A 72,089-nucleotide genomic window follows, 5' to 3' on the forward strand; every position below is an offset into this window, starting at 1 on the left:
CTTCAGATTGCCAACTCTTGAGGTGTGGACTAGGCATCATATAACAAGTTCTAAGTATGTATCTCTCAGAGTATAATAAAACATTATTTAAAACCATTGTTTGAAAGTGAAAAATAGTTACAAAAGTACTGAACTTTTCCTCGGTAGCCAGTAATAATAGTTAAGGGTTTGCTAAGGCAATGTAACAAATTCTAGAAGAAATTGTTCCTAAAAATCTTCTCACTAGAGCTGAAATTAAGATATGCTGGCTGTTTAAAAAATGACTCTGGAGGCGTTCGTGTGGAGCAAAAGAAAGCAGAAACCCAGAGGCTGCATGCTAGGGTTACATGGCTAGTTAGCATCTTTCTCTGCCTCCTAGATTGCCTTTGCGGCGCTCTGACCTGTAAGCACCCCATGTTTAAAATTTCAGCTTTCTTAGTCCCTACATTTACCGAATTTGGATCTTTGAAGCAGAACCCAACGACTTCCTTCCACAGGATGCAGCTTGGAAGGTGTTCTCGGAAGGGATGAAGGCTTCCCAGATCTTTGCTCCAGCACTGCCAGCGCTTCTCACTCAACTGGGCGGAAAGCTCTGACTTACAGATTCTTATTCTCATAAGCCTGGCCTCGCGGGGATGGTCCAACCTTTTTTTGTCTTCTCTGCTGCAAGATGGAAGAATAAGAGTTGTCTTGGACCATACATTAAATACACAAACACTAACAAAAGCTGATGAGCAAATAACCCCAAAGGTCCGTGCATAATTTTCGCCATATCGGACATAAGCAAAACAGGGCGGCAGGTTGGACATTCATTGAAGCCAGCCAGGGCCCCCTGCCATGCCCCTCTTCTCAGACAAGCACAGTAGCGCCTGTCCCCTCCTGCTTTTGGGCCACCATGGTTAGTATTTTGGGGAAACTAGGACGTCCAACAACAGCAGTGCAGCCCAAGAGACTATCTTCATTCAGGGACTGAAAGAGGCAGAGGAGCAGCGGGCAGAGGCTCAGGACAAGCGTCCCTCTGCAATACCTCGCCGCCCCGCCTCCCACAGGTAGTGGGCGGGGCCAAGGGCCCGTCAGCGCCCCGCCCCGCCGGCCGCGCTCCGGAGGGCGGAAGTGACGCAACCCGGAGCCATTTCCGGCGGGTCGAAACTAGGAAGAAACTTGGAGCTGCGGAGACGCTCCAGGCACGGTTTCCGTTTGCTACTCCTGTGCCTGGCGCTGAGCTCTCGGGAGCCCTGGCCATGGGGCAGCCCGGGCCTTCCGCAGTGTGAGGCGCGGGGCCTCCTGCGGACTCCTGTGACAGGCCGAGGTTGGGCGGGCGGGAGGTGTCGCTTCAGCCACGGTCGCGGCCGCCGCCGCCTGTCCTGGCCGTGGCATCATGAACATAGATGTGGAGTTCCACATTCGGCACAATTACCCTTGGAGCAAGTTGCCGGCCAACGTGAGACAGGTACGGCCAGAACGTGGCACGGGGCCCCGGACAGGTTCGGCCCCGCCTCCATTGTCACCTCCTGGCCTCGCCGGCGGGTCCGGGGCCGGCTGCTCTCGGCTGACTCCCGCCTGGGTTTCGGGAAAACTGACCTGTAGTCCAGAGGTGAAGGGGGCGGCTCTGGGGCCACAGGGTCCAGGATGGAGCCGTAGCTAAATGGGACTGAATGGTGTCCACAGGACTCGACTGGCGCCTTTGCCTGAAATCTGTTCAGCCGGGCGCCTGCTGTAGAGATTTAAAACACAGTTCTTGACCCCAGAACTTCAGGAGGGTGTGTAAGGAACAAGCAACAAATGAATACGATACAGGGTGATAGCAGCTCATACAAGCCTTCATTAGTGTATGTGGGAACAGGAAGAAATTGTCAAGGGAGGGTTGGGCGGATGTGTAGTGAAGGTATTTAAATTGGATCTTGGAGGACGACTAAGAGTTAGATAAGAGGGAATAAAGATTTTTCCAGGGAAAGGAAAGTCATTTTAAAAAGATTGGAGTGGTAGCAGATCAGGCTGGGAGAGTAGTCAGGGCCCGATTTTGAAGGGGTCTGCTTGCTTTGTTTTGTTGGATTTTATCTGTAGACAAGATGGGTTTATATTAAAGAGGCTTCAACAAGAGAGAGACACGAGGTTTTTGAGAGTAACTGCGCAAGTTTTAGAGTGTCAGTTTTACTTGTTTAACAGATACTTGGTGAGCACCTGATAGGTCCTATGCCTTGTAGACGTAGGTAATTTGCGGTGGTCAACAAGACCCAGCCTTCGTGGAGCTTAAATAAACTATGGAGCATAAGTGCACAGTGGAAAGATAGACAGTAAATAAGTGAAAAAATACACAAATTAGCAGGTGGTATTAACTCTTATGAAGGTAAGATACTGTTTTTCTGGTTATACATTCAGCTGTGATTCCTTCCATTATGCTTGGTTGAGAGCTGAATTCTGTTTTCTGTTGGTGCTGGGCAGTGGTATTTTTGGAAAGTTTGGGATAGTGGTGGTGATGGTATAAGGATTGTTGTAGTTTACTTAACTCCAGAATTTAAGGTTCTGGTCATGCATATGTGACAACAAAAATGCTTTCATTTTAAGATACCAAAACCCAAAGAAATGAAAAGACAAATTTTATTATTTATTTATTTATTTATTTATTTTAGAGACAGAGTCTCACTTTATTGACTTTATTGCCCTTGGTTGAGTGCTGTGGCGTCACAGCTCACAGCAACCTCCAACTCCTGGGCTTAGGTGATTCTCTTGCCTCAGCCTTCCAAGTAGCTGGGACTACAGGTGCCTGCCACAACGCCTGGCTATTTTTTTTTTGCAGTGTGGCGGGGGCTGGGCTCGAACCCACCACCCTCAGTATATGGGGCTGTCACCCTACCCACTGAACCACAGGCGCTGCCCCTTAAAAGACAAATTAAGGAACGTAGAATATCCTGGGTGTCAGTGGCTGCCCATGTGGCATTGAAGTAGGAGAATAAAGCTTTAAACCTGAAGGATTAAGTTTCTCTTATTAAGCTTTTTGAATACGGGCTTTGATGGACACTTTTGTAGTTTAGGGTTTTCTGGTAAGTCTGAAGACAACCGGAAGAAGCAACAATCCTCCTTTTCTGTGTTTCTATTTTTACTCTTCCTTTCATCAAACTAAAGATAGCATAATGGAAGGAAAATGAGTAATTAGATTAAATCCAACATGAATAATTGACTTTAATTAGTATTGGCAAAAAGGTTTCTAAAACGTAGTCAGGATTATTTAAAAATAATCATAGGACATTGTTAAAATTAGGTCCAAATGTGAAATTTAGCTGAAATTTTTTGTTGTCTTTTTTAAAGATCATTCAAAGCAATGGCTATTTTAGCTCAGGATAAGCTAGGCCATTAATAAATCTTGCCAAATTTATTTGTGCAGATTTACTTTGATAGACTTTCTCCAGCCTTAACCATTGTTTCCTTCAGTCAAGCTTTACATCAGCTTTCTATTTGGTCTCATGCTTTTAGAGGGTGAGGTTTCTAAAATGCAAACCCAATCCTATCTCTACTGGTCTCTTATGTTGCGTGTAGCTTCTTTCTTTTTTCAATCAGTCTCATAGGCACTCCTCCCTGGAGGTTTCCTTGACCACCTAAACCTCAGTGGTTGGAGGTTTGCTTGGATGTGTTGCTGTAGCACTGGATTTTTCACCCATTATGGTACTTATCCAACTGTGGTGCATTTTCTGCTTCTATTACTTGTTTCATTTTTATACCCTGAGTACCTTTCACATAGTTGGCTTTTAGTAAATATTTGTGGAGAGAATGAATGATGGCTTCAGTCTGAGATTTTTTCCTAGGCAGCTAAAGCTCATTCAAAAGTGGGAAATTTCCTTCATATGGAGAGAATTTGTCTTTTGATTTATAAAGTTTAAATACTTTGATATAGTTTCCAGTAAGTTTTGATGGGTTTAATTTGGAAACATCTTAACATTTCCTAGATTTGTAAGCTGGGGCAGGTGATTCAGATTTTTTTTTTTTTTAGAAAGTATTTTAAGCCAATTTCATTTTGTATGGACAGATGAAACAGTTTTTTTGTAGCTACGGGTGATGCTAGACTTTTAAAAATACATTAAAAAGTTGTAGATAGGGCCATTATTTCATTATTTTCTATAGCTTACCACTATCTTGTATTCATTTTCATAGTCCTTTTATTTTAAGGACAATCTTGTGATGAGGTTTTGTATAATCCAAGGAGGGTCAATTAAAAAAATTTTGTTTGATTGGGGGAGGAGGTTACACTTTGAGGTGTACATGTTGGGCGTGGGGTTTGTAGGAACAAAGGGTTTAGGAAATCTTTGTGCTTTTAGCATAGCCTTCTGCACAGTGGGTGCTTTGTAGCTGGTACCTTTTTCCTTGCCACCACTTCATGTGTTATAGTTCATTTCATATGCAGCCCAACTTCATTTGTCAGACCCTGGTTAATATTTTTTCAGTCTCAGAATAAGATAACCTCTTAAAAATTATCTCCTGTAGTGGCAACAGTGTTATAAAATGTGAATGGTGGGAAATTTGAGTTAGGAGTGGGAAGGGAGCCCAAGAATCTCTAAACAAAGGGTTTTATTTTACATATTTGGCTAGAGAAGAATAAAGCCAACTTTTAATGTGGGTTTAGATATTCATGTGTGTACACGTGTATTGATTGATCAAGACCAGTCATCACTTGATGCCTGCCTGGTGTATAGCTTACCTGCCTGTTAGACAGCATATTCTCTAATAAAGCCTACAAATAATGGATCCTTGTAGTTTATGTCACCCTTACTTTTATTCTGGAGTTAACCAGGAATGGAGTTTGAAAGGGAGGAAATGATTGTAAGTTAGGGTAAATTAAGAGACTTATTTTGAAACAGAAGAATGAAACCTCAGTTTGGAAATTGCTAAGATTTCAGCAAAATTTTTTGTGTGTGTGCATGTGTGTATTGTGTTCCCTGCGAAAGGCCTTATTTGGCAGTGGAGGTAGAGAAAATCTCTGAAAGTTTTATAGAAAGCATTATTTTGACTCCCCTAAACATCTTCAATACTGACCCTGGCTTTGATGTTACAATGTGTAGTTTCTGTACAGTGAACTCTGTTCCAGATCACTTGTAGCGTTCAAACAGATGGAAATAATATAAGCACAAACGTTTTGGCAGTAATCTGAGTTTGTGGTAGACTAGTCCAGATGAAGGAAGAAGAATACAGTTGACCCTTGCACAGCATGGAAATTAGGGACACCTGTGCCCACACATTGGAAAATCTGTGTGTAACTTTTGACTTCCCCAAAAGTTATCTAATAGCCTTCTATTGACTGGAAGCCAACACAGATGGTTGATTCAACACATACTTTGTATGTTATGTATGTTATATACGATATTCTTACAATAAAGTAAGCTAGAGAAGGGAAAATGTTATCAAGAAAATCAAGGAAGAAGGAATATTTTACTATTCATGAATCAAAAGTGGATCATCGTAAAGCTCTTATTCTTGCTGTCTGCACATTGAGCAGGCTGAGGAGCAGGGAAAGAAGAGGAGCCGTTGGTCTTGTAGTCTCAGGGATGGCGGAGGTGGAAGAAAATCTGCCTACAAGTGGATCTGCACAGTTCATATCTGTGTTTTTCAAGGGTCAGCTGTACTTAGTTTTCTTGCATCATGTCCCATTTTTCTTAAATTATTACCCATGAGTGGATCCAGTTCTGAGCCAGTTTATTGAGATGTAAGTTCATCCTCTTGTGAAGATTGCCTTAAGTGAAATATATGTGTATGGACATTTACTTTGGCTTCCAAAAACTAATGAGTAAGAAATGGTGAACTGAATCCACTGATCTTTCTGTAATTTTTTTCTTAAGATGTCCAATTTCACTTCATAATGTATTAGAAAGACCATACCTAGTGGTCTAATCAAGAAGGGGGATAGCCAGTGTACTCAATACTAATATGAAGCCAGTAGATAAACTAATATCCCCCACACAAGGGAAAAACTCAGTGTAATTGAAGTTGGGGGAAAGGGGAGGGAGGGGGAGAGGAGAAGAAGAAGGGGGATTGGTATGCTCCCTCGGAATGGGCACAATGTAAGGGTGTATGGCGTGCCTCCTGAGTGGGGCGCTACAGCAGGAATCTTAACTAATGCAAACAGTGTAAACTAATTGTTTGTACTCATATTAATCTGGAAAAAGGGGGTGGATAGCAGGCATATATTATATTATATTTAAGGTTTATTTAAGGTTTCACATTGAATATAATAATGTTGACTATCATCAGGCAGATTTACTCTTTGCTTTCATGAGCACTCTAACTTTGAACTTAAAACACTAAGTTCAGATAGAAAGTTTTTTTGCTTATTTAAAAATGTATCAGAATTCTAAAATTGTCCAAATGTTTTCCAATGAAGCTATTAAGGAGATGACTTTTAAATACACACTCTTAATGTACATTTAAAATGTACATACTCCAGAAATCTAAATCTTTAATAGAGAGACACAGTCTCAGCTACAAATGATTATCAGAGATCTGTTTGTCCTTAGCTGTCATTTTTAAATTTAAATAAATGTAGGTGCAGGAATCATCTCTCTATTTAACACACAAATTGGGGACAGGAAGGCAATCTTTCTAAGTAGAACTTAGTCTTTTTTAAGTGAAGTTATACTCTCATACTGCTTTTTTATTTGATACTAAATACTTTGGATAATTTTACCCCGTTTCCCCGAAAATAAGACATCCTCCGAAAATAAGACCTACTTACAGGAAAGATAAGACGTCCCCTGAAAATAAGACCTAGCGCATTTTTGGGAGCACACCTTAAAATGAGACACTGTCTTATTTTGGGGGAAACAGGATAGTAAACCCTTTTAGAAAGGCAGACTAAAAAGAAACTCATTGAGTTTTTACTCTAATACCATAGCAGGAAAGTTAGTATGATTAAAATTTAAGAAAGTATTCTTTATTTAGTTTTAGAGGCCAAGATAAAATTAGAGGTCATGGTTATAAAATCTTATGGAAAAAGTACTATTGTTCAGTTTGGAAGCTATTTAAAATCTGTTTGAAATTTCTTTTAGAGTCTTGGAAATTCACAGAGAGAATATGAAAAGCAGGTTGTCTTGTACAGTATCCGCAATCAGTTACGGTATAGAAATAACTTAGGTAAGTAGAGACATTTTTACATTGGGATGGAAATGACTATTATTGACACTTCATCATTTTTGTAAATCTGTCCTATCTTTTCTACATATTTCATAGCGCTGAAATTATTCCACATACAAACTTTAAGAAACTCTATACTAACCCATTCCACCTAACAACAATTTTTATTGGCAAGTAGTTTTTCTTTCTAATTCTGATAAAAATTCTTTTTTAGAATTTTCTTTATAGATTTATTTTACCTGTAAAATACTAATCTTAATTCAAATGTTTTCTTTTTGTCTGAGGTGAGAAAAATATATCATATATGACCTTGGGTTTTTTCTTTGTCCCCATAAATTTTGCAAATAAAACTTTAATGAAAAACCCATTCTGTGATAATTGGAACAAATGTTAAACCTAGTTGGTTTCATGATTTTTTTCTTTTGTTTTCCTTTTAATATTTGCTTTTTATTCATCAGATCATTTTGGTTAGTCTGTTCTATTTCCCTTTCTGTCCTGTATATTACTCTTTAAGTATTATAGGTCAGAGATAACCTTTTCTGTATAAACATTTTCTGTGAAAGTCAAAGGGCTTTTTACATTTAAAAAGCACAATAAAACAAAAAACTTGGTAAATATTTAAAAATAGACTTGACTTCACTGAAAACTAGCATTCAGTTTGGCTGTTTGTAAAGTAATATTGTAAGGAATTTCATGTATTCTAGCCTACATTTTATACCTTTTTTTTGGGGGGGGGGGTCATGCTTGTTTTATCATTTGATAAGAATTATTTTCCTGGCTCAGTGCCTGTAGCCAGCCACATACACCGAAGCTGGAGGGTTCGAATCCAGCCTGGGCCTGCCAAACAACAATGACAACTACAACTAAAAAATAGCCAGGCATTGTTGCAGGTGCCTGTACTCCCAACTACTTGGGAGGCTGAGGCAAAAGGATCACGTAAGCCCAAGAGTTTGAGGTTGCTGTGAGCTATGATGCCACGGCACTCTACCAAGGGTGACAAAGTGAGACTCTTGTCTCACCAAAAAAAAAAAAAAAAAAAAAAGAATTATTTTCCACTTACCTATCCTGTTAATACATTTTACTTTTACTTGTGTACTCTGAAGTCTATTTCTTGTTGTATAATTATTTCTTTGTTCCAACTTAGAATATTTTATTTGTTATTTTCTAACTTACATACTTTTCTTTTGAATTACTATTGGTTTGTAAAGTATTTCTTAATCATACTTGTAGTTATTATGTAGCTATAAGAAACTTGAAAAAAAAACTGGTCAATTTCCCTCTTTCTCACAGTTAAGCATGTCAAGAAAGATGAACGGAAATACTATGAGGAACTACTAAAGTACAGTCGAGATCACCTCATGCTGTACCCTTACCATTTATCAGATATTATGGTGAAGGGCCTAAGGATAACACCATTTTCATATTACACGGGGATTATGGAGGTGAGCTGACAGTGTGGGTGAGCCGTGGGGAAGGGAATGAGACCACACACAGGGGCTCTTGGATGATGACCAGCTCTTTGGTGCTCAGCTACAGTGCACATTGTTTCTGAGCTTAGAGAGTAAAAAGTACTGTAGGTCACCTATTATCTATTTGAGCCACATGTGTGCAAGTAGTTGTCATTGTTGATGTTTTCACATTGGAAAGGTATCTGTTTCTGTGTTCTTGAAGGTGATAGTGATCCTTTATGCTATTGTAGTATTGATCAGTCATTTATGTTAGCAGACTGTATAAAAATTTATTGCTTTTAATACATGATTAAAGTTAAAAACGTAGGTGACGTAATTGAACATTAAGCTCTGAGAAACTTTACTATTCCCTAACTGTATAAGGAATAAAATATGGCATAGACCCAAGATTATATAATACAGTTGTCAGAAAAGGGAAATTTATTGGTAGTCCTGGATATTAATCTTTTTATGTAATTAACTTTTATTAATAGTTGTTAGCCTTTTTTCAAAGGCAGGTTTTAGGCTTGTGTTGAATAACTTTAATTCTAGTTACATGCTGTTTTTAAGTGAGCTTTATAAGAAGATTGGTTATATTTATCTTGTATTCATTTGCTTCTTAATTATGTTTGAATGTTCTTATTTTGGGCTCTCTAGCCATGTGAAGAGCATAGAGAAGCCTAAAACTAAAGGAGTTGAGAACCTATGATAACAGTTCCCTTTATGGTGCAGTGTCCTTTACTAGGAGCTCCATTTGCATATCTCCTTAAGCCCCTTCTCCCTGGGCACTTTCTTGTACAGCCCGTGTTTCCCATGTCCCTCTTTTGGAGGAAATGCTAGCGAAAGCGTGAGGCCTAATAGCCTATATCATAGAAAAGAATCAGGACAGCATAGTGAAGGTGGCAGCTAATTAGTAAATAAAATAGTTACTGCTATTTCTTTATTTTTCTCGTGTGATGCACAAGGTTTGCACCTTTAGAGGATAAAATAGATGGGATTTTTGTCCCATTTATCAGTTTTCTTTTCAGTTACACATATGTGCTTGCTGCCCTTTGCTTTCTGTTCTTATATCATGGGATATAGCTCCTGTATTGAAAATGGGTCTTATCCCTGCAGTAAATAGTTGATTTATTATTGGAGAAACAGATAGGGGTGGAAGAAGCTAACAACTGAGTTTAACTCTGTTACTAATGGGGATCCATAGGTGCATAGTCTTCTAAGGTATTAAAATCTTTATTGGTAAAGCATGTTTTGGATGCATGTCGGTGGAACTGTGACACATTTTTCAGCCTTCTCTCAAGATAGAAGTCTGTGATCCAGTGTGATAGGAAGTGTGGAGAGACTAGAACCCTGGCTCTAATAGAGACATTTCTTACAAAGCTTCCCCAGGGCAGAGGTTGCAGGGCAACTCTCTGGGTTTCACCTAGACCTGAACGTCTGCCCTTTAATTACTAGGTTGGGGCCACGTGATAAGTGCCGCAATGTGGCGTGCATGCTTTTGGTTGTCAGACTATGATCTCACTATTTCCTGCAATAATTATTGTTCTCTTTGGCTATAATAATATATATTTATACACATGTTTTTATCTAAGGATGTTCTGTATTTTAAATTTCAAATTTTTTCTTTTTAAAAGGACATAATGAACAGTGAGAAAAGTTATGATTCATTGCCCAATTTTACTGCTGCTGACTGTAAGTATTTAAGTATGCGAAAGGAGGTAATGTTTAGATTGTATCTTTGTGCATTAATACCATTGTCTGTCAGTATTGTATGTTTTAATATGTGTTTTTAACCTGAAATGCCTGAAAAACGGGACTAGCAAGCAACATAGGAATTTTTATCAGATGATACAAGTCAAGTGCAAGGTTTAGCCTGAATATCTAAAAGAGGAATATTTTAGAGTGGTAGAATCAGCATCAGGTAAATAGGACTAATCTATGTATTTCTAGAGAATGAAGTTCTTTCTGACACCTGGGCTACATGTATTACAAAATGAGGGAAGAAACTTGCATACAGTATTTTTGAAGTGTGATAGGTATTTTTACTAACCTAATTTGCTGACGTTTTATTATTCTTATTTTAAGTAAGTATATATTTTGAAATCTGACAGTTTGGTTGTGTAAGAAGCTTTTGCTGAGGAGTACATTTTGATTTCCTGAAATTGAGAGGACTTCTACTTTTTAAAAATATTCTGATTTATTATAAGTGTCAGCTTGAATTCATCTCTCCCAAAGTTTAATTTCTGTTATATTTGTTTGAAGAATTAACTTTTATTTGGTATCAATGACCCAATCATCAAAAGTTGAACACAAGCTGACGGTTTTTCCTAAAATCACTTGTGAGTGTACTGACATTTCAAGATGTGTGAAAAGTTAAGTTTTTAAAGGAAAGACTCTTTCTTTCAGGTCTAAGGCTTCTTGGCATAGGAAGAAATCAGTATATTGATCTTATGAATCAGTGTAGATCATCAAAAGTAAGTTAGTCATTTCTCTTTTTTTTTCATCATTTGGCTTCATCACACAATTTGATTTGTTTTTTTACGTGATAGAAATAATAAATTGTATTTTTTTTATCTAATGTACTTAACACAGAAACAATACCAAAAAACAACTCTATGCTCTACAGTATACCTTAAGTGATTATTGAATTAGAAAATATTTAAGGCATAAAACATTTACTTATAAAAACCTTTTGTTCTTTTGGTCTTTTTACTTACCTGTTTTACTCTGGGGGTTCACTTAATGGATGACTATAGATCATTTTCAAGTGCGTTTACCTCTTGGATTTCCTTTGAATTTCTGGATTGAGATCTTGATTTAATGATCAGTGTTGAAACAATTTAATCATGACTTTCTCCATTCAGTATAGCTGGCATAGTTAAGATTTTAAAACGTGAGTGTTTAAAAAGGTATTTATTTAGCCTGTTAGAAATAATCTTACTCTATGATTGAAAGTCATAATTTTTGGTTGACCGCGAATTCTCAAATGTTTGTACTATTGCAGAAATTTTTCAGAAGGAAAACGGCCCGTGATCTTCTACCAGTAAAGCCAGTGGAAATTGCTATTGAGGCGTGGTGGGTGGTGCAGTCTGGATACATCACAGAAGATGACATCAAGGTAGAGATCTTTAAAAGTTAAAGACAGAATTTTTTTTTTTAAACTTAAGTTTTAATTATAGTTCTATAATTTTTTTAAAGTAGCGCTATTTTGTTTTCCTATTAAAATTAAACTTGAATTCAAAATTTAAAATGATCTTAGTAGGCTAGAATATAGGTGAGTTTCCAAGATATTCTTTAATGGTGAGGGAGACTTGATTGGTTCAAGTACAATTGTTTGGGAGTGTTAATTAGATAGAAATTTCACGTTAAGTAAGATGATTCCATAGCAGCGGTTAACACTTTTGAACACCTGCCATGTGCTAGATGTGCCAGGCACGATTGCAAGTACTTTTTTTATTGTCTTATTTAATTTTCATAACAACCTCAGAGATTGGTGTTATTTGTACCCCTGTTTTTCAGATGAGGAAAGTGAGCACAGAACAATTAAGTAATAGCTCAAGGCATAGTTGTAGTAAAAGTCAGGATTTTTACCCAGGCAGTTTGCCGTGGAACCTGTACTCTTTTTTTTTTTTTTTTTTGCAGTTTTTGGCCGGGGCTGGGTTTGAACCCTCCACCTCCGGCATATGGGGCCGGCGCCCTACTCTGTTGAGCCACAGGCGTTGCCTGGAACCTATACTCTTAAATCACTGTGCTACACTGCTACACTGAAGTGATAAGGTGCTTTGACGGGGGTGATAGTGCCAAGACCAAGGGGAAAAATGATACTCCCAGTGATCAGATCATATTTTGGAAGGGAGATTGATTTAGGGGAAAGGGGTGGAGGGATGAAGGGACCTAGAGAACAGGTCATATTTATGTGTGGTTGAAGGATTGTGAGTATGTATATATTTTTTTAGTTTGCATTTAATTTTTCTCCAGAGGGTATATTAAATCCAGTGATTGGAAGGCTTAGAAATTTTGCTTCAGTGTAAGTACTTCCTAATAGAGGTCTCAAATTGTATCATAATAATCTACTGACCCTTCCTCTACTGATCATATTCATGTGGAGTTTGAGTAAATTTCTGATTTGAGAGATTCAGAATTAGCAAATGAATCTAATTCCAGTTCATAGACAAGGAGTAAATGTTGGTATTTATTAGTGAACACTTAACTGCTAATCAGCAAATATTGGTACTTATAGTAACTTTGTTCTCTAAGTTCTGCGGGTAACTTGTTTTGGCACCTTAATTGATAGATACATGCATAGTTTTTTATTTGGATTCTAGAGTGATAAATGAAAAAAAAATGTAGTTCATTCAGCTAATGCCATGTAATAATTGGTTTCAACATGAATAAATTTCAGGAGACTTATGAATTAGTTAATTTGGACAGAACTTAATTGAAAATATTTTGCTTTTCTTAGATATGCACTTTGCCTGAGAAATGCGCTATTGATAAGATCATCGATTCAGGCCCTCAGCTCTCTGGATCACTAGATTACAATGTAGTACATAGTAAGTGGTTAGTAGAAATGGTCTTTTGTCAACATAAGAACTTGTTTTAAACCATCAATTACTTACCAAGTAGGTACAAATAGTATTTTTCCCTAAGGCATGTTATTGTTTGAAATATGACTTCAGTATATTATTTTCCAATGTGGCTGTAATTAGTCACATACACTAGAAATTTATACAAATCAATGGCAAGAAAAATTTTGTAGTTCTGAGCATCTGTAGGAAATCAAGGTTTAAAAATTTTAATTCTTTTCCTCTTCTATTTTACTTTTTCCTTTTCACTTAGCATTTAGTTGTAAGAATCTTTACAGAAAGATAGGAATCAGTTTTTTTTTTAAATTGCTATTATGTAGTGTTCCATTGAAAACAAAATTCTTTTGCTTCTATAGGTTTATATAACAAAGGATTTATTTATCTGGATGTACCAATATCTGATGACAGTTGTATAGCAGGTAAGTTTGTGGCAGCATTTTTAATGTTTTCTGAATGGCTCTAGGTGCTGCCTGCTAGAGCAGCATCATCCATAATAGGATCTTAGATGGTGGGATTTTTCAAAGAAAAACATTTCTTCTTTGTTACCTAGGGAAACATTGTAATGGTTTTTCTTAAACGCCTTATATTTATTTTTGTTGTTTTGGTGTACACACTACCTAAAATTAATAGAAATGCCTCACCATCCCAAATCAGTATTTTTATAAATCATGTCACTTTTTAGTCCTTGTTCAGGAAATGACAGTTTTTACTTATTCATTTGAGTGTAGAGTGCTCAGAAGTGAAATGTGCCAATCTAGGGCATTCAGTGATCGCAACAACTGTTGTGATACATGTTGCGCTACTGGACATATGGTACAACTCAAAACATCAAAATCCATATATTTTTGGATTCAGAATGTCATCTCTCCATTGAAGTTACCAAGGATTGACTTCTTTTAAATTTGAAATAAGTTCCATACTTTTGTTTTCCAAATCGGATTCTGGGGTGCTTGACATTTGTTGTGAGAAGTAGTATTGAAGCTGCCTCTAGTTCACACGGTGGCCTAGTCTGTAGCTCTTCAAATTATCATGTGTCAAGCATGTGAGCAGCTTTTGCTGGAAACAAGGTTTTCTTTCTTGGGCTATGAGTGCCAGGGTGGTGGTGGCTTTAATTTCCTGGCGGTAACAATGGTGATCCAGTCCTCTGAACCAGATGACTCTTTCAGTTTATCGTACCCCATATTTACATATACTCCTATAAGAATTCACTATTTGTACAAATTATTTCAGGCACAACTATGAAAAATATTGGGAAGGAAGCATATGTTGCTTACCAGGTCAAGTCAGGTGACGTAACAGTAACGTGTCCTCAAGTTTTTGTTTGCAAAGTGAATAATGTGTTGTTTGCACCAAAGGAACATCTTGAACATCTTATTTGAGTGCCTGTAGGTCCTGTTTAAGCCAAAAGGTTAATATCATAGAATTTTGTGTTCTCCATTTTCACTTAACATACCTGTGAGGTTGGACATTTAAGGTCATGAGTTCATCTTAGAGAAAGCCCTACATTCCTCATTGCTGACCGTTGCTATAGCCACTTTTGAAGTACTCCCACTGGCCGTCTGGTGACTGTAGAGATGTTAAGCAATGAGATAGGTAACACTTTTTCTAGGATGAGTTCCAGAACTTAATCCTCCAGCCTCGTTGTCTTTATTTCATTTTCCCTTCCTCCTTTACCCACTTATCCAAGTTCAGCCAATATTAAGTGGTTTATGCATTTCCTTCTGTATCTTAGGGATGCATCGGTTTATTAAACCATTTCCTACTGCTGGCTATTTAGATTATTTTCGTATTTTTTGCACTATAGCAGTGATATGGTCAGTGTCCTTACCACAGAGGTGCTTTTCTTACCAGTTTGTGGAAGCACTCGTTATATTCAGATTATGTGTTACAAGTATGTTTTCTAGCATATCTTTTAGCTGTTGTTACGGTTTCTATATCTTTTTCCCATATTAGATAGTTAATATTTAATCAAATATAAAATGTCAAAAAATTCCAGAGAATGCCATTATTATTAACAAATGAATAGTAATGGGGCTTGTTGCAGAATCACTGCCTCACATTGGTGTTGACACTCTTGACAGTTTATCATACTCTACTGTGTCCCGACTTTATTTGGGTTAGCATTTGTTTGTGATTTTTTAATAATGCATTTTGAACTGTGTAAATACACGAATTGTATTTTAAGCTTTGAAGGGAAGTAAAATGAAAAGTAAATGGGATATTAATTCATTTCATATAGGTGTTGCTATTACAAAATACTAGTTGGAAATTAGAACGGTTTTGACAAGGAAATGATTCCTGGAAGACAGGTGGCAGTGGTTTCCTGTCATAGTTGGAAAACATGAAGTAATTATTCTAGTTCCTAGTTTCATCCAGCATCTATTGATGTTGACTCATTTGAGATCCACCTAAAAAAGAATCATATTCGACTAGTTCATTTCAGACTGATAGTTTGAACATTGACTCACATTAGCACTAAGGTCATTTGAAAGAAGCTGTCAGAAGGTGTGGATGGATGTCTGCTTCGTTACAGATGTGTGGCGGTTCAGTGCTTCGCTTAGTAACTGGCAGTTATCACCCACTGGATGATACTTGCTGAATTCTCCCTCCCCAAAGTGGAATAAACTCGTGAAAGAAAAGCAGTTTGACAACATGCAGGCTGTCAAATTCAGTACAAACAATATTAAAAAGTTGATTTCAAAGGAAGCATTTCAGATATGTTTCAATAACAACCAAAGAAACACAATGTGACATGATTAGGCTGGTGGAACAAACATATATAAGGAGACAAATACTTTGAAGGGGATAATTGTGAAAGGCTCTGTTAAATACGTTGATTGCATCATCCATCAAACTTTGTAATTGCGTATTTTATGTCTACCCAGTTTATAGCTTCTAGATTTTTGTTATGCTTGAGTAGAATACCTCAGAATTTACAGTGTCAAGATTCTTGAAAACTTTCGTTAAATACATTTAAATTTGTAGTTTGTTTGGAACTTACTTTTGTATTTGCTGTGAAATGAAGGTTCATTCAACCTGATTTTCTTCCATTTGGATAACCAGTAGCATTTGGATAAATGCTAACACTATTTTTTCAATAACTCATTACTCCTGAATGGCGGCATAACTTCTGTCATACACTAAACTAATCTTTATATTGAATACCCTGTTTTCTTTCACTGATACCACATTGTTTTGATTACAGTGACTTAGAATAACTTTTAATATTATTTATGGCCAGGCTTTCCTTGTGAGTCTTAAAAATTCTATTCTAAGACAGACCGTGGCTATTCTAAGACATTGATTTATATATGTGTACACACATATGCATTGATATTTTTAAAATTGGCATATCATAGCTATGTACATTCATGCAGTACAATGTGATTTTTTTTTTTTTTTTTTTTTTTTGAGACAGAAGTTCTGCTGTGTCACCCTTGGTAGAGTGCCATGGTGTCACAGCTCACAGCAACCTCAAACTCTGGGGCTTAAGTGATTCTGTTGCTTCAGCCTCCCAAATAGCTGGGACGCCTGGCTATTTTTTGGTTGTAGTTGTCATTGTTTGGCAGGCCTAGGCTGGGTTTGAACCACTGAGCTACAGGTGTCGATATGTGATATTTTGATATTGTGGATATAATATGACATGATTATATCACACTGATTAACATAGCATCACCTCATTTATCTATCATCTTTTATGGTGAAATGACTGAAATTTACTCTCAGTTATTTTGAAACACACACTGCATTATAGTCACTGTAGTCACCAGGTGTGCAGTAAATCTCAAAACCTGTTCCTCTTGTCTATCTGAAACTTTGTACCTTTTGATCAGTAAACCCATTCCCTTTCCCACCTGCAGCCTCTAGTGATCATTATTCTATTCTCTACTAATATGAGTTAAACTTTGTTAGATTTTATTTTTTTGTGTTTTTGAGACAGAGTCTCACTTTGTCGTCCTCCGTAGAGTACCCTGGAGTCACAGCTCACAGCAACCTGAAAGTCTTGGGCTCAAGTGATTCTCTTGCCTCAGCCTCCCAAGTAGCTGACAATACAGGTGTCCACCACAATGCCCAGCTATTTTTAGAGACAGAGTCTTGCTCTTGCTCAGGCTAGTCTCTTTGAACTCCTGGGCTCAGGTAATCCACCAGGCTTGGCCTCCCAGAGGACTAGGATTACAGGTGTTAGCCACTGTGCCTGGACTTAGATTTTTAAGTATAAGTGAGATCATACTTCTGTACCTGGCTTTTTCATTTAGTGTAACTTCCTACAAGATCATTGATGTTGTAAAAGACAGGATTTTCCCTTTTTTATTGCTGAATGGTGTTCTATTATGTATACACACCACATTTTCTTTGTCCATTCGTTTGTTTATGGACACTTAGGTTCTTTTCTTATGGCAGCTATTCCGAGTAATGTTACATTGAACAAGGGAGTGTGGCTATCTTCCCCACACTGATGCCATGTCCTTTGTATATATACTCAGAAGTGGGATTACTGGATCGTGTGGTAGTTGTAGTTGTTTTTTTTAGGAAATTTCATACCATTTTCCATAATCTAAATTTTTTATTAATATATTTTTGGATAGGCGATAATTATGATACCAAATTCTAAATTTGCAAAGGGCATAAAAATGTCTCCCACTTCTGCACCAAGCTGCCCGATTTCTCTCTCAGCACCCACTGTGAAGTTTAATTTTTACACAGATGATGTACTCTGGTTCATGCTTTTTCATAAAACTAAATATTCTTTAGATAACTATTTCATATCTTTTCATGTGGAATTGTCTCATAATTTTTGCTCAGATATAAATTGTGCCTTAGGAAAATTTTGAGCTTCTTAGTGTTGGTTTCTTTCTCTCTAAAATAGGGGTAATTATAGTACTGTGTAACTGGGTTACACAGGATTGAATTGGGGTTAAGAGGATTGAATGAAATTACATATATGGTATATCTGGCATTAAGTAAGTGTTTAGTAAATGTTTGCTGTGACTATTTTATATAACCAATAGCATAGGAAAATAATTATTTCAAATATGGGATTTCAAAAATTATTTCTAAAAAGAAACCTTGATCCTTAAAAATACATGAGTGACTGGAAATATAGGTAGAAAATGACATGAGCTCTGTACAGTGAATAAGCTATCCTAAAATATACATTCTGTTTTTTTCAATGTCTTGATTTTGACCATTTGAATTTTCTCTTAGTTTTCTCCTTTACAAATAATTTAGTTTTTGGGTGCAGTTAGATGGTTTAGGCCAGGGGACACAGAGATACTCAAAAGCTGCCGTGGCTTAGGCATTCCTGGGATATTTTCAAGGGAAGCGTACCCAAGGGAGAATGGTAAAGGAAGGCGTAGCACCTCCTCGTTGTCGGCTGGGCAGAGCACTCTGATGAGTCAAGATTAGAGCAGCGGTTCTCAACTGTGGGTCGTGACCCGTTTTTAACAATGAAAATACATTGCAGCCTTAGAAAGGTTGAGAACCACTGGATTAGAGCGTTTGGACCAAGGAGATAGAAATGAGTATGAATGAATATTCAGGTGGAGAGTGATGGTTGGGCTTCCTTCTGTGCTGAAGAAGGTTTTGACCCTCTTACCACTGGACCCACTTAGAGGAAACAGCCCCAAAGAGCAGATTATACTAGTGAACGTGGCACATCATACAGATGACTTTCCTGCCTTCTCTGATGGAGTGGTGGTGATGCACAGAGAGCCAGTACTTTCCACCCACCTGGTTTTCATCCTGCATAGCAACTCTTGGTGGTCCTTTGCTTTTCTGCTTTGGCCCAGTCACCTGTGCTACCAGTGAGGCATCAGAAACCCTCCGAAGCCTCCTGCTTGTTGAAGCAGCCTTTGTTTCATTATTCTTCTGCCAAATCCGTATCACCAGCATTTCTTCTGTCTCAGTAACTGAGAGTCTGCGGTGAATTCATTTACTCTTTGTGGCTTTCTTATTCTACTTTCAGTCTTTCTCCGTAGACATTGTCATATATGGCCTTAACTTTGGGAGTTTTAGATAACTTGCTATGGAGTGGGTAAAGTAAATCAAAAGCTGCATTCGGTTCCTCAGAGGTTTCTTTTTTTAATTAGACACTTAAATTATACTTTCTTGTTTTATGTGTACATGCAAAATCATATCACTGAGAAGAGTCTGTTTTGTTTTAGTTCCTCCTCTTGAAGGTTTTGTAATGAATCGAGTGCAAGGTGATTATTTTGAAACTCTACTGTATAAGATATTTGTTTCAATAGATGAACACACTAATGTTGCAGAGGTAAGTGTGGAAACATGAAAGATTTAAAATAAGTTTGTGAAAAGTAGATAGAATGTTTTAATGATGATGTTAAAATGTTTTCAGAATCTATATATAGTGATATCATAGATCATTAATATACTTAAATGTCACTTAAATTCTTGTATGTGTCTATTAAATTTTTTTTAGTTAATAATTTATAATTTGGTTAAATAACTTTTTGCATGACTATAGTAAAGTATTTTTAGACTATCTTGATCTATCTAGGAATTTTCTTTTACATGAGACAAAATTAGTGAATAAGAAATTTTAAATTATTACAGTCACTATCTGGATATATACTACTATAAAGATCTTAGAGATAGGGAAAGAAGGCAGTGCCCGTGGCTCAAGGAGTAGGGCGCCAGCCCCATATACCAGAGGTGGCGGGTTCAAACCCAGCCCCAGCCAAAACCTGCAAAAAAATAAAATAAAAATAAGAGATAGGGAAAGAAAAAAGTTCTGAATTCAGATTATTCAGTCTTTCAGTTATTCATAAATAAAAATGTATAAATTGTTATCACTTTGTTAAAATTGTGTAATGTGTTTGTAATAATGAGGATATAAAACTAAATTTTTAAATTTTATTTTGCAGCTTGCAAATGTCCTTGAGATAGACTTATCCCTGGTTAAGGTATGTTATTTCCTACTCGTTTTACTTACAATGCGAATGCTGACCGGATTTTACTAGTAGATTTTGATCTTAGTAAGCTACTGAGAGATAGGCATTGAGGTTCTTGTCAGCTGTCTGAGGGAGTACACAATAAAGGGGTGCTTGCAAAGGCAGGAAAGAGCAGTCTCAGGCCAGGATTCCACCACACAAACTGAAAGAGCCCACATACTTCTGTGTGAGGAAGGATCCTGAGAGGTATCTCGAAATGTGGGAGGAAGGGAGGGCAAAGCCGAGAGTTGGGAGCATTCCCTCCCACACGTATGTGAAGGCCTTAAGGGAGGAATACCCCTACTGAAAATTGTTTTTTCTAGTTATGGGTTAAAAATGTTTGAGAATCATCATTAGTCTATTACATATTTTTTGTACAAATATTTTGATGGCTAATTTATTTTCAATGCTGATTTCCTGCGTCTTTCTTTTCAGAATGCTGTTTCGATGTATTGCCGATTGGGCTTTGCCCATAAGAAGGGACAAGTAATAAATTTGGAGCAGCTTCATTCATCATGGAAGAATGTTCCATCCGTAAACAGATTAAAGTAACTCATTTATTCAGTATGAAAGAAAGATTAGAGTTTTCTTTTGAAGAAACATTTAATTTTACACACAAAAATTTTACTTATTCCATCTGTCATTTGAGGCGAATCCTATATATTAATAATTTTTAATCTTTCTTGTGTGATGGATCTTTTTTAGATCTGATGAAAACTAAGAGCCTTTTCCCTAGAAAAGACCATAAACAATTTTACAAATAATTATGAAGGATTCTTGAATTCCCTGAAGCCTGTCCATGGGTCTTAGTTAAGAACCCATGCTGTGTGTGACCAGAGCATCTTGGAGCTACATCTCAGTTTCTGGCTTGAATTTAAGACTGGATGTGGATGGATTATTTATAATTTAAGTCGTGGCTTCAGTGGATATTTTTATGTAAGATTATTCATATGATTTTTAAAAGTGAATGTATTCTTTATTAACAGGAGTACTTTAGATCCACAGAAGATGCTGTTATCATGGGATGGCGGTGAAAGCAGGAGTCCTGTACAAGAAGCTTCGTCGGCCACTGACACCGATACAAATAGTCAGGAAGATCCAGGTTAGCAGTAACTCGGTTGGATTTAGAGTCTGTCTGTAGGGATAGCATATTTCCAGGCGTTTTAACAGTAGTTTTATTTTATTTCATATTTTATTTATTTAATACACAGTCTCTGTCTACTTTGCTAGGTCTTAGGGTAGAAAATTGACAAGAACTTGGTATCTTCCTCCTAAGAATTAAATCTAGGGAAAGAAGAGGAAGTCCAACGAAAACTATAATAACGTGAGCACCAATTATGATGCTTATAGGGTGCAAAGAGGAAGAGGTTTATTAGCTAGAGAGGTTTAGGCAGCATTCACAGACAAGATGTTCTTTGGGCTGAGATGAAGAGTCTGCTAGCTGGTCAGTGAAGGCAGGCGGTTTCAGCTGAAGAGCATAGCGTGGGCCAAGCCCCAAGGGAGGCAAAGCACGGTGGATGAGGAGACTGCCCGCGGTTTAATGTTGGGAGCAGGAAGGAGCACAGCGTGGACTGTTATCTGTTCCCTGAGCCACGTGATTTGTCCGAAGAGATTATGCTTATTAGTCTTGTTAGTCTGACAGTTATTGAAACCTTTATTAGTGGTTGTCAAGAAATTTATTATAGAAGTAAATGCTTTGTAACATTAAAAAAAAAAATTTCCTCTGCTTAAAGATAGATATGACTGGAACCTCTTACATACTTTCTGATTATCAGAGAAAACTGAAATGAAATATTTTCTCATTCAGAATGGTAAGCAAAGAATAATTTTCAGTTACTTGATTTCAAATTATGCTTTCTTTTCAGCTGACACTGCCAGTATCAGCAGTCTGAGTCTGTCCACAGGATACACAAAACGTATCGCATTTCTATTTGACTCAACTCTTACTGCCTTCTTAATGATGGGAAATCTTTCACCGGTAAGTCAAGTTCTTGTTTAAATATGAAGGTGCTAATAAATAAATAAATAAATATGAAGGTGTGTAAAGATTAGATATAAAGTAATTGAATGCTTTTGTATCTCTTAAAGTACTACATTAGTTCCTAAAAACACAACTGTTTTAATTCCTTAGAGGAGTGTAGTAACTTTTAGTGAAGGTTACTTTTGTAATTGGAAAAATTAGCCTCCTCCCTCATTCGCCATTAAGTTTAAATACACTGGAAAGCATAATTTAAATATAATATGCTTTGTATTAAAAGGGGGCACTTGAATTTTAATGTATTTTTTCTTTTTTTCAGAACTTGAAAAGTCATGCAGTCACAATGTTTGAAGTAGGCAAACTCTCAGATGAGTCGCTGGACAGCTTTCTCGTAGAACTAGAAAAGGTAAATACGGATTGCATGTCAGGGGATGTCCGGGCAATTGGAACCTTTTTTGCATGAGAAAGCATCAATTATGCAGTCTGTTGATTGTGACGGGGTTTTGGTATATTCTTGCTCAGACCTCATTCCCAGCTTAATATTGTGCAGTCATTCAGACTGAGACATATTGAGTGGGGTGAGTATATTTTGTGATTTTTAAAGTGATTTGTCTACCTCATCTAACTCTTAACATAATTTGATGTAATGAAGAAATGGGGTATAGAAATTTTAGTCTATAATTTTTTAATTGAAATTTTTCTAAAATAGCTTTTCATTTTTTCTGGTATCTCTCTGAGATCACCTCTTAAGCAGTTTTATTTGAAATTTTTGTTCCAGTTATCTTAAACCTGGAACAGTGTCCCTGGGTATCATATTTATGTCCACTCTCACTGTCCCTTTTAGCTTCTTGAAGACTTCAGCCATATTTGCTCTTAACCACCTTTTCCCCCGTGAGTACAGCCCTAGTTTTCCTTAGCTCTGAATCATGATTGCCCTTTATTGGTGTTTTTCATTCTTTGGATATTTTATTCTGTCCTCTGCTTTTCTTTATATGCAAGTAGTTTGTATGCCTAATCTGTTCCTTTACTAATAATTTGGTGCCTTTTGTGCTTTAGTGATGAACTCTGTATATCAATATTAAATATGCTATTTAGAGAACTTGTTATGATTCTGTAGTTCTTTTATCTTTTAAAAAAAGAGAGATACATTGCTGCTCCTTCTCCATAGGATTTTTACTTTTATTTGTACAGAAATACATACGAGATAATCTTTTGCTATTAATTGGCCTCTTTTATCTTTATCCTTTCATTATTTCTATTTTGTTAACCCCCTTTATTATTGTGTATCATTTTTTTGCCAATAAATCTTTTACTGTATTCCTGCACATTTTAAGTTCTGATCTCCCAATATTTATCTTTCTTGCCTTAGCTAGTCTTTTATCAAATGTTGCAGATTACAGTATTACATCTGCACCTCTCACTCATAAATCTATATTCTTTTTTTACTGCATAGTCATTTCTGGAAACACCGTGTAGTCTGAGGTTCAGTTTAAAAAATTGTTTCTTAGCTACTTTTAAAGTAGTATAATCTTGATTATGTTTAATTGGTTGATCTTGTTAATTTAATTCAAATCTAATTTAGGTAGACCTGTCATTCCATTTTCTGTGCTGTTTCTGTAATGTATATGTTTTTACATATTAAATACATATAAGGTCAGTGAAGGCAGGAGTTTTGTCTGTTTTGTCCATTACTCTGTCTCCTACAGAGGTCAGAGTACGCAGGAGCCACTCAGTAAGTCCTTGCTGAGTGAGTTTAAGCTGTGTGTTCGGCAGTGGTGAATAGCTGTATTGAATCACATACTTCATTGTCCCTTATAACTTGTGATACAAAATTGTACACAAGGTGATGAGAATTATAGATATAATTAATGACTGTGGATAGGAGTACTTTTCTACATAAAAGAATATATGAATTTTAGACAATTTTAAGCATTCTATTTGAATTATATATGGGGCATGTAACTTATATAATGGTATAGTTTAGTATTATTCTTTTACTAAAATTGTTAGTTTTACTTAGAGTATTTTTTGTCATCTTCATAAATGTTGTAAAATTGGAAATTCAGTCAAGATTGAGGTTAATTGTTTCAGTATTACCTGGGTCAAATTTTTGATTTAATTGCTTTTGAATAATGTGATCATATCTCTATTGTATAATTATTTGTGTGAATGCCATGAAAGTAGTGTTTGTTGCAAAGTCTGTTTTCTCTTGATTTAGGTTCAGAGCACTGGTGAAGGAGAAGCACAGAGATACTTTGATCACGCACTTACCCTGAGGAACACGATCCTGTTTCTGCGTCATAATAAAGATCTAGTGGCGCAGTCGTCACAGCCAGACCAGCCCAATTATGGTATGGTAAATGTGTTTAATTCTGAAGACATGAGCATATGAAACTCTTTTCCTAAGAAATCAAACAGATCATGCTCATCAATATAATCGTCACTTCATTTTGCATGGATTGCATCTTAAATTTATAACTCGAGCCTTGTTTTGTGAATTTCTTTGCTCGTCAGCTGTTTCTTATTTTACTGTTTCTCTTCTCACATGACTTTAACAGTCATGGTGTTTGAATGTATTTAGCCCTCAGGAAGGTGTTGGAGTATTAATTTATTTAAGCAGCTGGATGGAGTTTAGAATAGGCATCAGCTCTGAAGGGTGAACAAATGCCATCCCTTAGTTAATAAAGGAAGCATAAAACTTTGAGAATGAAAGGTTCCATTGTATGAAATAATAAACAGAACTTCCTGTTCAAATCTACTGTAATATTCACAGTATTTTATTTTTTAAAAAAGGGAACAGACACTCTCTTTTTAAAGAGTAAAAGAAAGAAAGAGTGGCAGTCTTAATGTGTTGAAGAACTGTAATGTGGCTGTCGCCCTGGTAGGCACTCTGTTTTGTGATAGTTGTGTGTTTCCACTCTTTAATTGAACTGATGGTAGAATTTCTACCCAGAGATTCTGATTCAGTAGATCTTGACATGAGGAATGATAACTGGGAATATGTTTTTTAAAAAGGTGGTTCTGATGCTCAAGGAGGCTTGGGCACCACTCAAGAGCATTTGATTCAAGTCCTTGGACTTTCCCAGGAGTGGCATCTTAAGACTTTGTGAGTCCTTGGTACCATTATAAAATTTAATTTCAATCATTTTTTCATTTGCTTGAAAACTGTATTTCTCTGGCCAAGAGCTATCAGTTTTTTAGTCATGTTAATTTTCACTTTATTTCTCTCACTAGCATCTGGCCTTTTCGGCTCAATTTTAAAAATTAAGGAAGGGATCAACTATAACATCACAAGAATTGTGGCATAGGTGAGAACAAAGATCTTGAGCAGCTGAACTCAGTGAGACTCGACTTACTCAGAACCTAGTGACTCACTGCTGTGGCTTTAGTGTGCCTTAACGGAATTGCAGATTGTTACATGTTAGAGCTCTTTTTGAGATTATTCATACATAGTTAAAACCAAAAATGTTTAATCACCAAATGCCAAAAACCTGAACCACTTATTGATAAGCATTTGTTGACAGTAACCATTTTTCTGCTACAAAATATTAGATCATATATCAAACACCTGAGGATTACAGTCTTGAAGATGTGTTGGATATAAAACTCTTGAAATTACTGATTGGTGATTTATAAAGATAATGAGTTGGACTGTTTGAAATATTCTTTTAAAGTTATTTTGAAATACATGGGGTCCTTTCCTGCCTTTCTTAGAATCTAAGAATGTTACAAGAGTGCTAGTGACTCCTTTTAAAGATAAAGAAATTGGAGCTTATTGTGGTTAAATCTCCTTTATTTTTGGTCATTCGAGCCTGTGGGATTGCTAAATGGGAGAGCTGGGAAAGGAAGACTTGAATCTGTTGTCTCCTGGATTTTTTCCATTGCCTTGTCCCTTTTGTTAGCTTCCCTTGAACACTAAGCTTTTTATTGACTTGGCAATAATTTGTTGTTTCATACTCTGGGCTAAACTTTATTTTCACCTTGAATAGTCTCTGTACCATGAAGTGAGTTAACTGGTAAAACTAAACTGAAAATAGCTAAGCATTATTCTAACCTATAAGGTAGGTTTCATAGTTGACCATTCCTGGTGTCAATTGGAGCTTTAATTGCTAGGAACAGTTGCCAAGGCTTCAAAGTTAAATTGTGATTAATTCTTCTAAGACCAAACCTGCAATTGTATATGAGGTTGCATTCTTATAATAACCCACCTTTCTTAGTTGAGCTCTTCATCTGAATCACAGAACACAGAATATGTTTAGAGTGACTTTCTCAATTTTTCAGATGTTGCTGCATCACTAGGACCAATCCAGATGCATAGAAAAGGTGCTGGGCTTGATAACTGAACCTTACTCTTTTTTAAAAAAGAGGACCTGTAGTATTGGTGTTTAAAGCATCTTGTTTGAGTAAAAAGAATTTTCTTTTTCTATCAGTAATAATTCATAGTTTATCATGTAGTACTTGTATTTACTATAAAGCAAGAGCTTTTTTTTTTTTTCTTGAGACAGAATCTCACTTTGTCATCCTTGGTAGAGTGCCATGGCATCCTAGCTCATCACAGCAACCTCAAACCTCAAGTAATTCTCTTGCCTCAGCCTCCCAAGTAGCTGGGACTACAGGTGCCCACCACAACACCAAGCTAGTTTTAAAGATGGTGTCTTGCTCTGGCTCAGGCCCGTCTCAAACGCCTAAGCTCCTGCAGTCCACCAGCTGGCCTTCCAGAGTGTAAGGATTACAGGCAAGAGCTTTTTGTTAGCGTCACAGAAGCAGACTCTGTGTTGTTTAGCTGGCCCGGGGTCAGGTTTGAACCCACCAGCCTTGGTGCATGTGGCCGGCGCCGTAACCACTGTGCTATGGGCGCCAATCCTCTAAAAATTGATGTTTTTCCCCCCAACATCTTAGTCTTTTAAAAAGATATCTTTCCACTGTGATCAGTACCAGTCAGACATAAAAACCACTGTAATTTGGCAGCCTAGTACTGTAGAAATGTTTAGAGATTAAACCACATCGTAGAAAATTAATCACATTTGTAAAAATATTAGAAAATGTATTCTAACTATCATGAACTCTTCGGATTTTCTACCTCCTCTGTTCTATACACATTAAATATTTTTTATACTTGATGTTAATTTAACAATGTTAAATTTTTCTTGAAGGTTAAGAAATCCCCTCACCATTTTGTATGTTGGAGAAAGGCTTTAGGCAAGGACCCGCTCTGAGTCCATGTCACTCAGATAAGATTCACCTGTGACAAGGCAGCAGCGGCTCCTCCACGTTCCCTTTCTTTGTCTCATAAAGAATACAGACTGAAAATGCCTGTCCCAACTGATCAGTCAGAGCAGAATGGTTGTTGGCCAAATTTTGGTTAAGTTTCTCTCCTTATTCTAGGCCTCTGAACTTTGACCCCTACCTGACTCCCACTTTTAGGGCGCCTCCCAGAAAATATGCTGACCTTGAATGGTGAAATACTCTCTGACCTGCTGTCTTACACGGCTCTCTTTCATCCATTTCCTCACACCCTGTTCTGTTTTTTATTCCTTTCTCATTTAAAAAGCCTCCTTTAGGAACCTCGTGGTTATGATTGCCTCCCTATTATGGTGGGGCCCTGCTCCTCAATCCTTTTGAATAAAGTGTCTTATTACTAAATTCGGATTTTTTTTTTATTGGATAGCATTTTCCCATTCATGGCTATTGTCTAATTTCTCAGTGTACTTAAATAATTTTCTCTAGTCTTTTTAGAATTTTCTTTCTTTCTCTCTCTTTCCTAAGGTGCCTGCTAACGTCCTTGGTTTAACTTCAGGCCCTACCCTCCGTTCTAGCTACTGGCTGGAATGGAGGCAGCCAGACATGTCACTTAGTAGAAGCCCCTTCTTTGAAGGTTTTTCCTCCCTCTACCTTATTCTCTAGCTGGGATATCAGTCAGACTCTTTTCATTACATTGTGGACTCCAGATTTTTTAACAAAAAAATTTTACAAAATACTTACAAAATATTCTGTACATGTTGGTCACCACCTCTTTGTAAAATTTTATAATGAATATTTTGTAAATCAAGGTACGTTAGCTACAACTTGCATTTTCCCTATGGAGACATTAGACATAACGTCTTTGGGATGCCCTGTAGTTTAGATTTGATTTAATTGTAGTTTAGATTGTGTTTAATTGTTACGTCTCTCTTACTTCCTTTGTTCTGGAACAAATATCTAGCATTTTTTGTGTGACATTTTTGTTTCTTAAGAATGCAGCCCCTGTTTTGTAGATTTTAGTAGAAGGTTTCTCATCTTGGTTAATAGGTGCTGTTTCTTCATAATTTGATCCTGCTCTGCATTCCTGTCAAGAAAATTACATAAGTGTTTGTGGTGTCCTCCTAAGGGTATGACATCTGGAGATTCATCTTTCCATCTGTTCTTCATTGGCGATGTCAGTTTTGATCACTCATTTAATGCATTGTCCAGTTTTTCCACTGTACAGTCCTAATAAGCCATCTGTCAGGAATGACATGATGCAGAAATCCTGCTCTTCATCAGTGCTTCCTCTTAGATACAGCGTCTGCTGATAGTTCTTGCCTGAGCCGTTTTTTACTATGATGAGTAATTTTATTCCAACTCCAGCACTTCCTTCATACTTAATGGTTGGGACTAGGCATGCTCTTGTTTCCTCAGTATGGATTTAATATGAATTTCTATTTTTTTTTCAGTAGTCTGTAATTAGTCATTACTGTCTCCTAATTATTTTTGTGCTTCATTTGTCTCAAATTTTGCCAGCGGGATTCTCTTCAAGAGCTGGCTCCAGGAGTCAGGTTTCTTTTACTGGGAAATAGTATTAGTGACCAGGAGCCTGGCACTAGTACTGCTCAGTGCTTCTAGGCATTTTCAGCAGGTTGGACTTTTTTTTAGATGCATTTTTTTTTTTTTTTGAGACAGAGCTCAAGCTGTCGCCCTTGGTAGAGTGCTGTGGCATCACAGCTCACAGCAACCTCCAACTCTTGGGCTTAAGTGATTTTCTTGCCTCGGCCTCCCGAGTAACTGGGACTATAGGTGCCCACCACAACAACTGGTTATATTTTTTGGTTGTAGTTGCCACTGCTGTTTTAGCTAACCGGGGCTGGGTTAGAACCTGCCACCCTCGGTATATGGGGCCAGCACCCTGCCCACTGAGCCACAGGCACTGCCCAGATGCATTCTTTCTTGAAGGGGGAGTTTTTTAACCTGATCTGAAGTTTCTTTCAACCTTAAGTATCTCTTTTTAGAGCAATAGGATTGGTATTTTCCAAAAACATTAAGAATAAGAATGCTTAAAATGTGTTGCATGCTGAGTAAGTTCATGCCTTACGGACCAGGAATCTAGGGCACATACTTCCAAATAAGGAACTATTGCCCCTATGCTAAAATGAGAACATGGTTATGATTCTCTTTGTAGAGATTGGAAACGGCAGGGGTGGGTGGTGTGGGGATGAGAAGAACACAGCTTCTCCGGGTACTTAGGCTTTTATAAAGCAGTTGTCCCATTAATGGATTGAACTGCCACTTGTATGTGGATTTTTTTTTTCAGTAAATATATTTATTTTTTGAAGACTTCCAACAATTTGAAAAAACTCACAGCTGAACCGTGTAACCTAGAAATATTTGAAAAATTAAGGAAAAGTTAGGTATGTCATGAATGCATAAAATACATGTAGATCCTGGTCTATTTTATCATTTACTGTTATATATAATCTATTATAAAAAGTTAACATGTATCAAAACTTTTTACACAAACACAGGCTGTACACGATAACATTCAAAGTTGAGCTTCAGTGTGGTGTAGCCATCTCTTGTTGCTATTGCAGTGAGCTCAAAAGTTGTATTTGTTTAAACTGGGTGATGCTAATTATCTCCATGTGAGAGTTCATCTCTCCAGTAAATTGCATATCACAGTAAGAAGCGATCTCTTGCAGTTCTTGTATTTTTCATCATGTTTAGAATAGTAACTCTTAAGTCCAGCATAAGGACCATTGAGGATAAAGAAAAGGAAATTTGTGAAGCTGTTGTTGTATCTGTGCTGAAAGGTACAGATACAACACTTGCTGTGAAAAACCGTTCTAAACTCATATTGATAATGTACCTTTTCTGTGGGTGCAGGATTACTATAAGAAAGGCATATCTCTAGCGTTGTGACGGACGCCTGTAGTCCCAGCTACTCAGGAGGCTGAGGCAAGAGAATCACCTAAGTCCAAGAGCTGGAGGTTGCTGTGAGCTGTGACGCCATGGCACTCTACTGAGGGCAACAAAGTGACACTCTGTCTCTAAAAAAAAAAGAAGAAAGGCATATCTTTCTTATAGTAAAGAAAAAGCAAAGCCATTAAATGACAATTTAAAGCAAACAGAAGGTGAGGGATTTAATACCAGCAAAGGATGGTTTGATAATTTTAGAAAGAGTTTTGGCTTACGAAATGTAAAGATAACAAGAGAAGCAGATTTTGCTCGCTGAGAGGCAGGCAGGAGGCAAGTTCTCTGACCCCATTAAGAAAGTTGTTGAGGAGAATGGAAATCTGCCTCAACAGATTTTTAATGTTGATGAAAGTGCTTTATTGTGGAAAGCAGTGCCCCAAGGGACATTTATTAGGAAGAGAGGTAAGCACCAGTATTTAAAGCAGGAAGGGGTGGGCTGACACTGCTGTTTTGCACGTTCAGGACTGACTTTATCTGTAAAGCTGCTAATCCCCAGGCTTGGAAGAAAAAAGGTAAACACCAGCTGCTAGTCTTTTCGTTGTGCAAGGAGAGGGCCTGGACAATGAGAATGCTTTTTCTGGATTCGTTCTAATGTTGCTTTTTGTTCCTGAAGTCAGGAAGTACCTTGCCAGTAAGCGACTACCTTTTAATGTTCCTTTGTTATTGGATAATGTTCCTGGCCACCCAGAACCCTGTGAGTTCAACACCAAAGGCATTAAAGTGGTCTATTTGTCCCCAACACAACATCTCTTAATTTATCCTCTAGAGGAGGGGGTTATAATGACCTTTAAGGCTCATTATACAGGATACTCTTTGGAAAGGATCGTCAATGCTGTGGAGGAAAACCCTTATAGACCATCCTGAAAATCTGAGAGGATTCCACCACCGAAGGTGCTATTTCTGTTTTGGAAAAAGCTTTTAAAGCCATCAAGCTGGCAACAGAACATTTGTGCTGGAGAAAACGATGTTGGGATACTGTGCTGACTTCATTGCGTTTACGACAGAGCCCATCAAACAAATCATGAAAGAGATTAATGGATATGACAAAATTGGTAGGGGGTGGGGAGTGGTAAAGGGTTTCAAGATACAGATCTGGGAGTAATTCAATAGCTAATAGAGATCACAGCAGAGGGATTAATAGAAAGAAGATGGCTTGGTGGGAGATAGGTGTTTCTGAACAATGCCAGAGGATGAGGAAGAAGATGTAGAAGAAGCAGATTGACATTAGACAGTCAGGTGGATGAAGGGATCTGATTATTCAAGACTGCTTTTCACTTCTGTAAACCCTGTTCTGATTAGGGCACTGAAACTAAAGCCAGTGGTGGAAGCTTTGGCATTGTATAGAAATATTTTTAGAGAAGTGGAAAATAGAAGTTACAATGTGTTTAATAAAGTTAGACCTAGTGTTCTGCCTCTTGTTCACCTCTACCCCTTCCTCTTCCGCCACCCCTGAGACAAGCAGACCCACCCTCCAATTCCACCTTCACCTCAGGCTGCTCAGTGTGAACGAAGACCTTTATGATGATCTGCTTTACCTAATGAATAGTAAATGTTTCTTCTTCCTTATTTTCTTAATAACATTTTTTCTCTAGCTTTATTGTAAGACTACAGTATATAACATAACATACAAAATATGTGTTAATTCACTATTTGTGATATCAGTGAGCTTCCAGTAAGCAGTAGGCTATTAGTTAAGTTATAGGGGAGTTGAAAGTTACATGTAGATTTTTGATTTGCTAGGGAGTCAGCACCTTAACCCCAGTGGTATTCAAGGGTCAACTGAATGCGGCTTTTGTGCAGTGCCTGGGGATAGAGAAAGGAAGTAAGGTAAAATAAGCACATTTTGTTAAAGTAAAAGGTAGCCTGAAGAAATACCCATAGAACTATATCTTTCTTGACCAAAGAATAATAAATTTCAGCTTTAAATCTTAGAATGTCTTAGTGGTCTCCCAGGAAATTTAGTACTATTTGATAGAGGTACTCTACCTTTTAAGGAAAATTTAAAATCTCAGGGCAGTTAGCATTATCTCCAGAATTTTTGTTTTATGTTTGTCTTTGATTCTCTGTCTGTGCTTGGTCCTAACTCAGGTTTTCCTCTGGATCTCTTACGCTGTGAAAGCCTCCTTGGTTTGGACCCTGCCACTTGCAGCAGAGTTCTCAACAAAAATTACCTGCTGCTCGTGTCCATGGCTCCGCTCACCAACGAAATCCGCCCGGTCAGCAGCTGCACCCCTCAGGTAGAGACCCGCTGGGAGCCCACCTGGCAGTGCCATCCCGACTGCTGTCAGTTCTGTGTTCTTAATTCGCCGTTTTCAGATAACATATTGAAAGCACTGACTCAGAAAGCAGTCTTGTATTTTACTCCATTGTGAGATGATATGTGGAATTTGTGAAGTATAACTGGCATATTTGATTTATGATTTATGTTTCATTCAGTGACTTGTGACACATTAGATTAAAATTTTATTCATGTACAGAATAAAAAGAGAATGCTTTGGGATGCTCTAAAAAGGAAGCCTGGATCATTTCGAAGGATCAGATGAATTTAATTAGGAAAAATGAAATGTTTTAGCTGTGATGCTAAATAAACTGGAGGAAAAGATGGTGCTGAAAAGCTGAAACTCTAGTTAACTGTAGAATTTATGTGTTAAAATTACTTTTGTTTTTAAACTTCTTAAAAATAAATCAGTTGCGTTTATTTGTATATTTAGCAAGGAAGTTGTCTGTGCCATGTCCCAGGAATGGGGGTTATGTTGCTCTTCTTCAGGGCTACGTCCTGCCTAGCTTCCCAGATGTGCAGGACTTAGTGGTGTAGAAGAAAGGAATGGCTCCGTGTATGAAGTTGATTTCGTTGCCCACGTTTTCCCCACTGCCTCAGTGAGGACCCTGCACCCCCACACCAAGTTTTGTCCTCTGTATTGAGCAGGAGATGAGCATTTAACCAACCTTCTTTTGTAATTCTTTGTGGGCTCCCCTCACTGCCTCCTGTTCTGTAGGATAATAGGCATAGTAGGAATCCAGGAACTGTCTGGATGAATGGTAGAAAGGATGGAATTTTGTGAAAATTTGCGTGTGATTCATGATAATAACAGCTAACACTTTAATATGTAGAGTTTATTACAGTGGTTCTCAACCTTCCTAATGCCACAATGGTATTTTCATTTTTAAAAAGGGTCATGACCCACAGGTTGAGAACTGCTGGGTTATTATATTCTAGGCTTACTGTTTTAAGCCTTTCGAAGAACCTTACAGCATTCTCATGAGGGAGACACTTTATTGCTATTTTATAGATTGAGCAAAATGAGGCACAGAGAGCCTAAGTGACCTGAAGGTGACGGTGGCTGAAGGGATGAAACCAAGATTCAAAACTAGGCAGCCAGTTCACTCCAGAGTCAGTCCTCTTAATGGCAGTGATAAGATGTATTTTCTTGATTCCAGTATTAAACTGAAACTGTTCTAATGAAACTTGAAATTTATTTCATAAGGATAATTGCACATATAAGGTATTTACTATTTATTTATAAGACCATACTTGCTCACTTGTATTTGTTTTCTTTAGATAAATTACAGCTCTATCTTACCTGTTTTATGATTATAGCACATTGGACCAGCTATTCCAGAAGTCAGTTCTGTCTGGTTTAAACTGTACATTTATCATATTACTGGGCAAGGACCACCATCTCTCTTACTGTCCAAAGGTACCAGACTTCGAAAATTGCCAGATATATTCCAGGTATGTGTGTGAGGTTTTGGGTGGTGGTGGTTTTGTTGAGGAGGCTGGAAATTTGTGAGCAGTATTATAGATAACTTTCTTAACTTTTTCTTTATTTCTAAACCCCATTTTATGTATTAATTATTTATTTCTTTATAATAGGGTTATGATCGATTACTAATAACATCTTGGGGTCATGATCCTGGAGTAGTTCCTACATCAAATGTGCTCACGATGTTGAATGATGCTTTAACACATTCTGCGGTTTTGATTCAGGTACAGTTACCTCATTTGAAACAGTCAATTTAGGATTTTTATCATAAAAAACATAATTTGGTTAGCTTTCTACTGAGTCACAATCAGATTTCAGTAATTGAAATGAATACAGTAGAAGCGTAAGGAATCAAAGATGTGGGTGTCAGTCTTGGCCGCTTGGCAGTATGGAGCTGGTAGAAGCAACACGGACTTTGGAGTTAGAACAGGTTTGCATTCCAGGTTCACCTTCTGCTAGCTGTGTGACCTGTATTTTCTTTTTTAAAATAATAGCTTTGTAGTATTTTCCCCTTATCTGTGGGGGATGTGTTCCAGGACCCCCAGTGGATACTGAAACCATGGATAGTACTGAACCCTACATACACTGTTTTTTCCTACACATACATACACACTTATGCTAAAGTTGAATTTGTAAATTAGGCACAGTAATTTATATATGGAATGTGTAGAGGGGTCAGCCCCAATAAGTCTGTCTGGACAGGGAGTTTTTTCTTTTTTTTTATTAAATCATAGCTGTGTACATTGAGATGATCATGGGGCATCATTCACTAGCTTCACAGACCGTTGGAGTTTTTTCTCCCTGCTGTTTCCCTAGTGCCTAGCACAGTACTTGGCTCATAGTAGTTATTCAAGTAGTGTTTGTTGAGTGAGTGAGTAGGAATATGAAGTGGCATGACGTGTACCAGGGCATATAAGTTGTTCAGTATTTTGTAGGGGTAAGAGTGGTAGGATCATGGTCAGAAATGAGTGTGGAGACAAAGGCAGGCCGCGGAGTGTCCTGCTGTAGAGCTTAGAGGTTAACCTGTAGACGACAGCAGCAGTTACTTGGTGCGTGCAGGCTACTAACATGTCTAGGAGTGGATGTAGGGTGTGGGGGAAGGTGCAAGAGGACACCCATTAGGATTATGTGTAGTGGTCTAGAGAAGAGATAAAGACAGGCTCAAATCAGGGAAGTGGTAATAAGAATGGAAAGGAGAAAAATGGATTTAAGAACTACTACAAATATACAAGTAATAGAGTTGATCAGATATATGAGAAAGATATGGGAAGAGGGAAGAATGATTCCAGGGGTATTTGACTTGTGAAGGTGGAAGCCGGGTGGGTGATATGACGACTTGAGAGAACACAGGAGGAAGAGCTGGCTTATTGGGCACGTCCTGTGGTATGTTCTGAGCGTAGGGATAGGAGTGTAAGTATCTATGGGATATTTGGGTGGTGAAGAAATATTCTGAAATTCAAATGAGAGATTGAACAAAAGAGATCGACTTAAACCAGCATCAGCAGGTAGATGGTAATTAAAACCAGGAGAGGTTGAGATTAGTTAGCTAGGGAGAACACGTAGGGGAGGTGGTGGGAGATAACATAACAGAATGGGCTAGATGTGGGCTTAAGATGGCCTAAATTCACACCTTGGCTCTCATTAGTAATCTTGGAAACATTGAATAACCTCCTTGAACTTAGTCTTTACCTGTAAACTGGAAATAGTAAAAGTTTGAAGAAAATGCCTGAGCTGGTTAATTATATAGATGCTTTGCAGTGAGTTTAGCACACAGGAAGATCTCAGATGGGGTAAGCTGTGTGGTAGTGGCAGTAGAAACAATGAGGGAGCAGTGGGGGACCGTTCCTGTTTGTCCTGTTGTGGGTCAGCCTTTCATGTCTTTGAGAGCTTCACATGTCTTACCTGTAAAATGAGGGGGAATGATTGCAAGGCCTGTTCTATAGGCAGTGTTCAGTGGAGTAAGCCAGGTTAGGTTTTGTGGCTTGGTTTCTTTGGTATTACAAAATATGGATAGAAAACTATATCCAAATCAGTAGAAAGTACCAGTTTTAAAAGCCTTTGTTAAGGAGTTTTGCTTCTGTTAAAAAAAAGAGTACCTCCTTTATTAAGTTTTATGGAAAAAAGTCACCTTGGTGGAATTTTGAACATTACCAGTGAAGATTTTGCTTAAAACTATTATTTTATTGTAACCATCTGTTTTAGGATTAAATCATAAATCTATCAATGGAGTAGAAGAGAGCTGTCAGAAATATATTCAGATTGTTTTGTGAAACAACTAAAGAAGTATGATTTCTCTGGGATATATCAAGGTTTCTTGCATTTGTGTAGTATATAGGTTTCTTCTAAAGGGAAATGTTTATAGATCCTCTTAAATTTTCCTTTAGTTCCATAATAAATATATAAACATAAAATTCTTCACGCTTATCATTATTATACAATTCTAAAGTCAAGTCAAACTTAGGTATTAAGTGTAATAAGCAAAGCTTTAAAACAAATGAAATTCAAATGAGCAACACCAATTGAATATTATGAATAATCTAAATTATTGTTACATGGGAGTGGGTGGGTAGGCTGAGAATTTGTTTTAATTTTGACTCAGTAGTATACTCATGTGATTAAAAAATAAAAAAATAAAGCACTATTAAAAGGTGTACAGAGAGAAGTATCAGTCCCCTGTAGCCCTGTCTACTAAGTTCCCACTTCTCATCCCTCCTCTAAATCAGATAATCACACCTGTCAGTTTCTGCTGTGCCCTTCAAGTGTTCCCTTACGCATATGCAAGCAGTCACATGCTGATGTGCCCTGGCTTTTTCCTTGTGGCAATTAGAGATCTTTCTATTTCAGTTCAGAGAGAGCTTCCTTTCTTCTTTTGCAACTGCACTGAAAGTTTGTATTGTAACTGTAATTTATTTAACCTGTCATCTGTCAGTGAGCATTTTGGTTGTTTTCAGTTGTATGTTATTATAATGGTGTGGCAGGTAACTCTGGGGTGCACGTTGTTTCTGTGCAGGCTTTTGAGTTTTGCATTCTCGGTCCATGGTATGCCGTGTGGTTGTGGGCATTCTTCTTCTCAGAACTCTGGCTAACACTTGTGTAAGCTCAGTTGGCGTCATTCAGTCTTCACTTGACTAGTACCTGATGTATCTGCTAAATCAGCCTCTTTTTTTTTTTTTAATCAACCTATACACTCAATTTGAGAAACATTGTCTTATAGGTTAACATACATATAGGATTGTTATTGTTTGCTGTAGAAAAATAGAAAATTGTTGAAAACATCTTGGGGAAGTATTAATATGGAGTAAATCATCATGTGACTCGATCTTACGGTGTAAATGTCAGTAAGTTTCTCATACACCTTTCAACTTTTGTTTCTTTAGGGACATGGTCTGCATGGGACAGGAGAAACTGTTCACATACCATTTCCATTTGATGAGATAGAACTGCAAGGAGGTACCTTTTAAATTGTATCCATTGACTTTTTTTTATTCATTGAATGTCAACAATTTGATGGGAAACATGGCGGAAATGAATTCTTAACTATTCTGGTATTAAAGGGTATTGACAGAAGTTTTTTTTTTTTTAATGTGCTTTCTCCACAAAGAATTGATGGAATAAGATTCATTTAAGACCTTTGAAAAAATGTTAATCTCTCTTGGAGTTAAAGATAATAAGTGGACTTTCTGCCTAGATGGAAGACTGTTTTCTCTCTACTTAGCCCTTCAGTTTCCTTTCATTTATTTTTTGAAGATTGGGGAGAAGATAAGTCATAAGTCATAGGGAAGATTTTATGCTTAGAAAGTTGATTTTTTTTTTTTTATCCTTCAATATCCCATACATTCTTTTTGTGGGGGGGTAGTTTCAACGTGTTCAGTGCAAAGTTTTGAGTCTCAATTTGTGGATTAATTGGTTTGTATATATTCACTGTACATACTAGAGACTGCTGCTAGAAATTTAGTGGTTTAATATTGTAATTTTTTTAATCAACTTAAAAATTTGTTAGGTAATTTTTAAATTTTTTTATTAAGTCATATACACATAGATCATGAATACTTTTATGCATATGTGGGGTACAATGTGTTGATTTTTTTTATACAATCTGATTTGCTTACATCAAACCAATCAACATAGCTTTTGCCTCATTTACTTGATTATTGTGTTAAGACATTTATGTTCTACACTTGACAGATTTGACTTGTACCCTTGCAATATTCTCCATAGGTGTGGTCCCGCCTTTTACCCTCCCTCTATCAAACCTCCCCCTATCCCTCCCTTTCCACTCCATTTCTCTCCTTCATCCTGGGCTATAGTTGTGTTCTATCTTTCATAAGAAAGTGTGAGTAAATATAAGTAGGTTTCATAGAAGTACCGAGTACATTGGATACTTTTTCCTCCATTCTTGAGATACTTTACTCAGGAAAATATGTTCCAGGTCCCTCCATGTAAACATAAAAGAGGTAAAGTCTCCATCTTTTTTTTAAGGCTGCATGGTATTCCATGGTATTTGTACACCACAATTTATTAATCCATTCATGGGTTGATGGGCACTTGGGCTTCTTCCACGACTTGGCTATTAACGAATTGAGCTGAAATGAATAATCTGGTGCAATTATATTTTTGCAAAGTGATTTTTGGTCTTTTGGATATACTCCTAGGAGAGGAATTGCAGGATCCAACGGCAGGTCAATTTTTAGATCCCTGAGTGTTCTCCAAACTTCTTTCCAAAAGGAACGTATTAGTTTTCATTCCCACCAGCAGTGGAGAATTGTTCCCGTTCCTCCACATCCACGCCAGCATCTGTAGTTTTGGGATTTTGTTATGTTGGCTACTCTTACTGAAGTTAGATGGTATCTCAAAGTGGTTTTGATTTGCATTTCTCTGATGATTAAAAATGATGAGCATTTTTTTCATGTGTCTGTAGACCATGCACCTGTCTTCTTCAGAGAAGCTTCTGTTCAGGTCTTTTGCTCATAGTGAAATGGGATCACTTGTTCTTTTCTTATTAATAAGTTTGAGTTCAGATAGCAGACAGTTGTTAGGTAATTTAAAAATGGGTGGTAGTGAACATTTGCATTTGTAGTTTATAGAACACTTGCATGTATTTCTTGATTCAGCATTTCTTTTTGCTGTTCAATTTTATTTTTGCCATTAGAGGGGATTTGAGTGGATGCAGGGTTTTGCAGGGTTTTTGCTAAATCAAGCTTATTAGAACTAAACAAGAAAGCTTTGTTTGTGTCTTTCTAGAAATGCATGTGAGCCACTGTGATGCATGATGCTCAGAGAATTTCTATAAAAACATTTATTCTTTTATAATATAGAAGATACCTTTTCCCTGTTGAATATAGCTTATGTTGTTTCATAAGGAAACATTCTTTCTTTTATAATTCATTTTTTTATAATATAAAAGGTACCTTTTCCCTGTTGAATATAGCTTATGTTGTTTCATAGAACTTACTATTCTAGTTGCCACTTTACCCTACTCCTCTAAAGAAGAGAAAGGGAGAATTTACAAATATCCTTTTCCATTTCACATGGCTAGACTGCAGAAGCCTCATGTTTGAAATTGAGATGCTTGCTTGCTTCTGCCTGTTGTGAATAAATATATATAAAACCAATAGAGAAGGGTTTTCTCTCCCAAATAGCGCCTGTTCTTATATGAGTACTTCTCTATATCTAAACCTTGCCGTTTGATCTTCTAACTAAATTGTAAGGAAAAAATATTTGTTTGTGTGAAGATGCAGATAGTGACAGCATGGTCTTAACATTTAGAAAATCTCAAGAACTGATGGAGCCCCTTGCATGGGCTCTATCATGTGAAGTATAAAAAAGAGTTATCTTCATATTTGGATAGAGAGCACCTTTCTCTTTTGTAAGTTTACATATTTATGAGAACTTGAGCTAATATATAAATAATTTAGGCATATGATTTCAAATACATTAATTAGCTTTAGTTTCAATAAGAATAACTTGGTTTTTCTTTAATTTTTTAAAAATATAATTTGTATATAATACATTTCCTGATAGAAGCCCACCAAGTAAGTTTTCCAGGTGGACTAGAACCACAAAGAGAAGTCTAGAGAATTTATCACTGATTGGCTTTATTTGCTTATTTAGCAGGTAATTTGTTTTACAGATGCTTCCTGAAGTTTGCAAATATGTTGTATGTGAACAACATTCTTTTGTAATCACATATATTTCTGCATTGGAATCAGTCTTAATATATTAAAATATGAAAGTATTTCTAAGAATTGCTTAATAAAGAAAAGCATATTTTAGTTCATGTTGTGTTATAAAACTATTCACTAACTAGAGGGACGGAGGGAGGGGTGTGGGGCCTTGGTGTGTGTCACACTTTATGGGGGCAAGACATGATTGCAAGAGGGACTTTACTTAACAATTGCAATCAATGTAACCTGGCTTATTGTACCCTCAATGAATCCCCAACAATGAAAAAAAAAAAAAAACTATTCACTAATGTTATGTCATCTCTTTGTCCTTAGAGTTCACTCGTGTCAACATGGGTGTTCATAAAGCATTGCAAATGTTAAGGAACAAAGTGGACTTGCAGCATTTCTGTGGATATGTCACCATGTTGAATGCTTCTAGCCAACTTGCAAGTAGAAAACTCAGTGATGCTTCTGATGAGAGAGGTTAGCCAATAGTTGGGTTCTTTGAATTAAGATAATTTTGTTTTGAATTAAGATAATTCACATAATCTTTTTTTTTTTTTAAAGACAGAGTCTCACTTTCTTGCCCCTGGTTAGAGTGCCCTGGTTAGAGTGCCATAGTGTCCTAACTCCTAGCAACCTGAAACTCTTGGGCTCAGGTGATTCTCTTGCCTTAGCCTTCCAACTAGCTAGGACTACAGGCGCTGGCCATAATGCCTGGCTAGTTTTTTAGAGATGGGGTCTCACTCTTGCTCAGGCTGGTCTTGAAGTTGAGCTCAAGCATTCCACCTGCCTTGACCTCCCAGAGTGCTGGGATTACAGGCATGAGCCACGACACCCGGCTCCACATAATCTTAATATATAAAAATCAGCAAACCTTTTGGGAATGTTGAATTATTTAATAATTAATGTTCTTTTTGCTGAAGAATGAGAAAATATTTTGTAGCATCATTTAGACAAACATCAGTTGTTCAAATGGAGAAAATAGGGTTGGAATACAGAATGGTTTAGGGGCTTTTAGCCCTTTATTGTCACATCTGTGTTTAGAGGGTTTGAATTAACTTAGCTTTACAGGGTCAAGTCTCTGTAAAAATGTTTCCAAAATAAACTTAATAGATTTTCCCTTTTAACTTTTCTCTTTCCGTCAAGTGTACCATTGTCTTTGTTACCCAGGCCTAAAATTTTAATTTAATCTCATTCTTTTCTTTCTTTCTTTCTTTCTTTTTTTTTTTTGCTCTGTCCATTTAGCTTCCACGTTCTGTGATTTAGGCTTTAGAGCTGTCCCTCACTTGTTTTCTCCACTCTCTCCTTTTTAAATTCTGTGTAAAAATGTTCTAGTCTGGGTCCTGATCCCTTAATCATGTATTATTGCTATTATCCCCTGCTTAGCCTTCCTGGCCTGTCCTCCTCTCTCCAATCTGTCCTGAGAATTGACAACAGCTGATGTTCATTAGATACCACTTTCTTTTTCATTTGAAAGTCCATTTTCTCATGGACTTCGTCATGCTTCTTGTTTCTGCTCTGGCAGAATATTGGTTTGTTTGCGGCTTTGGTTGCCACGATGCCGGTCCCTGTTCGCTGACCCTGGGACACTGAAACAATCAAATGTCTGCCAGTGATTGAAAATATTCCATGAACCTCTTTGTTTGGAACCTGAAAAAAATGTGGTTGATTTCTAGCCATCAGGTCAGTTGGATTGGCTTTGTTTGTGACAGGTAGTTACTCCTGGTTCATTTATCTTTGACCCAAGGAGTAGGGTAGCTTTCAATAGTTGACTACCCAGTATTGCAGGGGCATTTTCTAGAGAAGAGAGCTATCTATGTCTTAAGTCATTTCAAAGCATCTCTACTAAAGCTGGCATTTTTTTTTTTTTTTTTTTTTGCAGTTTTTGGCCAGGTCTGGGTTTGAACCCGCCACCTCTGGCATATGGGGCCAATGCCCTACCCCTTTGAGCCACAGGCACTGCCTAAAGCTGGCATTTTTTATATCATTCATTCCACGAACATTTATGGAATGCCTGCTTAGGTGCTAGAGATATTTAAATTAATTACACCAGATTTTATTCCGGAGGTTAAAATCCGAAGAGAGAGACAAATGAGGGAGTCAGTGTACAGGGTGTTAATTGCAGGAATCGGGGTCTGTTTACACTGCTAGTGCAGCACAGAGAAGGTCGGTCTCAGCTGCCCAGCTACCAGAGAAGGCTGCTTAGAAAAGATGGGTTTCGAAAAAGAAGCAGATAGCTAGACAAAAGATGATTTTTTTTTTGAAAGGCACCAGCCTTTCAGGCAGAGGGAATTAGGAGACCCTGGCTCATCATGGCCAAAAGAAAGGATTTTATTTGCTGGATAGCAGTAGACAGTAAGAGTAGAGACTTAGGTACGGTCTAGAGATCTTGGAGTGTTGCAAGACATGAGGAGTCAACAAAGAATTCCAAGAAGGAATAACATAATCACAATGAATATTTCCATAGGGATATAAACAGCTTTAATAATGATCTAAATGAAAGTTTAAATGTGTGTCCTACCTTTTGAATTTTGATTTCCTTAGGCTAGAGTTTCTTAGCCTCAGCACTGTTTGCATTTGAGCTTGATAATTCTTTCTCATGGAGGACTATCCTGGATGTTTAGCGTCCGTAGATATCAGTAGCAACCCCTCCTCCATTCATGTCCCTTGGGGTCAAAATTGCAACCCTGGTTTAGAACCAGTGCTTTAGGCCAAGTGTTATTCCTTTTTTCCCTATTATCAGTGCCATTATATGAAGTCCTCTTTATGTTAAGACTGATTTATTGACATATTCTACTAATTCCTAGAATCCTAAATATTCCCTTTAATTTTAAGGAGAACCTGATTTAGCTTCTGGCTCAGATGTAAATGGGAGTATGGAATCATTTGAAATGGTCATTGAGGAAACAACTATAGATTCAGCAACAAAGCCAATCTCTGGTAAAGTGTTAAAAATTTTTTTGCAATTTTATTATTAGACTAATTGCTGGGGTTTAACTTTTCTAGTAAGTCATTTGTCTATTATTATCCATAATGGACTTTCATTAAAGTTTTCTAGAAAACATTTTTACGTACTTAGAATAGTAGTTCAAGTAGTATAAAATTATGACTTGAAAATAATAACTTTATTCCTGTGTTAAATATTTCGATCATTCTTTCATCTTACAAATGTCTCACACTGTTCTTTTTAGGGTACATGACTACTTTGAATATTTGATGAAAGCTGTGTACTTTCTCCCCAGTCACATGTGTATACTAAAAAAAAATACTCTCTTGTTTCAGAGATAACTGGCCCCGTTTGATTCTCCCTCCCCTTCCATGCCCACCACTGGATGTCACTAGGGCCAGGAATCTCCGACCCTCAGGTCACAAAACGCTTGTCAGTTGTATGATAGGTATAAATAGATACACAGTGGAACGTCCACTGTTGACCACCTCCTTAAATTGACCTAATTTTCAGAGACCGGACATGCATCACATGTACTCAGTGGAAGTTTCTTATGTTGACCACCTCTGTATGTTGACCAGTTTGTTACAATCTCTTGGGTGGTCAGCTTGACAGAGGTTCCACTGTGGATGATGTAAAAAATTTAAAAGTTTACGTTTCCCTTTTTAGGTGCCACAGCAGAAGCAGATTGGGTTCCCCTTGAGCTGTGCTTTGGAATTCCACTGTTTAGTTCTGAATTAAACCAGAAAGTTTGTAGGAAAATTGCTACACATGGCCTTTGCAGAAAAGAGAGGTGAGGTTTACATTCATTCTCCTTTTCCACTGCTTGACTTTTAGGCTGTCAGTGAAAGGTTACTGAATCTGGCTTGCTTTTGTTTCACACATTAATGTAGTAATTGCCTTGTATGTGTTTATTGAGATGGCTAGTTTAAGGGTTTTGCTGTATTTTTCAAAATTAAATTTCACTAAATTAGAAATTAGTCACATGCAGACACTTTGGGCTCATATTTTGGTTAATTACATTTACTTAGTTACCCAGGTTTGGCGAGGGTGTGGTGAAATGGGCATGCTTATGTGGCGTATGAATCTAGAACCTATGTATTTTTCTTTATACAAAATTTCTCTGTGTACTTCTCAATTCATTTGATTGGTTTAAGGTAGCTTATGTCATAAAATTAAAAGTACTCAGTTAAAAAAATAAATAAAATTAAATTTAAAAAGTAATCAGTTAATTTTACTATCTGTTCTATGAAAATAGAATGACATACATGAATAAAAACTAGAAATACTATGAAACTTTAAAAATTGCCACTAAAATTTTTACCAGTTTACATGTTTGAGAAAATATTTCTTTTAGGTGGGTTGATGTGTGTTAAATGTCTCATATTTTTTATCAGGTTGTCTCTTAAAGTTATTCTGGCTATTTGAAGTGGTTTATGTCATTGTCATTCCTCAAAGTGCCTAAATCATTTAAAAAGTTTCTTTCATTTAATATTCATTTTTACTAATAGTTGAAAAGTTTTTTTAAACAGTAACTTCAATTTTGGTTATATAATATTTTGTATTTCAAAATGACCTTTTTATGTGCACTGTCATTCTTTATTATTATTAAAACAAGCATTTTATTGATGAAAAGCATTGAAATTGGTTTTTAAATTATTTAATTGATTAATCGAGATGTAAATACATATGTAAATGGATTTAAGTTGCTATAATTGAACTCTTGTGAGATATTTGTTCTTACAAATATGTTTATTTTAAACTTTTTCTCTTCTTTTTTTTTTTTTATAGCCTTCAAAATCTCTTACATTCCAGTAGAAAACTTTCTTTACAAGTCCTTAACTTTGTTCACTCATTCCAGGTAATAGAAAATAAAACATTCAAATGATACTTGCATAGACCTTTATAGTGTACAAGACACTTCCATGTTTATTTTTCAGTCTCCATAGTAGCAAGATAATAAGCATTAATTTCGTTGTATAAGTGAAGGTTCTCAGATTTGAGAAGTTCATTTACTTGCACATTTAATTGGCCAGGTCTTCAGAGACCAAAGCTTGATCTTTTGTTCTGTGTCAGTGCTTTATTCGACAGAAATGTGACAGGCATCTGTCCTGGGCTGTGCACCAGGCTAGGTGCTGGTTCTTGGTTATGGTATACTCCACTAATGGTGCAACGATTGTCCATTGCCAAGAGGGGGTTTTCTGCTGTAGATTGAAGGCCAGTACTCTGGATCTTTTGTTTTCCCCACAATGAAAGAAAGGACATTCTAGACTTGATTTAACATAAACTTACAGAGTGTATTATTTCTATTTAGAGTATTTGATCTAACATTATGAAATCACATTTTGGAGTTTTATTTCATTTATTCATTCAATAAAACTTGAACCTACCCTATGCCATACCCTTTACTAGGTACTAGGGAAGTAGTGCTGTGTAATACACTAATGAAACTGATAGTATTAGATGAGGCAATAGTCAGATAAACTTCAGAATACATAAGTACTTCAAAGGAGCCAAACCTGCATTCCATTATGGTGGAATCTGCAGGTAGACCCTGTTGAAATGGTGGGGGATAATATGTAGGCCAAAACCTAAGTCATGGAAAAAAGTATTCCAGGCAGAGCTTACAGGTCCATAGGTCCTATGTCAGGGAAGTGCTCAGTGTACAAAGAAACGAGATCAGGGTGGCGGAAGCCTCATGAAAAAGGCTAGTGGCAAAAGAGGAGGTTGAAGAGAACAAAGCCTTTTGGCGTTATGTTCAGGAATTTGTGTAATTTGCTGAGTGTAAAGAGAAACAAGGTTTTTAAACAGTAGAAACATTTTTCCTGATTTTGTAAAAATATTAGTTACTATTTGGAGAATAGAAGGGGACCAGGGTAGAAATAAGCACAGTTTGGAGGCTATTATAATAGCTTAAGCAAGTGATGCTGATAACTGAGTACCTTTTTCATGGAAACACCAAATTTTGCATGTATGCCCGGTAAAATTTTGTTTACTAAATGTGCATACTCCTGTATCAGTAATTTATGTATATTTCAAAAATAAACAAAAATAGAAATTTTATAGGGATGCAGTAAATAGAAGAAAATCCAAAATTCATTTGGTACTGTACTCTACTTTGGAATGAGTACCCCACTTTGGAGATCACTGGCCTTGGCTGTGGTGAATGAGTAAGGTATCGTTGGGATACTTTGGGATACGTTTTGGAGATAGACTGATAAAACTTGGTGATGAATTAAATGTGAGGAAGAGATTAGGGGTGTGAAGGAGGGAGGGATCAAGAGTTAAGTCTTCTATTTCTTGATTAGCCAAATGTGTGGAGTAGAGAAGCCTCGGGAGGAAGAGGGTGAGAGAAATTTTCAGAGGTCAGTGATGGACATGCTAAGAATAGAACACAAAGGGAAACGCCTGCAAGGAGATGTCAGGCAGATGGATGTTTGAGCCTGGAGTACTGGGAGGGGCCTGTGTTACATATATATGAATCTGAGACGCCTAGCGGGGATGGATTGCTCTGGTGCTTAGGTGTTTCAGAGATTTTCTCCAGTTAAGTAAAACTTTGAAGTATATTCAGCCTTCTAACAGTTAACTTTTTCTTATTCATTATTTCTGTTGATTTCAAAGCATCTGACTTGTATTAGTCATTTTTGCACGTATTGATCGATTATTGGGGGGCTCACTAGGCAGATGTTTATGTCTTCTGTAGTGCTGTGCATTCCATAAACATTTCTCAGGTAACCATATTAAGTGGTTTGGCAAAGTATTGAAATATAGATTATTTCTCTTGTTTCTTAATCTTTTAGGAAGGTGCTTCAACACTGGATATTCACATGGAGCCCAGTTTTTCAAGTTTGCTTTCACAGTCCTCTTATGCTGATATGGGAGTTCCACTTCCTGCAAAAAACTTAATATTTAAAGATGGCATCTTATCAGAATGGAGTGGACAGTCACCTTCCTCACTTCTTATTGCTAATCTCCATTTGCAATAATTCGTACACCATTGGTTGATCACACTTTCTGCCTTTTTGCTTTCTTAACTTTGGCTTCATAGTGTCAGCCACTAAAAAGCATCCTGCTGCTGCAGTGCAATTCTTGCTTAACTGGTCTTAACCATTTGGGGAACATGTTCATGTTTTCTGAAGTTTTGCTCATTATTGCACATCGTATTGCAACAAAGTGCTTTTTAGCAGCCGCACTGTATTTTTTACCTTGAGACAATCTGCATTTCTTTTATAAAACTAAGGATATACTTTATAGGCTTTATGATGACTGTTACGTTTATAAGCAGTCACTATGAATATTGCAATGGTAATTTTATATGTTAGTTTATCAAACATAAATCTTGTTTAATTTTATATTTTGTTACCTATACTTTAGGGGATCAAAGGAAGAGAGAGAACTCTTCCTCTGAAAAAAGGCTTCTTGGTACTTAGAGTAATAAAACTATAAAACAGTAAACATCCAGTATTGAGAGATGATGTGATGGGGCATTAAGCATTCCTGTGGATGTCTGTAAATTATGTATATCAGTTAAACATTGTTGAAGATATGTAAATCCACATAGTTATATTTAACTTAACCTTGATTCCTAGAGTCTTAGACTAGGAGGACTATTCAGTGACATCTTATGAGAAGCTTTGGAAAACATTCTATTTTTAAACACTGTTTATATGTAGACTTCTGTTCTCAGTCAATTTGGGCTTTATATTTTCATAGAGTCTTTATGGAAAAATAGAATTTATTTTTCCCTCTTGTAGCTGCAGCTGCTGCATGTTCTCACCCTGATTTATTTTTTGTTTCTCAGCTTTGATGGTTTCAAACCAAGGATTCTGATTTTAGATTAGAATTACATATTAGAAATGTTAAGGCTGTGTCTTTGGATCAAAACACTTTAGTGATAAACCTACTTTGAAGACATAGTCTTACGCATTCTGGATTTTAAATTTATGTCAATAGCTTTCTAGGAAATGATAAAGCAAAATTAACTAATTTCAAAGCATTTCTTGAGTCATTGATTCTTTGAATATCACAGATGTTAATTAGGATAATTGGAATCACTTTTTAGACTTTTCAGATTACCCTCCTTGGGAAGTTTGTGCAGTGTTACAGTTAGCTCCTATTAGGGTAATGGTTTGCTAGTTGAAAACTTTAACCACACTAACTGGTCAGATAACATATCTGAAACATTTAAAGAACTAGAAAGTTTGGGAACATTATAACCTAAACATTTTGCTGATAATTTTTGTTACTTATAGAACTGATATTTGTGTATTTAATGTACTTCTGGAAATATATGCCTTTCTTAAAACTGTTATCATAACCATGTATTCAATACCGTGGCCTATCTATAGAATTGAATATTTTGGACCAGATTATCTGTGGCACAGTCAGTGCTGTGTGTGGGGTCAATGCAGTCACGTCTGGTTTCCTACTTTGTCTTATAGAAATATAGAAGGTAGAAACCATGTGTATGTTATGTTTGTCCGTGCTAATATTAAAATAATTTCTTATGACTGTGAATCACTCATTTATTTTTCCAATAATTGATATTGTACATTCCAAGCACTATTAAATATGTATGTATGTAACTTTTACAGTTTTTCAACTGAAAGTTGTAAGTATTTTATTTGATCAGGAGTCTCTAATCTCATTTTAATTTTTTTGTTTGAATTAAGTGTATTTTATTTATTCCTGTATTAACAATATAAAGAAACAACTGTAATAACATGTACACTAATAAAGAATTGAACATTTTGTAGTTGTTGGCAGTGAACCCAGTGGTGGTGAGTTTAAAGCTTAAAATATGGGAATGATTTGCTGCTCTACTTCCTTTAAGGAATTATGGAAGAAAAAATAGAACCGAGTAATGATCATGAATTTTAGGGAGAGTGCTGAAAAACATGTGGTCAACTCTCGTTTCTTGTGTTACATGAGAAAAGAGTAATCATGTTCTTCTCAGCTGAGGACCTCTCAGTACTCTTAAGGAGGGAGAATCTGCATTTTTAGAGCTGTTAGTAAAATGTGAAACGCTGATGTTGTGTTTTACTTTATATAAGAATTTGCCTTTGTTTTGTTCATACAGTAACGTGTAATTCCTTAAATTTTATACATGTTGATCCAGTTCATTAAGAAGGAAAATTTAAAATATATACTTCGTTATTTGCCAAAGAAGATTCATGAAAAACTTTTATTCAATTATTTTGCGAATGTTATAAGAAGTTTTGTTTGGCTTTGTGCCACCTCCTCCCCCCACACATCCCAAGGTAGCTGAGACCCTGACAAGCGTTCTTTAGAACAAGAGGAAACAAAAAGGACAGAGAATTTAGTATTGGTACAATTTCACCTCCCAAATGCGTCTAAAGAAGTGCAATTGTATATCATTTTAAGAAATGCATTTTTCTGATTTCCTTCTTTCTTTTTTAAATACACAAACATGTAAAGATGATTTTGTATTTGTCTTTTGGGGGGAGTATTGGTTTCTTTTACTTAACTTTTTTCAGTTTTCTCTGTGATTCATGTTTATGTTCAGTGTTTCAAGTATAATTTGTATTTAAAGATTTTAAAGTACCAAAACTATAACTGAATGCATTGGATTGTTTTCCGTTAGGATCTTAATATTATTCAGTGAGGTGTATAAAGTGTTGTCAATTTGATTATTGACACATATAACATGTTTACAAATAAACTGTGGTGTTGATCAAATTACTTTGAAAATGTATTTAATCTTCCGAAAGTTCAGTAATTTTAAATACAACCATGCTTGCAATGCTGTGGCTTTTGTATATTAAAAAAAAAAAAAAAAAATTGGCTTGGTGCCTGTGGCTCAGGTGGCTAAGGCGCCAGCCACATACACCTGAGCTGGCACATTTGAATCCAGCCCAGGACTGCCAAACAACAATGATGGCTGCAACCAAAAAATAGCCAGGCGTTGTGGCAGGCGCTTGTTGTCCCAGCCACTTGGGAGGCTGAGGCAGGAGAATCGCTAGAGCCCAGGAGTTGGAGGTTGCTGTGAGCTGTGATGTTACGGCACTCTACCCAGAGCGACAGCTTGAGGCTCTGTCTCAAAAAAAAATTACTATTTTGTAGTAATTTCAGGTTTATAGAAAAGTGCCAAAGATAGTCAAGTGATGTTTCCTATACACATCACTGAGCTTTCCCCACTGTTAACACCTTGTGTCGATGATTGGCACAACTGTTAAAACTCAGAAATTAACATTGGTACAGTACTGTTTTCTCAACTACAGGCTTTATTTTTCTTTCACCAGTTTTCTCACTAACATCCTGTTTCAGGATCCAGTCCAGGATATCAAATTCTGTTTATTTAGCCAACAGTACCTCCTAATCTCCTCCAGTAGGTGACAGTTTCTCAGTCCTTCATGACCTTGACGCTGTAAAGACTGGTCAGTTTTTGTAGGATGTCTTTCAGTTTGGATTTATCTGTTGTTTTCTCACGGTTTGATTGAGGCTATGTCTTATGTGAAAGGATATGATGAAGTGATATGCCCTTTTCATTAGTGTAACACATCTTGGGGAACGTGACGTCAGCAGTATCACTGGTGATGTTCCCTCATTGGTTAAGATGGGTGAGGGTATGTGCTTGGTTTTCCCAGTGTGAGATACTATTTTTCCCCCTTTCATACTGCATTCTTTAGCAGACAGTCACTAAGTCAAGCCCACACTTAGGGGAGGGAAATTTAACTTCTATTTCCTGATCAGGAGGAGTGTTGATATATATTATTTTAGAATTCTTTTTTTTAAAGAAAATATTTCTCTTTTTAAAAATTCTTCAAAAGACATTTATTTCTGGGTGCAGTGGCTCACACCTGTAATCCTAGCATTCTGGGAGGCCGAGGCTGGTGGATCGCCTGAGTTCACAGGTTCAAGACTAGCCTGAGCTAGAGCAAGACCCCATCTCTAGAAGAAAAAAGAAAAAAATATATTTTTCCCATTTATTTGAGCATTTATTTATATTAGCGTGGATTCGTGGCTGTTTATTTTATTCTTTGGATTAAAATCCAGTGTTATTTATTTCATTATGCAAATTTTTTTAGCTTTGACAATTGGGAACTCTGAGGCTGGGTTCTAAATTTTTTTGACATCTTTTTTTTTTTCTTTTTTTTAAGAGACCGTATTATTACTTTCTAGCACTATAAGTATTATCTGGTTCTCCAAGGAACCTTGGTTCTTTTTATTGGAGGATGGTATGTAGAGACTAAGATCTGGATGTTGGGTGTGCTTACTGTTACTGGAGTGTCACTGCTTCTAGGTCTCTCAGTTAATTGAACTAGGGGATATAAATATGTATACTAGCCAGTACAGAGTTACACACATCTCTGTCTGTGTATATATTAAGTTAAACATGAGAATATACTGACAATATAAATCCTCATTTAACATTGTCAGTAGGTTCTTGGAAACTGACTTTTAGTGAAATGACGTATAGTGAAACCCAATTATTTTTCTTCATCAACATTATGATGAAATGATACTGAAGGGAAACAATGTATCCACGCCTACTGACGGGGGTAAATCAGGACTTAGAATAAACCAGCACCACAAGGTTTATTCTAGCCTTAACTGCTTGCTAATTTGTAACTTTCTCTGACAGTGGATAACTTGGCTCCTTTTAGCTACAGTTTATTTGCTCTTTTGTTCAAACTTACTATACTTATAAAGAGGTTTCAGAAAAGTTAATTTATACCCTTGGAGAAACAAATTAACCAATTAGAGTATAGTGTTTAAATACTTTTTTCCTTAAACATTAACAATATCTAGTCAAAACACTATTCACAAAGTAAGCTAGGGCTCCTTTTATTACCTCATTGAGGTTATGTCATACATTTATAAAACTGTCAGATTCCTCTGTCACACTGTGCATTCCATCTAGGATTTCCTGACATCTTAGTTGATTTTATTTATTCATGTAGTAAAAATCACTTTATTTGGGCTTTGACATGTATAGAGTCACACGTTTACCACCCCAGTATGATACAGAAGGATTTCATCACCCTATAAATTTTCCTTTATGTTGAATGAACTACTGCCCCCTCTCCCTAACCCCTGGCAACCATTTACTTAGTATCTGTTTTTCTATTCCTCTGATATTGCCTTTTCCAGAATGCCGTTTACTCGGTGGAATCATACCATTGGTAGCCTTTTGGGTCTGGCCTCTCTTCCCTAGTAAAATTTATTTTAAATTCATCTGTACTATGTGAACCAATAATTCTGTTGCTGAGTACTCCATGGTATGGTTTTAGCAAGATTTGTTAATCATTTAATGTTCATGTACAGGCTTTTAATGTAACCATAATTTATTTTGCTTTGATATAATACCTAGGAGTGGGATTACTTAGACACTTGGTAAGTATGTATTTAACTTTATAAGAAACTTCCAAACTGTCTTCCAAAGTCACTGTAATTTTGCATTCCTACCAGTAATAAATGGGAGTTCCTGTTGGGGTGGCATTTGCCTATGTGGTTGAAATAGTTCCATAATGAAAAATGATATCCATAATAAAAATGTTAAAATAAATATTTAAAAATTATTAAAATATGTAATAAAATATTTTATTTAAATATCCATTTTAATATTTCCATAATAAAATGATATGTTGATAATCTTTTCATATGCTTATTTGCCATCCATACATCTTCTTTGGTGAATTATCTGTTTAGATTATTGGCCCATATTTTAAAAATTGGGTTGTTTGTTTTGAGGTTTAAGAGTTCAGTATGTTTTCTGAATACAAGTCCTTTATTAAATAAGTGTTTTGCAGATACTTTCTCCCAGTCTGGATTACCTTTTCATTCTTTATTGTATTTTTTAATAACAAATGTTTTTAGTTTTGATAAAGTCCAGTTTATTTATTTTTTTTATGGATTGGGCTTTTGATACTGTTATCTAAAAACTCATGGCCAAATTCAAGGTGATGCAAATTGTTTTCTGTATTTTCTTCTAGAAGTCTTACAGTTTATGTTTTATACTTAGTCCGTTTTGAACTAATTTTTGTATGTGGTGTATGTGAACATTTATTTTTGCATATCCAGATAATACAGTGCCTTTTCTTGAAAAGACTTAAACCTTCTTTGAATTGCTTTTACACATTTATTAAAGAGAAATTGACAAATCTTTGAGACTAAGTAGATTAGGAGATGCCTGGAGGGTAGCAATGAGGAGAATGCATGTTTTTGGAGTGATTGAAATGTTTTAAAATTGGGTTGTGGTGATGGTTTTACAATTTTTTTAAATTAATTAATTTATTTTTATTATTAAATCATAGCTGTGTACATTAATGCGATCATGGGGCACCATACACTGGTTTTATAGACCGTTTGACACATTTTCATCACACTGGTTAACATAGCCTTCCTGGCATTTTCTTAGTTATTGTGTTAAGACGTTTATATTCTACATTTACTGATTTTCACATGTACCCTTGTAAGATGCAATGCAGGTGTAATCCTACCAATCACCATCCCTCCACCCATCCTCTGCCCTCCCTCCCCTCCCTCTCCTCCTTTCTCCTATTCTTAGGTTACAGCTGGGTTATAGCTTTCATGTGAAAGCCATAAATTAGTTTCATAGTAGGGCTGAGTACATTGGATACTTTTTCTTCCATTCTTGAGATAATTTACTAAGAAGAATATGTTCCAGCTCCATCCATGTGAACATGAAAGAGGTAAAGTCTCCATCTTTCTTAAAGGCTGCATAATATTCCATGGTGTACATATACCACAATTTATTAATCCATTTGTGGATCGATGGGCACTTGGGCTTTTTCCGTGACTTAGCAATTGTGAATTGGGCTGCAATAAACATTCTAGTACAAATATCTTTGTTATGATGTGATTTTTGGTCTTCTGGGTATATGCCTAGTAGAGGAATTAATAGGATTGAATGGCAGATCTATTTTTAGATCTCTAAGTGTTCTTCAAACGTCTTTCCAAAAGGAATGTATTAATTTGCATTCCCACCAGCAGTGTAAAAGTGTTCCCTTTTCTCCACATCCATGCCAACATCTCTGGTCTTGGGATTTTGTGATATGGGCTAATCTTACTGGAGTTAGATGATATCTCAAAGTAGTTTTGATTTGCATTTCTCTGATGATTAAGGACGATGAGCATTTTTTCATATGTCTGTAGGCCGTGCACCTGTCTTCTTCAGAGAAGTTTCTCTTCAAGTCCCTTGCCCAGCCTGCGATGGGATCACTTGTTTTTTTCTTGCTTATACGTTTGAGTTCTCTGTGGATTCTGGTTATTAAACCTTTGTCGGAGACATAACCTGCAAATATCTTCTCCCATGCTGAGGGCTGTCTGCTTGTTTTACTTACTGTGTTCTTGGCTGTGCAGAAGCTTTTTAGTTTGATCAGGTCCCAGTAGTGTATTTTTGAAGCTGCTTCAATTGCCCAGGGGGGTCCTACTCATAAAATACTCGCCCAGACCGATTTCTTCAAGGGTTTTCTCTGCACTCTCTTCTAGTATTTTTATAGTTTCATGTCTTAAGTTTAAATCTTTAATCCAGTGAGAGTCTACCTTAGTTAATGGTGAAAGGTGTGTATCTAGTTTCAGTCTTCTACAGGTTGCCAGCCAGTTCACCCAGCACCATTTGTTAAATAGGGAATCTTTTCCCCACTGAATGTTTTTAATTGGCTTGTCAAAGATCAAATAATGGTAAGTAGCTGGATTCATCTCTTGGTTCTCTATTCTGTTCCAGACATCTACTTCTCTGTTTTTGTGCCAGTACCATGCTGTTTTGATCACTATCGATTTATAGTATAGTCTGAGGTCTGGTAGCGTGATTCCTTCTGCTTTGTTTTTATTTCTGAGTAATGTCTTGGCTATTCGAGGTTTTTTCTGATTCCATATAAAACGAAGTATTATTTTCTTAAGATCTTTAAAGTATGACAGTGGAGCTTTAATAGGGATTGCATTAAGATTGTATGTTGCTTTGGGTAGTATGGACATTTTAACAATGTTGATTCTTCCCAGCCATGAGCATGGTACGTTTTTCCATTTGTTAACATTTTCGGCTATTTCTTTTCTTAGAGTTTCATAGTTAGTTCTCTTTATAGAGATCTTTCACGTCCTTTGTTAGATAAACTCCCAAATATTTCATCTTCTTTGGCACTGTTGTGAATGGAATAGAGTCCTTGACTGTTTTTTCAGCTTGACTATTGTTGGTATAAATAAAGGCTAGCAATTTATGAATGTTGATTTTGTAACCTGAGATGCTGCTGTATTCCTTGATCACGTCTAAGAGTTTTGTAGTAGAATCCCTGGTGTTTTCCAGATATACAATCATATCATCTGGGAAGAGCGAAAGTTTGATCTCTTCTGACCCTATATGGATACCCTTGATCACCTTTTCTTCTCTAATTGCGATGGTTAAAACTTCCATTACAATGTTAAAGACCAGTGGAAACAATGGGCAGCCTTGCCTGGTTCCTGATCTGAGTGGAAATGATTTCAATTTAACTCCATTCAATACGATATTGGCTGTGGGTTTGCTGTAGATGGCCTCTATCAGTTTAAGAAATGTCCCTTCTATACCAATTTTCTTAAGTGTTCTGATCATGAAGGGATGCTGGATATTATCAAAAGCTTTTTCTGCATCAATTGAGAGAATTATATGGTCTTTGTTTTTTAATTTGTTTATGTGCTGAATTTTATTTATAGATTTATGGATATTGAACCAGCCTTGGGACCCTGGGATAAAACCAACTTGGTCATGATGTATAATTTGTTTGATGTGTTGCTGGATTCTGTTTGTTAGGATCTTGTTGAATATTTTTGCATCTATATTCATTAGTGATATTGGTCTATAATTTTCTTTTCTTGTTGGGTCTTTTCCTGGTTTGGGGATCAGGGTGATGTTTGCTTCATAGAATGTGTTGGGTAGTCTTGCTTCTTTTTCTACATTTTGGAACAGGTTGAGTAATATAGGTACTAGTTCCTCTTTAAAGGTTTGGTAGAATTCTGACATGAAGCCATCTGGTCCCGGGCTTTTCTTTTTAGGGAGAATTTGTATCGTTGATGCTATTTCAGAACTTGATATTGTCCTGTTCAACATTTCCACTTGATTCTGGCTAAGTCTTGGAAGGTGACGTGCTTCCAAGTATTGGTCAATTTCCTTCAGATTTTCATATTTCTGAAAATAAAGTTTCTTGTAATATTCATTAAGGATTTTTTTAATTTCTGAGGAGTCTGTTGTTATTTCGTCTTTGTCGTTTCTGATTGATGAGATTAGAGATTTTACTCTTTTTTTCTGGGTAGGTTAGCCAAAGGTTTATCTATTTTATTGACCTTTTTCAAAAAACCAACTTTTTGATTTATTCATCTGTTGTATTATTCTTTTGTTTTCAATTTCATTTAATTCTGCTCTAATTTTGGTAATTTCTTTTTTTCTACTGGGTTTGGAGTTGGAATGTTCTTCCTTTTCCAGTTGCTGGAGATGTCCCATTAAGTTGTTAACTTCCTCTTTTTCCGTTCTCTTGAGGAAGGCTTGCAGTGCTATAAATTTCCCTCTTGGGACTGCCTTTGTGGTATCCCAGAGGTTCTGATAATTCATGTCTTCATTGTCATTTTGTTCCAAAAAATTGGCAGTTTCCTTCTTAATCTCATTTCTGACCCAGCTATCATTCAGCATAAGGTTATTTAACTTCCTAGTTTTTGTATGAGTATGCAGATTCCTGTTGTTACTGAGTTCAACTTTTATTCCATGGTGGTCCGAGAAAATGCAAGGAATAATTTCTATTCCTTTAAATTTATTGAGGTTAGACTTGTGACCTAAGATGTGATCGATTTTGGAGTATGTTCCATGGGCTCATGAGAAGTACGTGTATTCAGTTTTGTTGGGATGAAATGTTCTGTAGATGTCTGCTAAATCCAATGTTGGATGGTTAGGTTTAAATCTAAAATTTCTTTGCTCAGCTTCTTATTGGAGGATCTATCCAACACTGCCAAAGGAGTGTTGAAATCTCCGACTATTATGGAGCTGGAGGAAATCAAGTTGCTCAAGTCTGTTAGAGTTTCTCTTATAAATTGAGGTGCATTCTGGTTGGGCGCATAAATATTAATAATTGAAATCTCATCATATTGAGTATTACCCTTAACAAATATGAAGTGACCATTCTTATCCTTCCTTACTTTTGTTGTTTTAAAGCCTATTATGTCTGCAAATAGAATTGCAACACCTACTTTTTTGTGATTACCATTTGCCTGAAATACGGATGATCATCCTTTCACTCTGAGGCTATATTTATCTTTTAAGGTAAGATGTGACTCTTGTATGCAGCAAATATCTGGCCTGAGTTTTTGTATCCAGTCATCTAACCTGTGCCTCTTTAGAGGACAGTTTAAGCCGTTCACATTAATGGAGAATATTGATAAGTCTGGTAAAATTTTGGGTATCGAGTTTTTCGAAAGTCCAGTGGACATTTTTAATCCTTTCACCACTGTGGAAGTTGGAGTTTGATCAAAAGTTTCGAGTGAGTTTACTTTTGTGGTAGAGGATTGGGCTGGTCATTATGGAGGATAGGTCCGAGAATATCCTGAAGAGCTGGTTTGGTTATGGCACATTTCTTCAACATATGAATGTCATTAAAGTATTTAATTTCTCCATCATAAATGAAACTCAGTTTATGAAACCCAATTATCCTGGATACAGGATCTGGGGTTGAAAGTTATTTTGTTTTAGGAGATTAAAAGTCGATGAACACCCTCTTCTGGCTTGAATAGTTTCAGCAGAGGTCATTCTAATATTCTTCCCTTTGTAGGTAATGGATTTCTTACGTCTGGCTGCTTTCAGAATTTTCTTCTTCATATTAACTTTAGTGAAGTTAATTACGATATGCCTGGGGGATATCTTATTCCGATTGAGTCGTGCTGGGGTTCTGAAACTGTCTGCTATCTGAATTTCAGAATCTCTTGGCATGTCTGGAAAATTCTTTTTCATAATTTCATGGAGAAGGGCCTCTGTGCCTTGCAAGGCCACTTCTGGTTTTACAATTCTAAATTTACAAAGAACCACTGCCTTGTACACTTAAGTGAATGTTTTTGTATATAAATCATAAATAAAGCTATGTTCATTAATCAGTTGTTACTTTTTGTGGGTCTATTTCTGCACTCTATTCTGTTTCATTGATCAGTCTGTCTGTCCTTTCTTTATTACTACTGAAATTGGGTAGTGTGACTCCTAACTTTGATCTTTTTTCAGAATTGATTTTTGCTTCCTTTATTTACTTTGCTGCTTCTTATAAAGTTTACAATCAGCTTGTCAATAACTGCACAGAAGCTTGCAGGGATTTAAATCAAACTGTATAGAAGCTATAGAACAAATGGGGAGGGAGAATTGACATCTTAATAGAGATCTCCATTGATTTATTTTTCTGATTACTACTGTCACTGTTTTGTAGATTTTAGTGTAAAAATCCTACTCATCTTTTGTTAGATTTCTACTTAAATACTTAATTTTTCTGTGCTATGGGATGGATTTTTTAAAATTTCTTTTTAAATATTTTTTAGATTTTTTTTTTTTAGATACAGTCTCACTTTGTCACCCTGGCTAGACTGCTATGACATCATAACTCACAGCAACCTCAAACTCTTGGGCTCAAGTGATCCTCCTGCCTCAGTGTCCGAGTAGCTGATACTACAGGCATCAGCCACAATGCCTGGCTAGTTTTTAGAGATGAGGTCTTGCTCTAGCTCAGGCTGGTCTCAAACTCCTGAGCTTAAGCAATCCACCTGCCTTGGCCTCCCAGAGTGCTAGCATTACAGGTGTGAGCCACTGCACCTGGCCCCTTTTAATTTTTTTTAATTTCAAAGTAAAATAGTTCATTGCTGGTATATAGGAATATGATTAACTTTTGTATATTTTGATCTTGCTAAACTCATTATAGTGAGCTTTTTTGGTAGACTCTTAGAGATTTTCTACTGAGATAAGTCATTTGTGAATAAAGACATGTTTCTTTCCCAATCTGTATGGCTTTTACTTATTTTCCTTGCCCTTTTTCTCTGGCTAGGATTACCAGTACAATATTGAATGGAAGTGAGAACAGACCTCTACCATTAAGTATGATGGTAGCTATAGATCTTTTAAAAGAGAACATTTAGGTTATGGAAGTCCTTTTATTGCAAGTTTGGTAAGTTTTTGTCAGGAATGGATGATGGTTTTTATTCACTGTCTTCAACAAAATGATCTTTTTTAAAAAATTTAGATTATTACTATAGTGAGTCACATTGGTTATTTTTTAAGTATTGAAATCAACCTTGAATTCCTGATATGAACCCCACTCCGTTATGATGGATTATCTTTTATAAATTGCTTGATTTGTTAATATTGAGTTTTTTTTTGTCAATATTTCTGACAGCAATTGTAATGTCTTTGGTTTTGGTATTAAGGCAATTCTGACCTGATAAAATGAGTAAGGAAGTGTTTCATTTCTTTTTTTCTGGAAAAAATTCTGAATTGCAGGTATTATTTCTTTCTTAAATATTGTTAGCATTGGCTACTGAAACCGTCTTTTTTTTTTTCTTTATTGGAAGGATTTGAACACAAATAATTATCAGATTTACTCAGGTTAGCTATTTCTGTAGTTTATATCTTTTAAGTGTGTTGTAGTTTATGTCTTTTAAGAACTGAGTCCCCTTTATCTAAACTATTTATGGGCATTTATCGTTCATATAATTCCCTTATTGTCTTCTAAGTCTGTGGAACCAGAAAGATGAAGTGAGGCAAATTCTAAAAGAAAATAAGTGAGAGTTATCCAGAGCAGGCAAAAGATATGACTTCATAGATATAGGATCCCCCAAGCATATCAGTAAATAGTTCAGAGAATGATGACACCATCAAAGTACTAGAGAAAATGGCTGTTGACCTAGAATTATGAGTCCAGCAAAACTAAGTTTCAAAAGTGAAGACAGCCATGGAAGTGAGTAGAAATATTTGGATTAGGCATAATAGATACGAGGGTACCACTAAAAAATCCAAAATAGAGTTTATAACTTCCAAACCAGCAGAATGGAAAATGGAATAGGGAAACAAAGAAGAGGGGAAAAAGAGAAGGAAAGGACAAACAGCAAGTAGATTGGAAGTCACAATACACAAAAACTGATCTAAGCTTGCCAGACTGGGGGGAGGGGGCAGATGATGAGATTGAATTTTACCTTTACTTCTCCCCCTAAATCTATCAACTTGATACATATGGGAGACACATCTGAAGATGTGAAAAGGTTAAAAGTTGAAGTAATGGACAAGATCAACAGAAGGAACTACGTACCAAAGCAAATGTCATATTAACATAAGACAAAACAGATCCTCAGACAAAAATCCTTATTGGCGCCATACCGCAGTATCAGTCAGAGTTCCAAAGGGAAGCACATGGTACATTCATATTAGGAAAATTCAAAGGAGTTCATTTACAAAGGAATTCACGGCAGATATGAGTGAGTTACAGAACAAAGATACAGAAGGGAAGCTGAACACCAAAAGACAGATGAGAGCAATAAAAAAGAAGTAACCAAAGTACCATTAGGAATTAAAAACATGTAACTATATAATTTAGAGATGAGAAAATATACCAATATATGTCAATATATTTAAAAGCAAAGATAAAATTGGCAAACTTTTAAAAAGTGTAACTTACTAAAATAATTCGGGAAGAAACAGCCTAAATAGTTCTGTAACTTTAAATCTGTAATTTAAAATCTCATCAAGAAAACGGTTCTAGGTGATTTTTAGGTATATTTCTTCACATTTTTAAAGAATAGATCATTTCAGTGTATGCATATTCTAGAAAATAGAAAAACAGGGACTACTCCTAATGCTTCTATGAAACTATTTTAATCTCGAGGCCAAACTCAGAGCAAGATAGTACAAGAAAGGCCAATATGGGCCATGTCAACTTTGAATATAGTTGCAAAAATCCTAACCAAAATATTAGCAAACTGCATCTTGTGACATAAGATAACAAGTTGAGTTTGTTCTAGGGTTGCAAGGCTGATTTCACAAATCATTAATGCAATTCATTCCACTAACATTGAAGAGGAGGAAAATATGATCATCTATATGAATGCAGAAAAAATATCTGTGATAAACTACAGTATTCAATTAAAGAAGAAAAGAGGAAAAACACTTAGCAAAGTCAGAGTAGGAACTTTCAAAACTATCTTAATAAGGCATTATCTACCAAAAACATACAGCAAACATTCTTCACGGTGAAATGTTAGAAATGTTTCCTTTCAATTCAGCAACTAGATACAGTTACTTATAATTCCTACTTTTATTAAACCTTATATGGGAAGTTCTAGCTAGTGAAATAAGAAAAACGAAAGGTTTAGAGAGATTGAAAGGAATGGTTATTATCCATGGGTAACATAACTATGTAGAAAACAAATCAGGCTATTAATAGACTGAAAAAATAAAAGTAACATGTAAGATCAATTGATAAAAATCAGTTACTTCTCTATTCACCAAGAACAAACAAAAGCTTTCAATATTTTAGAGATACTGTATAGCAAAAATAAGTTCTTAGCAATGAGTTTAGTAAGTTTCACAATACTTCTATAGAAAGCTTCATTTTAGAGTCCATTTAGAAAAACAGAAGCCAAACCAGTTATTTTAACAGTGATAGTTAAATAGAGGCTATTGGTTAAACAGTGGTTGGAGGGCCGAAAAAGAAAAAGAGTGAATAACTGCAGGAAGTCATTAAACAGGAAAATGTTTAGGGTTCCCAGAACCTAGAAGTGTAAAGCCGGAGCCCTCTGGAGTTGCAATCACCACTGAGCTGATGCTAATACCGCAGAAACTCACTGGAGGTGTTCTATGGAGCTAGAACTCAATATTCCCTGCGGAGAGGACCCTGCCTGGCTCAGGGAGAGAAGCCTGGCTGAGGGTTTCACTCCTCCTTACGGTGTAGCAATAGCCCAGTTTTTTTCATGTTACCAGAATTACTCAGCCATTCAATGACCTTCAGTCTGTTCTTTTAATGACACAAGGAGCCCAAGAAGGTGACGTGGCAGCCTCTGCTAATTCAGTGGGCCCACTGTGTTCCCTAGAAGAAGCATTTCTGCCCCAGGATCCCCAAATCTCCAAATAAAAAGCAAAATGCTGCAAGCAGTGTACGAGGTGTAATGGGAAAGGGAGCCACTCCGTTCTTTTCTTAGGCCAGAGACAGCCTTGCGTAGTGGCTCATGCCTGTAATCCTAGCACTCTGGGAGGGTGAGGCAGTAGATTGCTTGAGCTCAGGAGTTCCACACCAGTCTGAACAAGAGCAAGACCCCATCTCTGAAAATAGCCAGGAGTTGTGGTGGGAACTTGTAGTCCCAGCTACTTGGGAGGCTGAGGTAAAAGAATCGCTTGAGCCCAAGAGTTTGAGGTTGCTGTGAGCTGTGATGCCATGGTACTCTATCCAGGGTGACAACAGTGAGACTCTGTCTCAAAAAAAAAGAGTGGTGCCTATGGCTCAAAGGAGTAGGGCACCATCCCCATATGCTGGAGGTGGTGGGTTCAAACTCAGCCCCAGCCAAAAACTGCAAAAAAAAAAAAAAATTACAGAGAGGTGTTGGGTCACTGATTCAATGCATATGCTATAAGATATCCAGAAGATATCCCCAAATGTACACATATAAGATTTTCTTGATGTGAGCTCTTGTATAGGGCTGGTAGGGTATAAATTGGTTCAAACTCTTTAGAAAACAACTTAGCACAATCTTGTAAAGTTGAACATTTGCATATCCTGAAACTCGGCAATTCTAATCCCCTGAGAGGTTTGGAAGGCAAGTAGCATACTTTGTAATTGTGTTGTTTGTAATGGCAAAGAATTAGAAACAAACCAATGTCAAGAGAAAGGAGATTGAAGCCAGGACAGGGGTGCGTGCTGATGGTAGCAGCTACTTGCCAGGTCGAGGTGGGAGGATCGCTTGAGCCTAGTTGGAAGCCAGCCTGGGGAACATACCAAGACCCCATCTCTAAGTAAATAATTAAGAATGAACAAATGAATGTGTTACATTTATGTGCTGAAAATTCAGATTTATTTCAAAGTAAGAGGGTTAAGCTACAACTTTTAGTGTTTCTTTTAACACAGCGACTGCCACACTAAAACAAAAACTGTTTTTCCTTGGGGCCACAGTGTTTTATTAAGTCAAGATAGGTCAAGAGATGTGTGAGTTATAAAGGCTTCACAAGGCCCTGGGCTCAAAACTAGCATAAGTTAGGTAAGTCAGATGGCAGTTAATGTATTAAATGATGACATCCATTCTGTAGATGAGTGATTTTCAACTGGTGTGCTATGAGAGGATTTTAGGTGTGCTGTAAAAAATTTTAAACATCACTAATTATTTTCAAAAGAAATTCAAAGCCCAGTAAATATATTCTTTTAAAACTTTTTTTTTTTTTCTTTTGAGACAGAGTCTCGCTTTGTCACCTAGGCTACAGTGCTATGGAGTCACAGCTCACAGCAACCTCAAACTCCTTGGCTAAAGAGATCCTCCTGAGTAGCTGGGACTATAGGCACCTGCCACAACATTGGCAATTTTTAGAGACAGGGTCTTGCTCTTGCTCAGGATGGTCTGGAACTCCTGAGCTCAAGCAATATGACTGCGTTGGCCTCCCAGAGTGCTAGGATTACAGGTGTGAGTTACCGCACCTGGTCTCTTATTCTTTTTTTTTTTTTTTTTAGGGACAGAGTCTCACTTTGTCACCCTCAGTAGAGTGCTGTCGCGTCACAGCTCACAGCAACCTCCAGCTCTTGGGTTTAGCGATTCCCTTGCCTCAGCCTCCGGACACAAAACAAATGTCATAGAATTTGTTTGTAGTCCTGTGGGTCTGAAGTCTGAGTGGCTGGGTTCTCTGCTTGGGGTCCCCCGAGTAGCTGGGAATATAGGCGCCCACCACAATGCCTGGCTTTGTTCTTTTTTTTTTTTTTTTTATTAAATCATAGCTGTGTACATTAATGCGATCCTGGGGCACCATACACTGTTCTTTTTAATCAACGTAATTTCAGTGTGCCATGAAAATTTAACTATAGGTTCAAGTGTGAGATAAAAAAGTTGAAAAACCCTGCTATTGATACTTTATTAATAAAATGTATTTCAATGTCAAAGAAAAGAAAAGAAAAACATTGTTGTAGATGGATACACTATTTTCTAGTGTCCAGTTCTCCCACTGTCAGGATCTGCAGGTGTTTTCTGTGGGTCCATGAAGTGGCACAGTGAGGATTCTTGGGCTGTTCCTCCAGTGAGGGAGCCTTCAATTTCCTGCCCAAGCCTTGTATTTGCAGCAAACAAATTCTGGGAACTGGGGAGGGAGGTGCCGTCTCCACAGTCGGTACTCAAGCTTGCATGTCACCATCTCTGTCCCATCCGGGGCCTCCCTCCACATCAGCCTCTCCGGTTCAGTTTCCTAGCTGTGGGGTTGGGGGGATGGAATGCCCTTTATGATTAACTCTTTTCTAAATTCCTCTTCCTCTCCTCTGCAAAGCCATCTTCCAGCTCCAGATATCTGCTTTCCATCTTCATGTTCTGTGGTTTGGGTTACAAACCTCCTTGAGTTTTATCAGAGATCGTTTCTGTTTCTCATTCTCCTTGTGGTTTTAGTGGATGGTTGCCAAGAGAAGAGTGGAAAGTTCTCTAACAGTTTCACATCGAACTGTCCTCCCAGCCTCATTATATTTTATTTCTTTTTCTTATAGGGCATACATACAAGCAGGGAGGATAGTATCATGAAGCTTCACATACCCCTCCCCAGGGGTGGGGGATGTGGTCTGCAGGTGTCTGCATATGTGTAAGCAGTCTGTTTTGTGTATACAAAGCAAAGGGACTAGCCATTGGGCAAAACTTGGATGCCACATAATTTTTTTTAGTAAATAATTTACTCTAAATAATTTCGAATCATTCTTAACTCTGAATTTCGGGAAGTCATAGTCTTCCTGAGTCAGAAACAGTGCAGTGTCCCCACCCCACCATTATCACTGACTTGTAACATTGGAGCAGGAAGATCACTTGAGCCCAGGAGTTTGAGGCTGGGGTGAGCCATGATGGCGCCACGGCACCCTACCTGGGGCAACAGAGCAAGACCCGGTATCAAGTATAAAAAAAATTTTGTTGTTTTTGTATGTTTTGCCTATTAAAAAAATAATGAATAGTTTTCAGTTTTTGAGCAGGCTTCTACTTAGTTCTTGACAGAACCGTTGAATAGTAATAATGTACCTTCATATCATTCCTGCTCTCTGTCCTGTGGGCAACCTCACTATAAATCCAAAGTACTCAAAGGCCACAGTTACTCAAATAAATTTTTCTTTTAACTTTATTTCAGTGGTTTCATAGCTGGCTTGTAAAATGTCATTGTCCAACTCTCTGGCCTGTTGATGTTGGGACTCTGGCCCAGCACTGCTGTTTCTGTTTAAAGGGTGGGGTCGGAGCAGCTCCAAGAAGCCTCATCCATCGCTTCCGTTTCCTTCCTCTTCCATTGGGTGGCAGTATTTCACTTTTCAATCCTCATTTCTTTTTTTTTTATTTTTTTATTTTTTTATTTTTATTAAACCATAGCCGTGTACATTAGTATGATCGTGGGGCACCATACACTTGGTTCATAGATCGTTTGACACATTTTCATCACATTAGTTAACATAGCTTTTGTAGCATTTTCTTAGTTATTTTGCTAAGACCTTTACATTCCACATTTACTAGGATTCACATATACCCTTGTAAGATGCACCACAGGTGTAATCCCATTAATCCCCCTCCTTCCCCCTCCCTCCCCCCTCCCTCCCCCCTCTCTCCCCTCCCTTTCCCCTTTCTCCCTATTCTTAGGTTGTAACTGGGTTATAGCTTTCATGTGAAGGTCCTACATTAGTTTCATAATAAGGGTGAGTACATTGGGTACTTTTTCTTCCATTCTTGAGACACTTTACTAAGAAGAATATGTTCCAGCTCCATCCATGTAAATGCAAATCAAAACTACTTTGAGATATCATCTAACTCCAGTGAGACTAGCCTATATCACAAAATCCAAGACCAGAGACGTTGGCATGGATGTGGAGAAAAGGGAACACTTTTGCACTGCTGGTGGGAATGCAAATTAATACATTCCTTTTGGAAAGAGATATCAATCCTCATTTCTATTGCTGACTTTTCAACTAGCATGAGAATAGCAGATTATTTTATCAAAAGAGTGAACAGAACTCAGTTAACATTCCCCACGGTTTCTCCCTAGTTTTGTTAACCTGTTGGTTGAGTTCACTTGGAAACTACTCAGAGAACATCAGGACTTGATCCTACAGATTGAATACGAATACACTTCCAAGGCAAAGTGTCACCTCAGGGCATCTGTATGGAGGACGACAGAAACATTCTCAGGAAGCTCCTTGAACATATTTGGCTGGTAGTGACTGAGGGGAGAGCTTTTTGTCAGTCTACTCAGCTTCAAGGACCTCTTCTTCCTACCCGATTTGTTCTAGCACTTACTGCTCTCCGCAGCCACCTGCCAGAGCATCTGAGGCAGCCCCAGTATCACGAAGTGAGCACAGAATTGTGGGTTTGGGGCTAGAGACAACAGTTTAATGGTCCATGTGGTGGTGGTGGAGGTATATTTCTGAGCCTTAAAGGGTCAACACTTAATCATTCCTTTATTCCCCTAATAAAAATGTCGCAGATGTGTTAGATTTCTATTGCCATGTAATAAAATTTCCACAAACTTAGTGGCTTAAAGCAATGCCCATTTACTTGTGTGTAGTCCTGTGGGTCTGAAATCTGAGTGGCTGGGTTCTCTGCTGGGGGTCCCCCAGCAAGCTGTCGGTCGGGAGGGCTGCATTGTCCTCTGGAGTTGGGGACCTCTTCCTATAGCTCACAAGGGATGACAGAATCCAGTTCCTTGGGGTTGGAGGACTGAGGTCTTTATTTCCATGTTGTCCGTCTGCTGGTGGCTGCTCTCAAATTCTGGAGGCCTCAGGCCTTCCTTGACACACACACCCACACTCTATTTTCAAAATAATGGATAACCTTCCCTGTGTGGAATCCTTCTCACACTTTGACTCTCTTTGACTTTTCTGTGTCTAACCTGTAACCTCACTCACATTATGTCTTTATCTTAAGATCAATGGATTTGGGACCTCTATGATATCTGTAAAATCCCTTTACAGCAGCACCTGCCTGAATAAGTGTTTGATTGAATAGCTGAGAGAGGACAGGTATATACCAGGGCTGAGAATCTTGGGGGCTTCTACAGAATGAATGTGGCCCCTTCATCTCCAAATTTATATCCTGAAATCTAATACTCAATGTGGTGGTTAGAAGGTGGGGCTTTTTTTGGGGGGGGTGTGATTTAGGTCATGAGGGTGGAGCCCTCTTGAATGGGATTAGTGCCCTCATAAAAGTGACCCCAGAGAGCTCCCTTTTTCCCTGCTGCCATGGGAGGTAACAGAAGATGGCTGCCTGTGAACCAAGAAGTAAATCTGCCAGAGCTTCCATATAGGACTTCCCAGCCTCTGGAACTGTGAGAAATTTCTGTTCTCTATAAGCCACCCAGTCCATGGTATTTATTATAGCAGCCAAATGGAGTAAGGCAGAGGCTGTGTTATAATTCTGCCACCACAAGATGGCTGGGCTCTCTGCTCTTACAATGTTTACATTTTTCAGGAGGAGGTCTGGTTGGGGGACAGTAAATTAAGAAATGAATAAAGGAGACACTTTCAGAGAGTGATACATGCTCATGGAGAAAATAAACATGGGCGTAAGGAATGACTAGTGATGGGAGCCACTCTCTGTGGACTCCGTAGAAAAGACCTCTCTGAAGAGGACATTAAGCTGAGAAGAGTCAAACCAATAACACAAAGAACTGGAAAAAAAGCTTCTCACATGGATGTAACAGTAAGTTTAAAACAGAAAGGAGCTCTGAGTCTTTTGAGGAATAGCTAGGAAGATGGAGGTGTGCGTGTGTGATCACCTGTTCTCTGCAGGTGAGCTGTTCCAGCCTCCTGAGGCCACCCCAGGTGAACCTCATTCTCCTACTTTAGCAGCTGTCTGTGTACACTTGAAGGTCATTTCTGAAGATGAGGTTAGTTTAGTTTCATGAAGGAAGAAACAGAGGGTCCCTGAAGGCTCTTTGGCCTCAGCAAGATCCTAGCATTCAACCAGAGCCCCTTGTGACAGTGTGCTTGCCTGGAAATCAGCGGGTGGGGTAAGCCATACTTGTTTTAAAGTACTTTGTGTTGCCCCCAGAAGAGAGCTTTGGAAGAATTTAAGGATTTTAGTAACTCATGAACAATGAATGAAAACAGTGGAGAAAAGGGACCTCCTTTCTTTACCAGGGGCTCAGCAAGCCTGTATAAACCGTCCCAACCTCCTGCACGGAGCCTGGGTGTGGCATCCTTCATTTTGTATTCAAACTGTGTATTTGTGTAGGGTGAAGTGGTAATGACGTCTCTAGTTAATGTCTGGGTTTTTTAGGTACAGTTAAAGAAGTGCTTGGGGCTGGGGTTGCTATGTTAAAAGGAGACACTCATGCTAAAGTTTTGGTGCAAATGGATTTATTTGGGAGGAACTTCAAGAAGCACAGTTGGGATGGGAAAGGGAAGAGAGGCCTTTGAAGGTTGCGGTGGGGAGAGGGTTATGCTGTCAGTATTTGGGGCTCAGTCACAAAGGCGCTCCCTGGGAGGCTGTGTGGCACCCCCCTAGGCACTGTCCCTCAGGGCTGAGGAGGCAGGGGCTTCCTTTTCTAGCCTGTCCCTCATTGGTTGAGAGTGTCCGCTAGTTGGAGGTTTTGGCCTGCCCAGCCAAAGGCTGAGTGTACATCCTGGGCAGAGGACAGTTAGGCAGAGTCACAGGTGCAGAGGGCAGCCCTCATGGTGACTGGAGCTGCCGTGCTTTGGGGTGGGCCAAGGGGATACTGGGAGGGCTCCAGGCATGGGGCGTGTTGCTGGGAATCTGTGCTGTGATGTTCCCTTGGCTGCTGGCCTTGGCAGGGAGCCTCCTTGACTGGGAGCTTTATGACAGAAGGTATCTTGGGCTGTGACTGCAAGTTGGCTCTCTTCTGACCCCACGTCCACACACCCCTATTGGGGAACTGGCAACTTTGTCCCATAAGTGATAGAAATTGAGTTTCCCCCACACCATTTTCTGTGTCTATGTTGTTCTCTCCTCCCAAAGGCAAAAACCTGTTTTTGCCCTAAGCTTAAGCAGGGAAGTCATGAGGAAGAAAGTGCTGGGCTCAGTTTGGGTCACTGCATAGATCGCTATGGCCAGCGGACTAGGGCCATCTGATGGGCTATCCTGGGCCACAGGGCCCTATAATTGACAGCCTCACCTGGACCAGTGGAATCCCTGAAAGGGGGGCAAAAAATGTATGTCCACTCCAATGTCAATTTGTATATGCTTTAAAACACACAAATCACCTTCATACGGGACCTGTAAGATCATGTATCTGATGGGGAAGCTGAGGCTCAGGATGACTGGTCAGAGGCCATACGGACTTCACTTTTGGAAGAGGTTTACAAGAGCTCAACCACATCGGGAGATTGTGGGAGAGCTGTGGAGAGAAATGGGGAGTGCTTTTCTGCAGGCATGAGGTTCTGGCTCACTCTGTTGACTGTTCTGCACAATTAAACCCAGGTCAAGGCAGCCTGCTGCAGAAGCCTGGCTCTGCAGCGGAGCAAGCGGCTGGTCCTCGAAGGGCTGACTCCTTGAAGGCCAGCCTTGGGGTGGCCGACCATTCATGGAGGTAGAGCTGGAGGAGAGAGGCACTCAGTATTTGTGAGTGGATGAGTGAATGACCTGTTTCTGATTTATACCCTTCCCTTGAGATTGCATGGTGTTGCTGTTCTTTGTATGCAACTGTGGAAAGCCAAAGAAAAAAATCTTAGCTCTCTGTTACTCCATCAGAATGAACTTAAATTAAAAAGTGTTTGTTAACCAGGGAAATGGATGTGCACTAGTAGAGATTTCCCTTAGAGTGGCCCTGGCAGACTGCCAAGGTTTGCCCCTCTCCCATCGCTTCCCAGAAGCAATGCCAGTTTTGATGGTATCAATCTCCAAAGTGCAGCCAGGAAAGGAACCCAGAGGCTCATTTTTTGGTGGTGGGTCCTGATGCCATGAATTCTTTATTTAAGTTGATCTTACGGCTTCTGCAGACCTGGCTAGCGGTCACTAAAAATGGCCCTAGTCATCTATGAACTGGAGAAGCACATAATACACAATTCCTTTCCCTGATAGTCCAGGGAAGAGGAGTCATGTCAGCCATTGTGTAGTTCTGGGTGCTGGCCCTGCAACAATCACTGCATCACAAATAGGCACGGGGCAGAGGAGGATGGCTGGGGGCAGAGGAGGATGGCTGGCAGCAGAGGAGGGAGGTCTGTGCCAGCCATCACGTACTTAGAAAAGACCAGGTTGTCAGCAACAGTAATGAGGACAGTCTCATCAATTAAGGGCAGCAAACTGCTCAAGGGCCAGCCACATCCAGTGGGACAGCCATGAAGGCTGCTTATGACAGGTGGCCAAGGGCCTGGTGAGAGAACTCTGGCTGACATGGAGGGGATGGTGGGAATCCTGGGACCATGGACTTGAGACCATTCCTCAAAACTTACAGGAGTGGGGTGTAAGGGCCAGAGGGAGAGTGAAGCCAAGGAGAGGGGAGATGGAAGAGAGCAAATGATTGTGTATCCTGACATAGTTTTTGTTTTGGTTCTTATCCTTGAGGTTGTTGGACTTGCCCTCCTGGTTCTTTAGCTTTTCTTCAATTCTCTGGGACAATCCACCATCTTTCTGACTTTTGAATTTAGCCCCCATCTCTTGTAACTGAGAGGGTTCTGATGAATTCCCTAAAGGTGTGGAAGGGAAATGGAAGAAACAGAACAGAGTCTGTCCCAGGCCACCAATGCCCAATCCCTAGCCCCACCCTAAATCAGCACACGTTCTTTTCAACCCAAATGTGTTGTCATCACAGTCCTTGACACAGTGCTCCAGACATTGGAATTGGCGATAACGGAAGCATATTTGTCATCCCTGATATAGAGACTATATCTAGATTGTCAAATCTAATTCTTGCAACTTGTCATCGTTGAAGGTGGCACCCTCATCCCACAAAGGAGAAAACTGATGTCCAAGTGGGGCCAGTGACATGGCTGGGGTGTGCTCACACAGTTCTGAGTGGTCACCAAACCCAGGCTGCTCCCCCCAGGTCGTGTACAGTCCTGTGGAGTGTTGTGAAGTCAGGGCTTCAAGCTGGGACTTCAGAGCCGTCGCCCAAGCGGGACTCAATTTCCCACTCAGTGGAAGTGGTTATTCCAAGGGAAGTAGCCATAAAATTGCATCTGTCAGAAAGTCCCAGTCTGAAGATAGCTACTCTGTTTCCCAAAAAATAAGACATCCTCCGAAAATAAGACCTACTTACAGGAAAGATAAGACGTCCCCTGAAAATAAGACCTAGCACATTTTTGGGAGCACACCTTAAAGTAAGACACTGTCTTATTTTCGAGGAAACAGGGTAAGCGAGACAATCTGGGATTGAGCCTCAAGAAGTTGTACAGGGGGTACATGTATCACAGGAACATTAATCATTAATGCAATCTATGGGTCTGCAAATATCTTTGGAGAGGAAGGTTATTGAAGAATTTTCAATCCCCCTACTGCAGTGGTCCCCAACCCTTTTTGGCACCAGGGACCTATTTAATGAAAGACAGTTTTTCCAAAGATGGGGGGAGGGAGGAATCTGACAGGAGGCACAGCTCAGGCAGTAATGGGAGTGGCTGTAGATACAGATGAGGCTTGGCTCACTAGCCCACCACTCACCTGCTGCTGTACAGCCTGGTTCATAACAGGCTGGTACCAGTCTGTGGCCTTGGGAGTTGAGGACCACAGCCCTGTAGAAACACAGTGAGATACACCCGAGATAGGGATGTCCGTGGCACTGTTTATCTTTCATACATCTTTAGCTACATTTGATTATTTTTATTATTAAAATT

General features: G+C 37.8%; 1 protein-coding gene across 3 annotated transcripts; it reads left to right on the forward strand.

Moving 5' to 3' along the window:
• The first annotated feature begins 1,105 nt into the window (after positions 1–1,105).
• Positions 1,106–49,851, forward strand: FAM91A1 (family with sequence similarity 91 member A1). Of its 3 annotated transcripts, XM_053558774.1 has the most exons (24): positions 1,106–1,429; positions 7,011–7,095; positions 8,386–8,537; positions 10,178–10,235; positions 10,950–11,017; positions 11,548–11,661; positions 13,006–13,096; positions 13,486–13,548; positions 19,294–19,400; positions 20,014–20,052; positions 20,515–20,627; positions 21,066–21,181; positions 21,945–22,057; positions 22,377–22,463; positions 24,276–24,408; positions 32,351–32,499; positions 33,861–33,995; positions 34,137–34,250; positions 37,404–37,476; positions 40,524–40,673; positions 43,029–43,133; positions 43,810–43,933; positions 44,932–45,001; positions 46,941–49,851. In XM_053558774.1, exons 1-24 carry the CDS (start codon positions 1,358–1,360, stop codon positions 47,124–47,126), a joined length of 2,517 nt encoding a protein of 838 aa, XP_053414749.1. In that variant the 5' UTR covers positions 1,106–1,357; the 3' UTR covers positions 47,127–49,851. The 3 variants fall into 3 exon arrangements, with proteins under 3 accessions (XP_053414749.1, XP_053414750.1, XP_053414751.1); XM_053558775.1 differs by lacking the exon at positions 44,932–45,001 and having other exon boundaries at positions 1,122–1,429; XM_053558776.1 differs by lacking the exons at positions 1,106–1,429; positions 7,011–7,095; positions 10,950–11,017 and having other exon boundaries at positions 8,400–8,537.
• Positions 49,852–72,089: the final 22,238 nt, after the last annotated feature.

The sequence above is a fragment of the Nycticebus coucang genome, chromosome 13 (assembly GCF_027406575.1).
Source record: "Nycticebus coucang isolate mNycCou1 chromosome 13, mNycCou1.pri, whole genome shotgun sequence".
NCBI classification, from domain to species: domain Eukaryota; kingdom Metazoa; phylum Chordata; class Mammalia; order Primates; family Lorisidae; genus Nycticebus; species Nycticebus coucang.

Coding starts and splice junctions, on each gene's coding strand:
- FAM91A1 (XM_053558774.1), top strand. CDS start 1,358: ATGAACATAGATGTGGAGTTCCACATTCGGCACAATTACCCTTGGAGC. Junction 10,236..10,949: donor CAATTTTACTGCTGCTGACT/GTAAGTATTTAA, acceptor TCTTTCTTTCAG/GTCTAAGGCTTCTTGGCATA. Junction 13,097..13,485: donor AGATTACAATGTAGTACATA/GTAAGTGGTTAG, acceptor TTGCTTCTATAG/GTTTATATAACAAAGGATTT.